At 44.2% G+C, this 72,089-nt stretch overlaps 1 protein-coding gene across 1 annotated transcript; it reads right to left on the bottom strand.

The window, feature by feature from the left end:
- Nucleotides 1-16,550: 16,550 nt before the first annotated feature.
- LOC129713420 (paired box protein Pax-8-like) lies at nt 16,551-58,187 on the bottom strand. The gene is made up of 11 exons (XM_055662463.1): nt 57,848-58,187; nt 57,381-57,568; nt 36,185-36,350; nt 35,152-35,349; nt 33,834-33,919; nt 30,695-30,823; nt 23,089-23,261; nt 22,242-22,365; nt 21,191-21,292; nt 19,380-19,466; nt 16,551-18,297 (listed from the first exon to the last, which is right to left on the bottom strand). Exons 2-11 carry the CDS (start codon nt 57,418-57,420, stop codon nt 18,221-18,223), a joined length of 1,182 nt encoding a protein of 393 aa, XP_055518438.1. The 5' UTR covers nt 57,421-57,568; nt 57,848-58,187; the 3' UTR covers nt 16,551-18,220.
- Nucleotides 58,188-72,089: the final 13,902 nt, after the last annotated feature.

The following is a 72,089-nucleotide window of genomic DNA, read 5'->3' as shown; positions in this document are numbered from 1 at the left end:
TTCAGAATTGATTGAAAGCAAAATTCCAAACTAAATCTTACCTCACCCTCTTTCTCATTACATGAAAGGCTAGTTAATTTATGGTTTTCTGGAATCGGCCCAGATTTCTCGCCCCACAGCTCAGTTTTGTGAAGTTGTGATGAATTTGCAGCCATACAGTAGTTGAAGCTCAACAATGTGTTGGTGAATACAGCTTTGCAGCAGCATGGTTCAGCACCAGTCTGTCGGCAGGGTTAGTACACTTCATGTATAAATGATCAAACCCAGTGTTTCCTGACTTTAATTGGAGGAATAATGAAGAACAAGTTCGATGATATAGAGACAGCAGAGGTGTCAAATGGTGTTATATATTGTATATAGAAGGGCCTGGCATGGGGAAAGCACCAAGAACAAAGAGACTATGTAACCTTATCGAGCCATATACCTGGCAATGAACATTGTAGTGGCAAGTGGTCAAGACAAGTAGCTCAGAGAACACCTGGGCAGCTGTGGGGAAAACACACCGTATATAATTGATTCTAGGCGGGGAAGCAGCTGGATTAGTCCTTATTCTTATGGGGGAAAGATGCATGAAGTCCCTCTGATCATTGTGGAGAGGTTCAGTAATTAAAGGATATGGTTGCTTGTTTAGGCAATAGGTTTAGGCAACTGCACAGCGCTACAAGGCAGAAAATGTGTAAAATATATTGGCATTCTTTGTGGAATATATGTATGAATCTTCTTGTGTTTGAAGATTTGGTCCTTTAGCTCATTTGGCTCTGGTGCCTAGAAATCCCAGCCTTTATCTCATGTATAACTAGTGACACGAGATGAGGGCCAAGGGGAAGATATAACTGATGGATGAAGCAGTGAGCAAATTTTAAAAGGATACATAGCTGTGGTGAATTAGTTGATTGAGGGTAGCAGTAACACGCATGATTGGATTGTGCCCCAAAGTCATGTAAGAGGGGAAATTAGCTGTTCCTCTCATCACAAAATCACTGTGATATCTGCTGGAGAATGACAATAGGATCTGAGTTCTCGTTGGTTGGACAATCAGTCTATGCTCATTGTCTTTGGCAACTTCCAATCAAAGAAGCATTCACCAAACTGATTCAACACCTTGATGAGTGATGAAGTGGATGAGAATTGGGACAAAGAAAAAAAATACAAGACTAGATTTTCCTGTTTTGGAAATGTACCCGCCTCCTGTTCATTGGACATTATTGCCTTTGGTAATTGCAACATTATTTATTGCAGTTTCCTGACATATATTCAGGAAATGTTATATACAGCCAGAGCTTTTCCAGTTTACTGAACCATCACCATTATAATTAAAAAATTGAGAAGAATCAGAGTTAGGAATTGCAAACTCCGATTACCTCTCTTTATCTCCCCAGTTAAACAGCTAAGAATAGTTGCTTTTTTTCTAATAATAGAGATTATTTCAAGCAAGGAAATTATTTTAGAAGAATGTTCTTATCAACTAATCACCAGATCACATAACGTAGATTTCCTCCCCCCCAAATATTCCGTCGTATAAAACAGGTGAGTTAGCTGCTTCCGGATATTTTCATTAACCTTTAAGGATTACACGTATAATTTGGTTGAGAGCATGTGGGGAGTTATCGGTTCTGCAGCATTTCATCTTGGTCAGCATCTTAAGTTGGAATCAAAATGTATCATTGGGGATAATTCCATTTCTCTCTGTCTCCAACCTATGTAAGTCAGTATCATGGTATCACCACTTCAGAGCAAATGCCCGCAAAAATCAAACTGAGCCTTGCATTTTTACTAATGCAGATATCTGGTTTGTATTTGAATCTAATTTGATTTATTTTGTACTAGGTGCGAACTCTGTTACTTAATCCTCATGGAGAAAATGTTTGCATGTTGCACAAAATTAAAATAAGTATATTTTCAAGTATACCATGTTTAACGTCCACATGAGCACTGTATAATCACTGTATTAGTGGTTATTGCTTCCCTGAAATGGTACAGCTTTAAGTTAATGTAAATGAACAGGAGGCTTGGCTTAAAATACTGTGATTTGCAAAAGGACAAAACCAATGATCCTTAAAACATGCACATCTGTTTAATCTCCTTTTTATTTTCTGCATCATGAAGTTTTATTTCCAATTATTCCTTCATCTCCGCCTCCACTCAGGGCTCTGGGTTATTACAGAATAAAACAGTTTCCACTCTGCAGAATTCCACTGCACCTGCCAACAGCAAGGTGATAAATTATACTCTCTACAACTGACACTTTTTTTTTTAAATGCAAGCATATAAATTGCAGTTTTATTTAAAAAAAACAGTATCCTCACAAATATTTTTTCAGAGTGGTATTAATAGGTTACTGAGAAAACCAGTACTTGGGGGCTAAAGGTTACTGCAAAGTAGAAAGAGTTCTCTGATAGATGCAAGCAAGATCCGAGCATTCTGCATGAGTCAGTAATATTCTTGTAATGCTAACCATTTTTATTCGGGGACCATGAAACTCAGGGACAAAAAGTTTGTGGTGTTGTGATTTGTGTATCATAAATATTTAATCATATTTGCCCACTAATTAAAATCATTGAACACAAAGTTTCTCTAATGGGTGGAAAGAGGTAGATGACTAAAGTGATTATCAGTAAATATTCCATTGATGGTAGCATGACCTGTTTAAAATGGTAGACGGACAAGAGGACAGTGGATCTAAGTAAAGAAATTAATATCTGCCCAAGTTTTGCTGGAGTCGGGTTCCAGTAATTCTTGTCCAGACATCAACAAATGAGAAAAATTGAAATGCTCTTTTTGTAATTACAATGTTGATAAATTAACTTTATACTATTTTAATTATTTGTAGATTTCTGTACTTTTTTCCCCCTGAAACCTCAGTGTATATGGATCATTCTGCTCACATTTCCCACCACCAAAGTGAACTTGTCCAATCTTTCATCACATAATTTTGTAGGGGTGTAGGATGGGCCTTGTTTTTTGTCCAGAAATAAATACAAATGGATTTATGTGTGACACGGTTTAATACAGCTGGATGTTCAGTAAGGATTAGAGGTTGACTTTTGCATTGCTACACAATGTGATGCACTGGCAGTTAGTTGACAAATGTTAGGTATTTGTCTCTCGAAGGAAATTGTTGAAAGGGACAAACCAAGAGACAGCGAGTGCGTATTTGTCACCTAAGAGTGTATTAAAAACATTGATATTAACCCTCTCCACCCCAATGTATTCACAATGTAAACATGAATCTTTAGCCATTAGCGTTTGCCACCAAGACAAAAGAAGAAGGAAATGCAGAAATCTAACTGGTGCATGAAGTCATGGCAACAAAAGAAACACAATGGACATGAACATCACAGGCAGCTCTTGCTGCCGTTACTAGTTCTGATTCCACATTGACAGTTAAAATAAAACTCACTGCTGCCATTTACTTCTAAACCAGATATAGAACATGTACTAAAAACAACAATTAAGCATATTTTATAATCTCCAAATATAATTTAAATAAAGCAGCAAGTATTTTGTTACTGTACATTATGCCTTGAAGAGTGATACTGTATCTTGTGAAATTTGTTTCATTTGGACTTTAACCCCATCCACTACAAAGCCATAAAACACTAAGAATCATTTAACATTGCCTAATCAAAATTCCGCATACAGGTTGGATGAATGAGTCCATGTTTGCAAAAGTCCCCCTGCACCCTAGTGTCGGCTTTGCTTCATCAATTTGACTTGAGTCAACACATTTTCTAAATCTGTTCCTCACATTTTACATTGCTTTGGTTTCAAGCAGGTGAGCAATTTGGTAAGTAATCATATAACATATAACAATTACAGCACGGAAACAGACCATCTCGGCCCTACAAGTCCGTGCCGAACTTGAATCATACTTAGCATGGAGATGGTTTATGAAAGGCATTGTCACTCCTACCAAACTATCCACTCACCTGGTGATAGTCATGTGATCTAGGATTATATAACCAAGTGAAATAAATATATAATGAAAATATTACATTTGATGAAATGTGTTTTTCATAACTATCATCAGTTTAGTTACTGACTACGGAGGGTCTGGTTCTTATCGCTGGTCTACTTGTGGAATGTAACAAGTTAGAGATTCAAATATCCAGCATTTTACGATTGGTAAAGAAATAAAATAATTTTACAGGTACATTAATAGTTTAGCTTACAGTAATTATGAAAACTCATGCTGCTCAAAAATATTCCGTAAAACTAATTCACAAAAATCTAAATTAGTAAATGTTTTCCAATGTAACATTCCTATCGTGATTCCTGCTGTAAATAAATAGGTTTGGGGAAAATCACTTCCATGTTACCACTGGTTGAAATTAAAATATAGAGATCCATGGGCTTTCTCTATCAGAAGTGGACGAGGCAATAATTTACACAGATCAGTTGATTGAAGCGGATGTTAACTTCCCACACAATTAATTTTGTTGCAAATTCTGCAACAATTCTTTATCCTTAATCTTTTCCTTATTTCTTGTTTCGACACTCATTTCGTTTTCAATGTGTGCTGTTTCCTTGCATTTCTCCGGCCACATCCCATCATAGTTAGACTGGGTAAAGTAGCAACCTGTTCTCAATCCCAAGCAGACTGCTTTTTAAATGTGTTACTGAGTTGTGAGTGTAAGACCAACCCTCTCTGTGGGAAGCACCTGCTGCTTTAATGACAGCCTAAGAAGTCTATTTAACACCAAATTGTTTCTTACTACATTCCATTGAGTAGGCCTTCCACTGCTTAGATACACTTGATTCCTCCAAGTGAATAGCCTTTGTAACAGCCCTTGATTCTTTGATTAAGAATACTCATGAGAGATATAGAGCCTCATCTAAATGTGTCACAGTAACAGCACGGCCGAGATTGTGGCTCTGCATAACTGCAGATATCAGCTGATGCAAACTACCACACACAACGTGCTCATAGTCAAATATGTTCTATTAACTGAAGACACTAGAGACTGCAGATGCTCAAATTTGGAACGACAAACAATTTGGTGGAGGAAGTCAACAGGCCAAGCTGCGTACTGATGTAGGCTTTCTATCTGAAACATTGTTGGTTCTTGACCCACAGATGCTGCTCAACCTGCTACGTTTCTCCAGCATATTATTTCATGTTCTATTAACGTTTCTACACAGTAAACATTCGTTCTTTTATAAATTGTATTTTTTGGATGATCTTGTCACATTCACTGAGGAACTGTGAATTGTTCATTAATGTTCTTGTCTAAACCTACTGATGTGATTCTCTGAAGAAGGGTCCAGACTTGAAATGTCATCTGACTATTTAAATCAACAGATGCTGCCTGACCCGCTGAGTTCCTCCAGCAGTTTGTTTTTAGCCATCCTTGTGGAGTTTGGGCAGAATGCTTACATTCTGAGTAATGAGAAGTTCAATCAAATGGATGTTTATCAGATATGTTCAGTTTATTTTATTTCCACGTGTACTGAGGTACAGTGAAACATCTTCTCTGCAGTTCCTATTGTGTATCCAGCTGAAGATAGTCTGGCAATCCGCTTGAGTCAAAGTCACATGTTAATCGCATCATGAGCCACAACTTCTGAATATTGGGCGACATTTCTCTGGATGGTGCCCTGCCCACGGGCCCAATTGCTGCCCCTTGATGTCCTGATATTTGGGGAACTGATGTGCCTGCTGGGAAAATGAATTATGTACATCTCCTCACCCAACCCTTTACTGCCAACAAACTCTTAAAAATAAAATCAAGACCAAAATGTCTCCTGATTCATGAATTTATATTTTCAGTTCCATTTGGAGGATATTTTTTGTTCAATATTAACATTATTTGATAAAATTGGGTATTTTTACTTATTTAACAAAAATTGCAAAAATGTAACAACCATGATAAATTGCCATAAATAATATCAAAACATTCAAAGCCGTCGTTTGTCATGCACATTTTTAATAAGCTGATTTTTCTTTCCCCTGCATTACTTAGTCATGTCATTATGAAGTGTTTCGATTAAATGTTCATCCATAATATGATTTTGAAAGCTACATTCTTAAAACAAAATGCATGGTTGGCATGATAAAATAGATTGCCAACAAAATTCTAATAGTGTGTTAAAAATATCAAATTTTAAATTAGATCTTTGGGAATGTGTTTTCAGTTATTAAATGTAAAAGAAAAATCTTCATGCGGTGTGTACATGAAACTATCTGATTATGGGTCAGTAAATGTGAAATATTTGGAACATCCAATTTATCATAACTTAAGACAGCACCAACAGATAGTAATTATTGGTTTTCCTTGCTCTACATTGTATGCATTTTACCGTGTATATATTTGATTGTGGAGGTTAGCCTGGAAGCACTTGTTTAAGAATCCTGTGCAGTCAGTTCAGGTTTTTCAACGGGGCACAGAATGAAACCCCTGGCCTTATGTACATATGTTTGGGCAATATTGAACAACAAATTATTGACAGTACCAAGTGTAACGCCTGGTCATGATTGATGAACTGGACCAGAGCAGTAGTGAAGCTTTCTCAGTGGAATGTGGTAGAATGTAAACATGTTTATAATCATGGCCTTTTGGCCATTTCTTGGCAGAGTTTTCAAACAGCCACTGTATACAGCCATGCCGATTTATTTATTGGATTAAGGAATTAAATCTCATTAGCAGTGTAGCTATCACTAGGGTTAACTTGTCCCTGGAGAGGCCAGGCCTATTCTAATATGCAAATAAAAGGCTGTCATATGTTAATGGATGGTTCAAGCAGGTTGACTTCAGAGTGTATTTGTTTCCGCTCAGGTTTTGTTACCCAATTGATTTACGTCTAATGAAACGGCAGCACTTCAGTGATCACAGAACCATTATGGGATTACATTTGCCGTATATGGCAAACCCTTTAAGAAGAAAGTGAAGGAGATGCGCATTTAAGGGGAGCTAATGGCAAATGCTAATGTCTTTAATTTTAACAATAATACATCCTCTTTTTGAGCTCCATATTTGTAATCCTTAACAAGGCTGCAGAAAAGGATAAACCCTCAGTACCGTTGCTTCCTATTTATGTGGAGTAAACCTGGAAATTACATAAAATAAAAATAATGTTGCAATTAGTCTATTTCACATTCCCTCTGATTATTTGGTCAGAGCTTTATTCAGATTCTTTCCTCATTTTTCTACTTTTACAGACCATATATCCCGCTCTACTTACAGAATTAGAACATATAAACACAAGAAAACAGGAGCAGGAGTAAGTCACGGCTCTGTCAACCTGTCCTCTAATCAATAAGATCATGGCTGGTCTTGTACCCCCACATGCCATTGCTTTGTAGAACCACAGAATTAAAGCCCATTCACCTCCATATATCTGGGTCTGCCATATTTCCAATTCTTGGTCCACAGCTGTGTCGGTCACTGAGTTTAATGTGAATATCCAAATACATTTTATCTGTCCTGCAGCTTGTGGTTTCTATTGCCCTGTTAGACAGGAAGTTCCACATGGACTCCCTCCGTTGGGTGAGTTCCTCTCTAATCCTTATACTGAATATTTTACATCAAAGCTCTCTGGCTATTGTCTGTGTCTATCTAGGTTTGTCATAATTATATATATCCCATTTAAGCCTTATTTTAGCTTCCTTTATTCCACAGAAAATAACCTCAATCTATTCAATGTCCTGGCGACTTCCTCATAAACCTCGACAGTATCCTCTCCAGTACAGTGATATCATTCCTGCAAAGTGTTGATCGGAACCATCCATCCAACTCAAGCATATACAAAATGACATAATATATCCTATCTTAGCTGATTAAATAAAGTATTGAAGATAGACACAAAAAGCTGCAGTAACGCCAACATCTCTGGAGAAAAGGAATAGGTGATGTTTCGGGTCGAGACCCTTCTTCAGTCTGAACCTCTGAACCCGAAACGTCACCTACTCATTTTCTCCAGAGATGTTGTCTGACCCGCTGCGTTACTGCAGCTTTTTATGTCTATCTTCGGTTTAAATCAGCATTTGCAGTTCCTTCAAACACAAAATAAGGTATTAACCTTAATGCTGCCTTTGTGAGACTGTAGTCAGATACTGTGAGATTTCTTTAGCCTGGTACATTGACAACTATCATGCATTCATTTACCATATTTGCCCTTTAATATATTTCTACAATCTACAGGTTCTCCTTACAATAGACTGTTTAGTCAGTTTTTTTTAAAGTCCCTTACTTCCCTGGCTATCCAAGCATTTGTCAGTCTGTATACTGCGTTTATAAAACAAGTAGTCACTGGTTTTTTGGATCACAGACATTTGAGAGAAAAACAATTCTAAAAGACTGTTTCCTTATTCTGAGACGATGAATAACCAGGAGAAGTTAATGAGAGAGCAGAAAAAGAAGCAGAGGGAGACCATGTGGCCTTTTGTGTCTTTCCCGCCATTCAACTGATTATATCCAAGATGATGTCACGTTTACCTACAGCTTTAACAACACGTGGACCTGTGCACAATATTCTAAATGTGGTCCCACCAAATTAATCGGAATCCAAAATCTCTTGGATTCAAACCCTCTTGTAAGAAGGGTCAACATACCATCAGCCTTCTTACTGGTTGCTGGGAATGGAAGTGTGGTTTGCATACACAGCATGCTTTCTACAAAGATCTATACTTTGCAGCAGTGCCAGTTAAGTGTTTTGTTCACATTAGCAAGTGATTATTTCAAGAGTCACAATCATTGACTAAAAGTAACCGGTGCTGATTGAAACACTGTCTGTATTGTTTAAAGCCCTTGTGTTCATCACCTACACAGTTGCTGGAAGATAGACACAAAAAGCTGGAGTAATTCAGTGGGACAGGCAGCATCTCTGGAGAGAAGGAATAGGTGACGTTTCTGGTCGAGACCCTTCTTCAGATTGAAGCTGAAGCTGGTTGCTGAAAGAGATTGCAGCGCATGGGAGCTACTGTTGTGAGCTGAACATCTATCTGGGAAGAGGATTCTCCAGAACTGGACTCAAAAAAGAATGGGGTTAGGGGGAGAGATAGATCAGCCATGATTGAATGGCGTAGACTTGGTGGGCCAAATGGCCTAATGCTACTACTATCACTTATGAAGAAGCAGCAATCGGAGGTGATGTACATGAGTGGTGCTTCTAGCCTCAACGTTGAATTACATTATTTACAGTAAAAGTTGATGCGCACATTGATAAGTTGCATCTGCCAGCAATACAGACACACGGACCTGCAACACTAACCAAATCACCATGACCTACTGACATTCGCCTGTCCGATACACTCATGCATTTGCAACTGTACCAACACATACACACAGGTTCATCCAGTGACAGAAGCAACCAGCCAACACACTGACGTTATTCGCTGGAGAAGATAGTGCTCAGCTACAGATTATAGCAGCAGATCCTTACAGAGGCTAAAGATAATTGAAGAGACAGTGTCAGCGATATTGGGTTAGCTGCCTCAATAACCATATGAATGTACAAAGGCTATAATGAAGCAGCTTGTAGACAGAGACAAGTTGACATTTAGTTCCAGAGATATAGCGTGGAAACAGGCCCTTCGGCCCACTGAGTCTGTGCCGACCAATGATCACTTGTACACTTAACACTATAGGCAATTTTACAGAGGCCAATTAACCTAGAAACCTGCACGTCTTTGGAGAAAAACCCATGTGGTCACAGTGAGATAGCACCTGTACAGATAGCACCTGTAGTCGGGATCAAACCCAGTTCTATGGTGCTGTTAAAACAATAACACTACCTCTACGACTAGCATTACGACCTACCTACGACCTCGTGACGACCATGCTGCGAGATTGAGTTAAGGGCAAACTCGGTAGAGGTCATGAAAGTGTGACTGGCCCTTAAGAACATGAAAAAATCCAAATCTAATCCTTGCACATGGGTTTGTTCAGGGACTGGAGCTCTCCGTACCAGAACAAGATCAATATCAGTATCTAGAAACATAGAAAATAGGTACAGGAGTAGGCCGTTCGGCCCTTCGAGCCAGCACCGCCATTCAATATGATCATGGCTGGTCATCCAAATGAAGGATTCTGACTCAAGTTCCTTCAGATAAGACCTGATTGTCACTGGATGGGTTTCAATAAATCAGGACTTATGAAACTTCTTGGGGCACCTTATCTCCTTGTGCTTTGGTGAAATGCTTGTAAGCCTTTGGCATAATTAAGAACCTCTATAGTTCAACATCTTACCTGAAAATATCATTCAGTTTTCTCTGAGGAAACTGCTCATCCAAAGGCCAGCCTGTTATTCAGGATGTCCAAATTCTCATAAGTCTAGAGTGAAGACACACTTTGTCTCCAGTATGTTGGATATTAGCTACGACCAAGAATGGTCAGATATTAAGCAGTATTTCAAAGTATGTAGTTTTGGTTCCATATTGATTCTTCAAGCTGATTTGGTTAAATCTTTTCAGAAATGACTGGAGATTACAAATGATCTGTTTCCACGCTATATCTCTGGAACTAAATGCCATCCAATGAAGCAAAAGTCAGAATAGTTTGGGGAAAAATGAGCCAAGTGTGAATGGAAATTTGTAAGATGTGGTTTTGCAAACTAAATTATTCAGACAGATTTATTTTATTAAACTTAAGTCTTTAACGACAGTACATTTGAAACTCATCAATCAATCAAATGCAACATTTGTCAACTTCATGAAGATTTATTGGATATCCCGTATATCTTTTATTCAGCCCAGCCCCTCACAGTTTTGATGTGGATTTCACAAGTATGAATTCATTAAATAAAATTTAAAGGTTTAAACATTGGCCAGGAGTTTTTTAATTACTTTTGTAATTTTACGGTGATAATTTACAGTTTATCTGAGCATTATATGAAACATATCAAAGTGCTATTTATTATTTTACAGTGAATCCTAACAATGCAGAATGGGAGGGGGACTTCAACTTGGAATGGTCATCTATTTCTCTAGCCACAGATGCTGGCTGCTAACCTTTTAAATATCTCCAGTAATTTCCATGAAAATCCCAGTTTTTGTGTGTTTTCCTTTCCCATCTGAAGACACAAACAGGCCATTTATTGTCACTTCTCCCACTCTATGGGAGTATATGTTTTCATCCATCGACTGACATTTCTTACTGAGAGAGGTTCTTCGAAGTTATATTCAAAGCAAAGACAGGATTGTTTAAAGAGGGCAGCCGACATTATCTCCGCAAGGATTCACGTTTGGACATTCACGTGCAAGAATATGGGTGAGAAAAACACAAAAATGAAGAACTTCCAACTGTTGACTTGGAAAGTATTTCGAGAAACTTGTTGACAAATACTTTGAATTTCACTGACTGATTTGGCCGGTGTAGCAGAGCTGCTTGTAACCTGCACACACCTGTACTTACCTGAGCTCAATGTGAAGGCTTATCATGCTGGCCTTGTGTGGTTGGGAGTTCAGCTCATGTTATGGGTGGTGACAGGGCCATGTATAGTGCAGTGAGGATGCCCCCAGCAGAGAGACAGACCACAAGCTCAGTTGACAGGAGGCTTTGGTCAACGGAGAAGTTATCAGTGATTTTAATACCGTTAATAGCGCTGATATTCAGAGACAATAAACAACAACATTGAAGTGAATAATTTGTCAAATGTTATTTACTAAAAAAGCTAATTAAAAACACAATAGGAATTTTAAACGATAAATCATGTAATCGTGAGGCTTGTCGTGGTATAATCCTAGGATTCTGGTCAGAATAGACTTTCTAAATCTCTCAGTCAGTCTTGGATTGCTGCATTTGGCATCGGGCACTGAATGCTCTCTCACTGTCTGAGCCATGTTGCTTCCAATACTCTGTTATAGCCCAAATAATGACTATGATAGGTTGGTATTTACTAGTTGCCAGATATGTGTTAGACAACCAGATTCTGGAATGTATTTCCACACTGGTTCAGACTCTGGTAATTACACAGTTAAAGTTTCTCCATGGGCTGTTATTATTGTGACACTAATTGGTCCCAGGATGGCATCTCTGACTTTGATAAGTTGCCATGTTAAATGTAGTAATGTGTACTGACAAATCCTGTCAGGGGAAAGTCAATGTCTTTTTTATTGTGTGGATGGAAAGAAAGGACTCGTTAAAAATCTTTACTCAATGTTTTAAACTCTGGATCCAGTTCACAACATTTCAGTGGATTCCATCCAAAGGGTTGATCATAATCAGTCAAAAATATCTCTCACTTTTTTTAGATAAATTGAACAACCAAAGTTAAAGCACATGATCTAAGCATTAAGGTCATGATCTCAGTGCTGCCGTTCAAATGTTTTCTCAATAAAGTACATTCTGCCTTCTGTGAAGAATAAATCCACTTGCTATTTTTCTGATCAGTTACGTATTTGCATCAGGTATGCTTGATACAAGCTGGGTCTATCATCAAATGTAACCAGAGTAGTGCAAAGTTTAAAGTAACCAAATACATACCTCTTTCAAGTTTCAAAGACATTTTCTCTATTCTCCCAAAGTTCTCGCCACCAAAATTGAAGTTTAGAAATTAGCAGAATACTTTTCATCAGTGAATTATCCAATATAATTCTTAAAATTGACTGGACCCTCTCTCCCAGAGAGATCAGAACAGGATGTATGGAGAGTTAAAGTAACAAACAGCTGAAATCTTGTGGATTCTGCATCTGGTTTCTCCGTTGTAGAGAAAACCAGTGTTGTCCTGAGCATCAAATGGAGTCATGCTGTTAGTTTAGTTTAGTTTAGAGATACAAGGTGGAAAAGATGGAAATCATGTCACCCATTCATCCCCCCCCCCTTACCCACTGCAGTACATCTAGTGATAGTTGGCAGTAGCATATAAGTCACAGGCTACGGGCACTGTGAATATTACTGGGACAGATTGCCTTGTCATATCCGAGTTATGCTCAGTTACACAAACAGACAACATGATTGGTTTACAACTGGCTACTCTCTTGCGTGGGTAGCCCATATGGCCATCGCTAGTAGCCATCAGGCTATTGAATACTACAACCTCCAAACAAAATAGACTTTTATTGTTATTATTGTTTGTTTGTTTTCTATGTGTACGTATGTGTGTTTATATATACAAGTATATGTGTACATATAGACATAAATATATATATGCATCTGTATTATATAGACATTATGTATATGTGAGTATGTGCATATATACACACACAACTTTTTTTCTTGTTTGTTATATTGTTTACAGTGTACTATGTTTAAATATTCTGTTGTGCTGATGCAAGTAAGAATGTTCTCTATCTGGGACGTGTGACAATAAAATGCTCTTGACTCTTGGATTATTCAGGTTTCCTGCAACTTGTGAAATATCCATTCTAGTTAGCTGAAGGTGGAGCCTGCAAGACCATGGTGGCTAATGCACCATTTTGTTTAGAGCCTGATTTCTGTAAAGATTCTTCAGTAATTCTCATTACCAAAGCCAAACATACCAGTTAATCAGTGTAGAACAAAAATGCTGGAGAAACTCAGCGGGTGAGGCAGCATCTATGGAGCGAAGGAATAGGCGAGGTTTCAGGTCGAGACCCTTCCTTAATTAATCAGTGTAATAATCAGCCATGCCTGCATTGGTTAGTTTTACTATGCAAATGCAAAACCCTGGGAATGGAAAGCCATTTCTAACAATATCAAACAGCACTTTGTGGTCAGAGATTGTGCAAGGAATGCAGTTCTGCCACACATAACATGACATGTTGCTTGCAAGATAGCGTGGACCCTTGAAAAGCATTTTTCAAAGTACAACCTCTTTGCATTGTCTCTCACCTATATTGTTCGTGATCTAGTTACAATTTTACAGAACTCTTTGTGAGAGAAAACATGTTTGCCTTGCAAGGAGTCATAAATTAAATCCAGTCCTAAAGCTTTTAATGTTCAACTCAGGGACACATTCAGCAGCTTCTCCAGTTCAGCTAGCAGGACTTTACCACATTAACTTCTGTAAGATCATTGTTACTCCTTTTCATTCACTATTCCAAACCATATCTAGTTAATTTTAATTTAAAATCAACAAGAGAAAATTGAAATGATCTAGTTCCTTCAGAGTAGCGGAATGTCACAAACAGCAACAGAAGCACACCTAGGGGGAAACAAATACTGGCCCCACAGATGCAGAAGATTAAAAACTCAGATAAGAAAGAAATCATTAAAGCAGGGGTTGGCGAGATACAGTACATAGACGTCTTCGGCAGATACCACAGATCATTGGGCTTAGAAAAGATGCCGTTTTTCATTTGCATGCAGCCATCGAAAGTGGAACATAATTTACACAGGTTAGTCAATGTTCATTAAATAACATTAGACATGAGAGTCATGGCCATACAGCATGGAAACGGGCCCTTCAGCCCAACTGGTCCATGCCAACCAAGATGCCTCATCTAAGCTAGTCCCATTTGCTCGCATTTAGTCCATATCCTTCCAAACCTTTCCTGTCCATTTCCTTGTCTAAATATGTTTTAAATGCTGTTATTGTGGCTGCTTCAACTACTTCCTCTGGCAGTTCATTCCATATATCTACCATCCTCTCAGTGAAACATTTGCCCCTCTGGTTCTTGATTCCTCTACCCTGGGTAAAACACCTTATAAGGTCACCCTTTAACCTCCTACACTCCAAGGAATGAAGTCCTAGTTTGCCCCGTCGCTCTCTATCATCAGGTCCTCAAATCCTGGCAACATCCTCGTAAATCTTCTCTACACTTTTTCCATCATAATGAGATCCTTCCTTCAGCAGGGTGAGCAGAATTCAACACAATACTCCAAATGCAGCCTCACCAATGTGTGTACAATGGCCTCAAATTCTATACTCAATGGACAATGGCAACAATGATGAAAGCCAATAAACTAAAAGTCCTATCTACCTGTGGCACCACTTTCAATGAACTGTGCCCCTGTCCACCTGTATTCCTAGATCACTCTGCTCTACAACATTCACCGTGAGGTCCTGTCCTGCTTTGACCGGTTTGACATTTGTCTAGCCTTTAACACATAACTAACACCTGTTTACTATGCAAATTAAATACTTGGGAATGGGGAACCATTTGGCAGAAGTGAACACTGCAATTTTCTTGATGGTGTAGAGATTAATTGTGATCTCTGCTGCAGATTATTCTTTCTGCACTTTCTTTAAGATGTTCTATATTTGTGTCAAAGGACAACATTGCTGCTTGCCTGCACTGTACCTATTGATGCCAGCAAGTTGGTGCATGCATCATAGAATCCCATTCCTGTCATTCAAATTAAACTTGCTGAGCCGCTCATTTATATTTATGGAAATAAAGTAAAATAACAGGAGAGAGGGTTGAGTTTCCCAGCATGCAACCCTCCCTTCCCAGCCCCCCCCCCCCCCCCCCCCCCCTTCCCCCCCCCCCCCCCTCCCCCACCACCCCCCCCCCTCCTCCCCCCCCCCCCCCCAGCCCCCCCCCCCCCCCCCCTTCCCACCCAGGGGAAGTCATTAAATGTCTCCCCTTCATAGTCAACCTCTCACCCAGCCTCTCAACAGCTGTCAGGTGCTGTCCTGCAATGACAATATAGACATAATATAGACTGCAAACATGCTGTGCACACACACACACACACACACACACACACACACACACACACACACACACACACACACACACACACACACACACACACACACACACACACACACACACACACACACACACACACACACACATGCACACACACTGACACACACACACACACACACACGTACACTGACACACACACACACACACACACGTGCGCCCTGTGAATGATAATTAGCTCAGGATTCTTCCAGTTTCCAGCCCCGTGACGTTGAAGCTTCTACTACGGGGCCGTTACCGTTAGAATGAATCAATTACTGCAGGTCTGTGCCACACGAGGGCGACCGTCCCCCCCCCGGCCCCCCCGGCCCCCCCGGCCCCCCCCGGCCCCCCCCCGGGTTTTCCGCCAATGTTGCAGACAGCAGGACAGGCAGTATCTCTGGAGAGAAGGAATGGGTGATGTTTCGGGTCGAGACCCTTCTACACAGTGCTACACATTGTCTCTTTTCACAATATTACCCTGTTAATGATGCACTTTAGTTGTTAAAACTTCATGCACACCGTGTATTGATATGGAAATGCATTTGTTTTTCCAGATTAATGTTTTCTAACAGATTCAAAAGAGAGAATAGAAGTTTTGTTAGATCATAGATGGCAGATGCTTCCAATTCCTGTACTCTACAGGAAGTGCAAGGCACCATGTTTCCTGGGCCTCTTGTATTAGATGTATCTTGGCTACTTACACACAAGCCTTGAATCGTATTCAGTGTAAATGCAGAGCTAAAGGAAGATGGAGAAGTTTCTAGATCATATGTTCCAGGAGGGAAGGAGGCGATGGTGTTGCTTAGATAGAATAGGAAATGTCATGCATGCAATGACTGCGAAATGTACCACACACAAACTGATTGTTGACATTTTGCAGGAATCAGTCTGGTAAATGATGAGGGGCGGGAAGAGGAGATTCTCGATTAGAACGGGTGTCAAGGGCTATGGGGAGAAAGCAGGAACATGGAATCAGGGCACAGATATCAGCCATGATTGACTGGTGGAGTGGACTTGATGGGCCGAATGGCCTAATTCTACTCCTATAACTTGTGAATGTTTACAATGTTTAGTGCTTATACAATCAAAGTAGTCCTTTAATACTAACATGCAAACGTGGGGATTTTTATGGTGAATTTTCAAATTTATCAGAACTCAATTTTTAATCTATAGTTTAATAGATATTGGATCAATATTTGTTTTGTATTCCAAAGCTAGAAAACATTCTATGGAAATACACAGAACTGAAATACTTGTGCTGTTATAATCCCAGCAGCAGCCAGTACTTGGTACTTTACTTCCACCAGCCTGGCCTAGTTCTTGTTGTAGATTATATACTCGTATAGACAGCAGGAATATCATAAAATAAGTTCTCGTGTAATTTCTACAGTCAGCACATTTTATTTCCTAGATTTGAAATCATGCTACACTGAATTAAAATATTTTTCTTTTGATAGTTTCATAGTTTACATACATACATAGCATATGAAAAACCCCAGGCCTGTGCATCTTGGGCAGGTCCTTCCAAAGTGAATGGGATGTAAAACTGGAATTGGACATGGGTTGTTCTAGATCCTTCAAGACCCATCTGTCTGTCTGTGGGAGTTGAGTTATGTATTGATCACTTCATCACCTGTCTGAAATCAATATCCTTCATAACAAACGTAATTCTGACAGGTGAGAAATGTGGGCTACATAAGCTAAGAATCACGCAATTTCAACAACATAAAATTGAATAGATTTATCTTGAACATGGTATACAAAGGTAAACTAATCTTAATGCATTTATTGATTTTTATTTTGTCCATCCTGTTATTTTGGTGATTTTTGAAAGGTCAAATGCAAGCAGAATGAGTGGTTCAAACAAGCTGAATCTTCACGGTGAAATTTTAAAACAAATTCTCTTTGTTGCTACCAGTGCCTCTAAACATTTCATATTTTTTGTTGTAAAGTCTTAAACAGTGTTAGAAATGCTGAGAATATGCCTCAACTCAGTAAAGAATGTTTGAGAAAGAAACATTTGATTGGTCGAAGTCTCTGTTTCCTTGTCATGGTCTTGTGCTGAGTGGTGGGGTTTGTAATAATGCTTCAGTTTAACATTCTGGTACAATACATCTCTTGCTCAGTCTGCAATGAAAATTGCCAGCTGTTCATTCTGTAAAGCTTTGTGTCATTTCCAGAAGTTCTCTTTCTTGTCTGCAGGAGCCGTCTGTTGTAACATTCTGTTAAATGTAGTCCTCGTGTAACTGGGCAAAGATCTCCAATGCATTCCCCAACTCACAATTAAAGTCACATAATGAGCCTATTAGAGCCTTGTATACACAATGTCTGTGGCCCATATTGAGTGTATTTTGCAAAAGTCCATGTATAATTTACAATACTAATAGTGCATTTGCTTTCCTTACTGTTCAAAAGCAATTTCTATCTAGCCATTGGTTATGGCTTTCAGTTCTTGAGAATTCTCTGCAAATCCAGAGTAGGAATGCGATTCACTGCGGTTCATGTGTGGATGTTATGAAAAACATCCGGTGGTGAAATTATTGCCCGTCCTTCCAATTTCATTCATAAATAGAGTTTTCCACATTGCTTTGTGTTGAAATCAATTAGACTGAGAGCACATGATTCCCCAGGGCTTGGCTCGGCACAGTTCCCTGGTTGCTGTGGGAACTAGAGGTGGTCATATGCAGTGGCAGCAGTGGGCGGTGTGCTGGTCCTTGGCGTGGAACTATAATAATAAGGGGAGCCTGAAAGTTAACGGACAAGAAGAAAAGAGGGTTGGAAGAACATAACAATGCAGTAACACATCACATGGCACAGCTGAAGCTCTTCACGTGGCTTTATAACAGTTAAACATTGGAGAAAATGAAAAGCTCAGCATCCCTCAACTGCTTTCAAAAGCTTGCACTCATAGGACACTTCCTCTCATTGCTACTGTGGCCATGAAGCACTGGTATAAATAACAAGCTGTTGTATTCTCCCCAAATATAGTTTGCTAAATTGGGATGCAGCAAAGGTCTCAGCAATTCTCTATTTCACTAAAATGGCCATTTTGTTATTGATGCACCTAATTAGTGGATAATAGCAGATAATCTATTCTGTGTGGCTGTGTGTTGGAGTCTGATTCAGGCTGTCTGTTGGAGTCTGATTCAGTCTGTGTGTTGGAGTCTGTGTGTTGGAGTCTGTGTGTTGGAGTCTGTGTGTTGGAGTCTGATTCAGTCTGTGTGTTGGAGTCTGATTCAGTCTGTGTGTTGGAGTCTGTGTGTTGGAGTCTGATTCAGGCTGTGTGTTGGAGTCTGAATTCAGTCTGTGTGTGTGTTGGAGTCTGATTCAGTCTGTGTGTTGGAGTCTGTGTGTTGGAGTCTGTGTGTTGGAGTCTGATTCAGTTTGTGTGTGATGTTCACGTATGCATAATCACCAGGATACCTACTAGATAATACATCACTTGGGCCATCTTTTCTCTTCTATATCTATAAGTGCAATGAGTTTATTCATAAGGCATATTAGTATCCTGGCTGACTGCAGAAATCTCAATACACACCATTATTTGCTAGTCTGTGCCAAAGGGCGTTGAATCTCTAAACTAAACTAAATTAACTGTGCTACAAACATTTCATGTAAACACTGCTGACAATCTAAATCTAAAAATTCAGTTGACAAAATCATCATAAAAGAAGTAGGGCCTGAAAGCCACTAATATCAGCAGTCACAGAATGAAGCGATGGACACAGGGTAAACAGCGATGGACACAGGGCAATAACAGCAACATTTACACATTACTAGTTTAAAATAAGTCACAATTTAACAGGTAAATTCCTGTGTCGCATACTTATTAATCCAGAGTTGGTAAAACGCCAGGCGTCGTTATAGGATGTGTAGTGGGAGTGAGTGTAAGGGCCTCCTGAATATTCATTTCCTGGAGTTAGAATAATAAATAAAATTATTTTAATTATCACAAGCATTGTGCATAAAATGGTTCAGTTTTAATTAATTAGTGACTAACAGAATAGCCCAGCCTGCAGGGTTTTTTTTGTCTCTTTCTGATGTTCAAAGCAACCATCGAATTTCATGGCTGAGAGAAGCATTTTGTGTTACCAAAGCAACACATCAACAATGCAGGTCAGAGGGAACAAGGAGAACATCTTCTGCTCAGTACATGCATGTTTCATCTTGTCTCATTGCAAAAATATCTAATCGCCTCCAAACCGGAGTCCGCAGGTCAGCAAAAGGCCTGTTCAATCATTAACTGCCTGTTCTGTACTGGAACTTAAAACTAATGACAATTCTTGTTGGGTTTAAGAGTCAACTTTCTGTTGTGCAAATGTTAACAGGATTTAATTTGTCAAAGTCTGTACTTCCGCAAAGTCCCAGCCATTTTATCAGATCAAATATAATTCTTTATTTACAAAAACCCCATCATTTTCCACCAAAAATATTCATTCTCGGAGTTTCTGCCGACCAACACTTTTTATATTTGAAGTTGGTGAGCTGCAGAGTTGTCCACAACTTCAAGTCTGCTCATTATTGAAGCTATTAATGTCTGGTCATGCAAGAAGCTAGAACATAATCAGTAGCAGGAACCATGGCTGTTCCATTTTTTGTTCCCTCCTGTTATTCATCTCAATCAACAAACTATTACTCCTTAGGAGGAACACAGGACAATTTTGAAACAAAATATCTGTGTATTTGACGGTAGCAGCAGACAACTAACTGAGTGAATGATGTACTGGTCAAGGTAAAAATGCTCAAACTAGTGTTTTTTTATTTCTTGTGATGGTGTAAATATCAAGTACTGGGCAGAGCAGTGGAGTATTTGTGGGACCCATAGTTCAATCCTGACCCCTGGTGCTGTCTGTGTGGAGTTTGCATGTTCTCCCTTGATTACCGGGCTTTCCCTGGTGCTTCAGATTCCTCTCATATCCCAAATACATTCAGATTGGCCTCCATAAATGACCCAACTTGTGAATGGTAGAATCCAGGGGCTGGAAATATGGAAAGAATAAAAATTAGTGTAAATGAATGCCTGATAGTCATAGAGCGTGGAAAGAGGCCCTTCAGCCCATCTTGCCCATACTGGCCAGTCATCTTAAACTCGGCTGAGACAAAGGGCCAATTTCTCTTCTGAATGACTCGTACACTCTGATTCTTGGTCAGAGAGGAATTTGTATTTGACCGTTTACAAATGACCACTGAAATAGTTTGGAGGTATAGTCATTGTTAAAGTGTAGACAAATGCAGCATTGATTTTGCATACAATCGCATGTCAGGAAAACCAATGTAATAAATGGCCAGATCATATATTTTGTGATATTTATCCAGTCTATCAGGAAGAACCTGTTTGTTTTCTTCAACATAATGCCATGATGTTGGGAAAGTTTGGTCAGGTTGGGACTGTTCTCTTTGAAATGGTGGAAAATGAGAAGAGAATTAATTAAGGGACATTAAATGATGCGGGACTTCAGTGGATGGATGATAGAATTAGTTATGAAACATGGTGTGCAGTGTTGGTGCACATCAGTTCTACATTGTCGATCTCTCTGCAATCATTTACCTGGGTGGAAACTACAGGTCTTAGGCCACTACAAACAGTGACCACAGCATGTCAATGTGTGGACAGTCGCTGGACACAAGAGTGCTTACCCGTCACCATCCCAGCTATGGCAGATGATGTGTAACTGGCTTGGCTGTTTGCAGGAATGTGAGGGGGATATCCTGGCAGTGTGGAGCTCATCATTTCACGCCCTGGAAAACATCATCATTTGTAACATTCTGGTTCATGGGTGACATCACTAAAGTTCTACAAATAAATAAATAAAATACTGCTTTTTTAAAATTAGCTTTCCCCCCACTTTTGTCATCTGAGGGACTTTGTAGTAAACCATGCTCACCAGCCACACCAATTACCTTGTCTGTAAATGTGTTGGCAGGAACTGTGGATGCTGGTTTATACCGAAGATAGGCCCAAAATGCTGGTGTAACTCAGCAGGACAGGCAGCATTGAATGGACATGGTCTGAAGAAGGGTCTCAACCTGAAACGTTACCCATTTCTTCTCTCCAGAGGTGCTGCCTGTCCGGCTGAGTTACTCCAGCATTTTGTGTCTATCTTTGTATATAAATATCCCTCGGTGACCCGAGGTAGCAGATTATTCAGTCTTTGCGACATTTCATCCATTCTATCCAATATCTGCATACTTGACATTTCCGAGCAGGTGACTACTGGAATACGATAAGTAGAAATGTGAAATGATATTTCCTTTCCAAGCCTGAACTTTGAAGCTACTCATCGTGGCTTACCTTTGCTGTAGCTGGGGCCCCGCTAACTATAGACCAGAACTCAGCCCTCAAACTCTGAGACTGCTGGGCCTCATGCAACCTTACACCTGGTGATGTGTGTATGGAACAAGCTGCCAGAGGATGTAGTTGAGGCTGAGACTAACCTGGCATTTAGAAAGAGTCAGACAGGTATATGGGTAGGTGTACAAGAATGGTGATCATTTCCCAACGTTCCCAAGCAACGTAATATATTACAATATAGTGTCATTTATTGTTTTATATATTTTACATCTAAATGAGGAACATAATTGTTGTGTCATTTGCAGCTCATGGCCCTGAATATTCCAGCACACATTGTTTTTGCATTTTCTAACTGTTTGTCCATTGCACGCCCGAGCTCTTTACAGAAATACTCACCTGTCACCATCGAGTATCCATGTGACCCAGATATATTCCTGCCGAGTGGAGTGACAGAAGAAGGCAAACTTGGTTTTCTTTCATCCATTCCATTGTTTAAAGATGAAAGTGGATACAGGGGAGCCTGGAACATGAATAACAACCAGATTGCCGTTAACCATGTTAGCTGACAAGAGAGTTTCTCTCGGCAGGTGGTAGCATTTAGCCTATTTTATTAACAGATTACCAACCTGATGTATTTTGCCATTGAGGGGGCCAACTTGCCCACACTAACCAACATGTCCCACGTGCACTAGTCCCACACCTGCCCATTAATAATCCCACCACCTGCATTTGGCCCATATTCCTCTAAACTGATCTGACCAGTCTGAAGAAGGGTCTCGACCCGAAACATCACCCATTCCTTCTCTCCAGAGATGCTGCCTGCTCCGCTGAGTTACTCCAGCGTTTTGTGTCTAACTTCCATCTCATCCGTATCCTCCTCGAGCCTGAGCCAACTTTCCTCCCTCCCCAAAATTAGTTCAAGACAACATGTCATTTCTGGTGTAAACCAACATCCCAGACGTTTATTAGCACAGTGTAGCTGAATAATTCAAACCCCTGCTCTATGAGGGAAAACATATAACCATGAATTCACTAAAGCATGTTGTACTGATTTATCCTGCTACATATGGTCACATGCATGCAAGTGTCAAGTGACTGGGATGGTGGGCAGCCAATTTAGCTACATTCACACAGGACATGCATCCTGGTGTAATAAACTTCAGCACAATGGTATATTTTGAATTTCAATAGTTAACCATTACTTTGGCCGCCGTGCCAGGAGTGCTGGCTGTTCTTCACTCACCTGCTCTCCCTTGTTGTGGCTGCCAGATGCAAAGACGTCTGCATAATGTTGCCGTTCAAAGGCACAGTCCAGGGCTTCGAGCTGCTGGGCAAACGCTTCAGTACGGAGTTGCTTCCGAGGACCTCCACTACCCCTCTGGGAGTCAGCGCTGATCACACAAATATCATCCTCACCTGCAACAAGAATGTGAAAAAGATCATTCATAAATGTTGCATTTATTTAACCAAAATAATCTTCAAAGAAATCCGATGAGCCACTTCTCAACTTGTTAACCCTAAAATCTATCTTCTCTGTGGTGTATATTGACTTTAACATTTCTCACATATGTTTTTGTGCAATTATTGAATTGGATACTGAATCATTTTCACAGTCCTTATCAAAATAGAGTCATGTTATTCCGATAAACTAAACTTGCATATTCTTGATCCTTGTTTTGAAACATGATCAATTCACATCCAGAAATGCCAATTCCCCAAACAACAATTACCGATCTCAATTTACAATTCACCCACACAGCGATACCGAGTTCTCAAACCTCATTCATCTATTTAAAAATTACTCTCAATATTACCTATCCTGACCCGCTGAGTTACTCCAGCACTCTGTGAAACGTCACCTATCCATGTTCTCCACAGATGCTGCCTGTCCCGCTGAGTTACTCCAGCACTCTGTGAAACGTCACCTATCCATGTTCTCCACAGATGCTGCCTGACCCGCTGAGTGACTCCAGCACTCTGTGAAACGTCACCTATCCATGTTCTCCACAGATGCTGCCTGACCCGCTGAGTTATGGTGCAGCAGCATCTATGGAGCGAAGGAAATAGGCAACGTTTCGGGCCGAAATCCTTCTGGAAATAGGCAACGTTTCGGGCCGAAACCCTTCCGGATTTCGGCCCGAAACGTTGCCTATTTCCTTAGCTCCATAGATGCTGCCTGTCCCGCTGAGTTTACTCCAGCACTCTGTGAAACGTCACCAATCCATGTTCTCCACAGATGCTGCTTGACCCGCTGAGTTACTCCAGCACTCTGTGAAACGCACCTATCCATGTTCTCCACAGATGCTGCCTGACCCGCTGAGTTACTCCAGCACTGATTTTATATATTTAACAGTAGCTTTCTAGAAAGTAATTCTTGTTATTGCTCTGGGATCATTCCTACCAGTTCCCTACAGATCTGCCCTAGATGTGGTGACTATGGATTTTCAAACAGCATTCTATAAGATGTCACACAAGAGGTTACTATATACATTTTCCACAGCGAGTTCATGTGATGTGGAATAGCTGAAACGATGGGGGAAACTAACATACTATTCAAAGGGAAAACATAACGAGTTCTACAGAAAGATTATGGGTGTTGAGTTATCACGGAGCAAGCACAAACTAGGTAGCCTCCTGTGTCCTCACATACTTCCATTTGAGATCTGACGAGAGATTTAAATCTGTGATTGTTTTTTATTGGAAAAGAACAGATAATATTAAGTAAACCTTGTTAAAAATAACCACAAACATAAGGAATGTGAACTGAAAGGTGCAGAAAAATTGCTTTAACTATTCCATCTGGAGAGAAATGAAATAGTTTAATTAATTAGCCCAGCAGGGTGACTAGAACATGTCACGGTGTTGGATGAGATGAGAATGAATGAAAACTAAACAATTGGACAAAAGAATTAACTACTCACATCCTTACATAATCCACAAATAAATCTACATTTTGTCCATTAGTATTTTATCTTCCATCAGTTAACTAGGACAACAGAACCTAGTGACTGTTCCATATGGTGCAAATACCACAGTGGCACAGCGGTAAGTTGCTGCCTCACAGCGCCAGAGAGCTGGGTTTGATCCTGACTACCATATAACAATTACAATTACAGCACGGAAACAGGCCATCTCGACCCTTCTAGTCCGTGCCGAACACATAAACACGGGGGCTGTTTGTATGGAGTTTGGACGTTCTCACCGTGACGTGCAGATTTTCTCTGGGTGCTCCGGCTTCCTCCTAAACTCCAATGACATTCAAGTTTGTAGGTTGTTTGGCTTCTGTAAATTGTCCCTAGTGTGCAGGATAGTGCTAATGTACGGGGTGATCGCTGGTCAGCACGAACTAGATGGGTTGAAGGGCCTGTTTCCACACAGTATCTCTAAGTCTAAAGTCTAGTAGATGGACATTTAACCCATAAATATTTTTGTCTTCATCCCAAGACACTGACTCCTGGTTCTGGATGCTTTAGTAGATGGAATAACCTCTCAGCATCTTTTCAGAACCTTGAACACCCACCATGAGGTTTCATCTCATTCATCTAAACACGTAACCAGGAGCTAATTGCTCAATTATTCTTCATAGAGCAATCCTCTAGAATTAACCTTGTACATTTATACTGGACAAACTCCAAGCCTTGCTCAGGTGCCACTGACTCCACACTTCAGGACAGTTAAGTCAAACACGTCTCATGAAGCCAGACTGCTTGCAGCATAATCATCTGTCTACTAATTCCCCATGAATCATTGTCACCTTATCTGAACAACAGACACAAACCAACTTTGTCCTTTGTTCATCTAATATGATTGCTTTGTGCTTCATGCTACTAATGACATTTAATTACAACTCCATTAAGTCAGTTGGTAAATGTACGTATTGATGTGTTGGATACACCAGATAGACCTCAACTCTGACCCTGACATTGTGTTGTCTGAACTGAATTTGGTCGAGTTTGCTACATGGACAATACAGTAGCATCTAAATACATACATACATATGCATACATACATACATACATACATCCATACATACATACATACATACATCCATACATCCATACATACATGCATACATACATGCATGCATACATACATACATGCATACATACATACAGCAATACAGGAGGGAAACCCAGAGATTGCTGCAATCTAGTCATGTTTCCACAAGGGTTGGGTCGAAGATTAGCTGTAGGGGACAGTAGCTCATGATCGGGACACACACATTAACATTACAGGGACAAGTTCAAAACTGCCCATAACAGCTAGAGTAGTTACATTTGGTTAATTAAATGACCAAACAGAATTAAATAATGAGAACATGTCAGTGTGGTTAACAGGGAAGTTAAAAGCTTCTGATTTCAGGAGAATGATGATAGTAAGTGTGTAAGAAAGAACTGCAGATGCTGGTTTAAATCGAAGGTAGACACAAAATGCTGGAGTAACTCAGTGGGTGAGGCACATCTACTGGTGTTTAAGAAGGAACTGCAGATGCTGGAAAATCGAAGGTAGACAAAAGTGCTGGAGAAACTCAGCGGGTGCAGCAGCATCTATGGAGCGAAGGAAATAGAAACGTTTCGGGCCGAAACCCGGAAGGGTTTCGGCCCGAAACGTTGCCTATTTCCTTCAGGGTTTCGGCCCGAAACGTTGCCTATTTCCTTCAGGGTTTCAGCCCAAAACGTTGCCTATTTCCTTCGCTCCATAGATGCTGCTGCACCCGCTGAGTTTCTCCAGCATTTTTTGAGGGATAGTACGTGTCAGGTAATGCAATTCGGAAGATACTTCGTGGGGAAGGGAACATACAAAATAACAGGTGACGATAAAAGATGCAGAGGAACAGAGTAACCTTGGAGTGTACATTCATAACTCATTAAAGGTAGCAGAACAAGTAGACATGGTGATTAAAAAGGCATATAGGATGCCTCCCTTTATTAGTCATTGCGTAGAATGATAAACCAGGCATGAAATGGATATAATGTTAATTAAACCACAGATTATTAGATTTCTTGTCACTCTTTCAGGACTGGAAAATATTAGCTCTAAGGAAATATTGGAGAGGTTGAGATTTTTCTATATGGAACTCAGGAGACTGAGGGGTGATTTAACCAAAATGTATAAATGATGAAGATTCTAGATAAATAGATAGGACCCGTTTCCTTTCTTGAAGTTCAAACACCAGGGAGCATAGATTTGAAGTAATTGGCACGAAGATACATGTGAAGTAACGAAAATTATTTTAATCAGCATGTGGAATTCACTGCCTAGAAGGGGTGGTTTAGGATAAGAATCCCTAGATGTATACTTGAAGTGCGGTAAGTTACAGGACTAGGCTGCTAGTCCTGAGTTGGAATCTTTCTTGGCCAGCACAGATTCAATGGACCAAATGACCCCCTGTGTCATAAATGGTCTGTGTTCTTTGAAAAATTAACTCGTCTCAGTAACAAAGTTCATGCAATTTTGACTGTTGTAAAATGCCACTTGTCTCACTAACGTCCTACTGGATGGGCAGGGTGGGTGGGGAGGGAGGGGGCGGTTTGCTATCTCTACCTGGTTTGGACTACAGATACATAGCACTGTTTTAAGGCAGTCCAGCCAGATCGAGGATGACATGCACTCACGTTCTGCGGGTTCTGTGGAGCCTGATGAGGTCAATAGGTGAACCATAGACTCTTGTACAGATGGAGCAGGAGATGATGACACATGCAATTGGGGCTCCCAATCCCACCCCAAGTGTTCCTGGACCATTTTAAGCTGTCGTGGGAGATTCCCAAAAGTGGAGATGTTACAATTCTTCACTTTTCTTTGATCCTGGGTGTTTGAGTTGCTGAACCAGGTGGTGATGCAATCAGTCAATATGCTCTTTACTGTACAAGAGAGTTTTCATTGACATACAGAATCTCCTCAATCTTCTCTGGAAGTAGAGGCAATGATGGGCTCTCTATATAATTGCATCAATTTGCTGGGTCCAAGGACAGATCTTCAAAGATAGGCGCTCCCAGAAATTGGAAGCTTGGACTCTCACCACCATCGTCCCATCAGATAGACAGGTTTGAGGGTCCTCGTTCCTCCTCTTCCTAAATCCACAATCAGTTCCTTGGTCTTACTGACATTGAGAGCCAGGTTATTGTGCTGGCACCATTTGGTCAGTGGATCCATCTCCCTCTTATACTCTGACTTATCACCATCTGTAATTCGTCCAACAATGGTGGTGTCGTTGATGAACTTGAAGATGGATTCCATATGGTGTCTGGCTGCACATTCATAAGTATAGAGTGAGTAGAGCAGGGGCTGAGCACACAACCTTGAGGTGCTCCCGAACTGATTGTTATTGAGGAAGAGGTCTTGCCAATTTGACCAGACTGTGGTCTGTTGATGAGGAAATCGAGGATCCAGTTGCAGAGATGTGGAGAGAGCCAGTTCCGTGAGCTTGGTAGGGATGATGATATTGAACGCCAACTGTAGTCTATAAACAACTGTTATATGTTTATACTGTCCACGTGGTCCAGTGCAGAGTGGATAGCCAGTGAGATCGCATCCTCCATTGACCTGTAGGCAACTGTAATGGGTCGAGGTTCTTGCTGAGGTAGTTGATGTGTTGCCATAACCAACCTCTCAAAGCACTTCACCATCACGGACTTAGTGCCACCATACTATTCTCCTGGTATTATTGGTGCCATTTCAAACCAGGTTGGAACTTCAGACCTCAGTAACAAGGCTGAAAGTTTCCACAAATACTACAGTCAGTTGGTCTGCACAGGTGTTGAGAACACCACCAGGTATGCCATCAGTTCCAGATGCTTTCGAAGGGTTCACACCACTGATGGATCTTCTGAGATTGGCCTCTGTGACTAATACCATCAGACATATGGGGGCTCGGGAAGGCATATCAGCGTTCTCCCTATCAAAGTGTGCGTACAATGTATTGAGCTCGTCAGGGAGTGATGCCTCGCTGTTGTTTGTGCTGCCCCCTGATTCACCTTGTAGGAAGTGATGGCTCATCACAGATGGCCAACTCACACAGTTGTTGAACATCCACCTCATTCATCCTCCAGCTTGGAGCAACACAGCATCAGAGTGTATGGATGGATCCTGAAGGAAATAGCTCGCATCACTCTGCTGAAATCGTTAAATTGATTGGGTGGTAATTAGATGGAACAGGAGAATGCTGAAAATACTCATAGGTCACTAATTATGATGTTCTCTCCACGGGTGCTGCTGGGCTTGTTGTGTAGTTACAGTATTCTCTATTTTAGTCCAGCTAATTACAACCATGTCAGTTTGCTCTCAATCTCAACATATTGTTGACAATGTTATCAAACAATTTGCTCTTTAAAAAGTGTTCACTGATGCTCACAATGGAAAGAAAGAGTTGAGGGTGATTGTCTATGTAATGCCCCTGTCCCACTTAGGAAACCTGAACGGAAACCTCTGGAGACTTTGCGCCCCACCCAAGGATTCCGTGCGGTTCCCGGAGGTTGCAGGTGGGTGCCGGAGGTTGCAGGTAGTGGAAGCAGGTAGGGAGACTGACAAAGACCTCCGGGAACCGCACGGAAACCTTGGGTGGGGAGCAAAGTCTCCGTTCAGGTTTCCTAAGTGGGACAGGGGCATGAAGCACAAAACAGCACCTTAGATGAAGAGAATGTCTTTACTGCAGTCCACCTCGTGGAAAGAAGATTCATCTAGTAAATGGATCTTCAAATTGAAAATTATAAAAGGGTAAAGAATAAAATAAAGTAAACTGGGAGAAGTTTGATGAAGTAAATTGATAGCCCGCAGAGGAAGGTCAACTTTTGGAACTGTCTTTGACAAATGGTAAATAATGCCGAGCAAACTGGACGTTTAAATATGACCTCAAATTGTTATTTTACAGCAGCCGGGGACATGGGGAAAGGACAGATTTATCACAAATCAGCCATGATATTGAATGGTAAAAACAGCAAGATAAACAGACACAAAGTGCTGGAGTAACTCAGCGGGACACGCAGGCAGCATCTCTGGAGAGAAGGAATGGGTGACGTTTCGGGTCGAGACCCTTCTTCAGACCTACAGACTCCTAGCCTGTGATGCACCAGGTATTATGTGAGTAATTTATTAGTGTTTTTCATGATCAGATTCAGGCAACAACTCTGAAAGCCTGACTGAAGGAAAGCAGACGCATTAATTACAACTAATAAACCAGGATGATTAGTTCCAATCAAAGACAAAAGTCACTACAACTGCCACGTGTTCGACCAGCAATCACCCCGCACACTAACCGGAGCGCTCAGAGAAAACCCACATGGAGAACGTGCAAACTCCGTACAGACAGCACCCGCAGTCAGGATTGAACCCGGGTCTCTGGTGCTGTGAGGCAGTAACTCTACCGCTGCACCACCATGCCACTCCTCGTGTAAAATCCAGGCACTCAAAAATCCAGTTTACAAAACATAAATGCTGGCATCTCTCAGCATGGCAGCCTCTAGATTTCAAAAACCTCTCGTATCCTTTAATTTTACAAAGCAGCTGAGAATTCTCCAGTCTCGTGTTTCCTCCAGATATTAGATTGGAAAGATTTGGACAAATTTATCCCAACTCGAAGCTGTGATCCCAACTGTGTCCTTGTTCTGCTGAAAACACAAACCTTCTTAGCAACAGTGTCAGTATGAGGCACAATGACCTAACTAAGATTACAGCTCCCTACCTTGTCAAATCATGGATTATCTATCGATGGTTATTTCATGGCACTAAATCACACTGAAGAAAACACTATTTTTACAAGCAACTAAAATCTAAAAGTTAAAATAATAATTCAGCAGTAATCAGACTCAGAATTAGAGTGGACTCAGCACCAAACCACAGTCTGCTTTCCTTACTTTCTGCAAGTTTCCTTTTGGTTTCGTTACTGGACTGTACAATCCCAAGGAGACCATTGATAGAGTACGATGAGCCCAGGGAGTCGCTGGGTGGTGGAGACTCTGGGGGTGTCACCGTCGAATTGGGCACTGAAAAAAATGCAAGTTTGAAATGATCAATCCCAATCATTCAAAGGGCCACCTTCATTGCTGAGACTGAACACATACTGAATATGTAAGGACAAGTGAATTAGTGGCAAACTTCATGACTGTACCAAATCTTGACCATACCTAACTTTAATCCAAGAATCACCGTATAAACATTAAAATGGGAACTTATTGTTTTGCCTTCCTGTTCTAGGGAACTGACAATAACTCTATACAACCTATCATCTACCAGTGGATAGAAACAAATTCTGCCAAGGTCAGGACTCACGATAAAACTCACTATTATAAGAGTAATAAAGTCATAATAAAATGCATCATGTTATACGGCTCGGACACACGACATTTGACCCCTTCCCCTGAGGTTAGGCATATTGAAAATATAGAAAATAGGTGCAGGAGTAGGCCATTTGGCCCTTCGAGTCAGCACCACCATTCAGTGTGATCATGGCTGATCGTCCAAAACCAGTACCCCGTTCCTGCTTTCTCCCCATATACCATTATTCCATTAGCCCTAAAAGCTAAATCTAACTCTCTCTTGAATACATCCCACTGAGTTGTTGAATAATGTTGGATTGAGCTGCTGGGGAGGGTTGGTTGTGGATTAATCTTAATGCCCTATAATATAATCATCGGTTGAACTAATATTGGTGTGATATGCATTTGTCCATTTCAAAATAAGCACCAGAACTAAGAATAGTTTGAGCCATACGTGCCAACTATGCTTGACTTACCAGTTAGGGCATAAAAATGTGTTTCAAGTTTGGTTCAGTAAGATGCCAGCAGTTTGCTTCATGTTTGTTGAGTGTATTGGTAAACCTGCATAACTTTATGCATTGAAGATAGACACAAAATGCTGGAGTAACTCAGTGGGCCAGGCAAGGCAGCATCTCTGGGGAGAAGGAATGGGTGACGTTTCGGGTCGAGACCCTTCTTCAGATCTTCTACCTGCCACCTCTATCCAGAGTAATTCACTGTAGATAATGTATCTATCATGTCCCAGGATGTGGAATGAAACTAGAACACCATGTGTAAACCCATGTGGTCATATGAAGAACATATAATCACACACGGAGTAATGGAAGTCAGGATTGATGTTGGGTTATTGGAGTTGCTGGGGACATAGAGAACTAAGAATAATGGCAGGAAGCAGAGGCAAATTGGACAAGTATATATTGACATTTTAAACTGATGCCTGAATTATTTCAAAGGAAAGCAGAAACTAAACTCAATATTGAGACATTTTAATATTTTTACCTTCGAGCTGATTGCAAAAGAGGCTGAGAAACCACAACCCTATTAAAAGTGACCATTTTTCAGCCAATGAAATTAATTTGGATATTCTTTTCTCTTGCAATGATATACGGGTTGTTTTAATGAAGGAAATACATGGCCTGATGTGTTTACATCAACAGTGTTTGTTCACAGGTCACTCCAGATCCGGCTCTTTCTGGCATTCACTCAATATTATGATCCATCACCCAAAAGCACTCACTACCATTGCTGGGAGGTTTCAGCTTGCAAACCCATGATATAAATCTTATCTTTATGTAAATTCATTCTGCTACTGGAAACCAACAAATGAAATATTATCACCAACTAATCCAAAAATCTCCTCCAACTTTGGGGCCAGTATACATCTACAACGTTGATTTCCACATTAAAACAAAATGCAGGAACAGGTTGAAAATGTACCTGGGCAAAGTGCTTCAGAAAGGCGAGAATGAAGGGGAGTTTTAGTGAAAGATTGATTGAAAGATAGAAGGCTTTTAATGGAGGGGGCTAAAGTGACATCGCATGGAGGGGTTTGGAAAGGAGTTTCACAATAAAACTCTGATTGATGAAAGTTCTGGTTTTAAAAAGGAGGGAAGTGAAGCTGGAAATAGACACAACACGCTGGAGTAACTCAGCGGGACAGGCAGCATCTCTGGAGAGAATGAATGGGTGACGTTTCGGGTGGAGAATCAGCTTCAACCTGGGACTGTTTGGGTGGTTGATCTGGGGTGTAGTGGAGTGCAGGGACCGGACGAGTAATAGTTGCACATGCTGGTAGAAAGATTTGTAAATTAGCATTTTGTACATTGGCAAATGGAGGTCATCAGCGGTTGGCAGGACATCACTAATATAGAAACATAGATAGAAACATAGAAAATAGGTGCAGGAGGAGGCCATTCAGCCCTTCAAGCCAGCACCGCCATTCATTGTGATCATGGCTGATCGGCCCCAATCAATAACCCGTGCCTGCCTTCTCCCCACATCCCTTGATTCCACTAGCCCCTAGAGCTCTATCTAACTCTCTCTTAAATCCATCCAGTGACCTCTGTGGCAGGGAATTCCACAAATGGTCAAGCAGGCTGTGTATAGGGTGGCTATACAGAGGTTAGGGAAGTTGGAATAGGTGCAGAGCAAGGGTTCCCAACCAAGGGTGAGAGGAACATTTGTGACATGGAGACTTGACATAGCAACAGCAAGGTAACAAGTTTCAGTGCCTCAGAGTTGTTACCTAAATATCGGTACAGCTGCGAATGTGAAGCCATGTGGTCTTGGTGACAACTAGACTATGTTGGAGCTCAGGGTAAGATCCAACATCACCTGCGTCAATCTGACAGAGTAGCTGGAACGGAGCATATAGTCAATAGATCTGAAGTCAGGTCTCAACCTGAAACGTCACCCAAACCTTCTCTCCAGAGATGTTGCCTGTCCTGCTGAGTTACTCCAGCTTGTTGTGTCTATCTTCACTATACATAAACCCTTAGATACATCTTAGATGGCCTCATCTTTGTGAATCTTACACAATTTAAATATCGTGGGCCTTGTACATATAACATATATAACATGTTATATAACACAATTTAAATATCGTGACATAATTACAGCAATATTGAGATTTTTGTTTCCATATGAATGTAATGGTACAAATGAACTGAACTATGAACACAATATCATGGGGGAAACCACATTTCAGACCATATTCGGACATGTCTCTGTTACTCACCCAAAGTGTGGCCTGGACTCAGTCTCGTCCCAGAATGGTCTTCAAGAGGTAGATGAAATGGCTGTTGAACTTTGGTTCTTATAATTCTGACGACAAAGTGGAAAAGTTTAATAGTTCTCTCATCACTCCTTTTCATAGAGTCATAGAGTGATACAGCGTGGAAACAGGCCCTTCAGCCCAACTTGCCAACACTGGCCAACGTGTCCCAGCTACACTAGTCCCACCTGCCTGCGTTTGGTCCATATCCCTCCAAACCTGTCCGATCCGTGTACCTGTCTAACATTGTTCTCTCTTCTCATTAAGCTGTTTTTCCTTACTCTATTGCTGGTTAATTTTGTTCTTAAGATAAATGTTCATGTGTCTCCCCATTCATCACCACTGGCAGCAAAAAGGACTTGTTGTTGAGGTGAAATATTTACCCCCACATAGTCTACAGACGGCACTAACATTCGCCAGGCCAAAGTCACACTCTTAATCCAATTGGAAACCAGTCAAAATGTTTCCAATTTGAAGGCTGTCGTATGATTTTATTTTCAATTAAATTTGTCAGAATAAATCTTTCTAGTGCCATCATTTTCCAGTTCACTTCTTCCCAGTACTGACAGACTCTTGTGGTGTAAAGTCCATGGGCACCTTGTCTGGTGGCAAATGTCAGCAAAGTCCAATTCAGTTTTTAACAGGATGAATAATAAGCCAGAACATTTAGAATGTTTTAATGCATTGAGGACTTCATTTTGTGTCCATCATTAACAGTGTTTGATTTGGGATTGCATTGTAGTGTAGAGTTTTACACTGCTCCCTTGAATGATTGATTGATATTAACTCAAAGTCTCCTTGAACGGAAAATATTATGTTCCATAGTTCTGATGTCCTTCAGGTGTCAAAGCGCAACCTTTATTAGGAAACAGAGACATGCACTGGTGCAACAGCTTGCAACACGTACCTGTTAAACAGAGACATGCACTGGTGCAACAGCTTGCAACACGTACCTGTTAAACAGAGACATGCACTGGTGCAACAGCTTGCAACACGTACCTGTTTATGGAGCTGACGCTGGGCACAGTATCATTATTACACACTCCTTCTGCCAGCAGCCTGTCTCTGATCTCCCACGCAAACATTGTCGGGTTCTGCCGCTTGTACTCAGCTATCTTCTCCACCACTGTTGGCGTGGCAACCTTTGGCTTTGAGCCCCCGATGACTCCTGGCATGATGCTGCCCGTTTCATAGTACCTGTGACAGGTTCCAGAAGACAAAGGAGAGAGAGTTGTGAAATCACCCAGAGACATGCACTGGTGCAACAGCTTGCAACACGTACCTGTTTATGGAGCTGACGCTGGGCACAGTATCATTATTACACACTCCTTCTGCCAGCAGCCTGTCTCTGATCTCCCACGCAAACATTGTCGGGTTCTGCCGCTTGTACTCAGCTATCTTCTCCACCACTGTTGGCGTGGCAACCTTTGGCTTTGAGCCCCCGATGACTCCTGGCATGATGCTGCCCGTTTCATAGTACCTGTGACACGTTCCAGAAGACAAAGGAGAGAGAGTTGTGAAATCACCCAGAGAGTTTTGAGTCTGAGGTTTTCACCCAGTGTCTGTGGAATTCTCTGCCACAGAAGCTCGAGGGGCCGAATGGCCTACTCCTGCACCTGTTTTCTATGTTTCTATGTTAAAATGTTAGTTTGTGCATGGATCTAGTGTTGATAGTTTCCCTCTCCCCTGACTCTCAATCTGAAGAAGGGTCTCGACCTGAAACATCACCCATTCCTTCTCTCCAGAGATGCTGCCCGTCCCACTGAGTCACTCCAGCTTTTTGTGTCTATCGATGAGACTGTAATCCCTGGTTCTGGACTCTACAGTCATTGTGACCATCCTGCCTGTATCTAATTTGCATATTCCTGTGTTTCTGTCATATTATCTCTCATTCTTCTACACTCCATCTACCCAATCCAATCTCCCCACATACATCAGTCCTGCCATCCCAGGACCTCCCACCAAGGCCTTGTACAGCAGCAACAAGCCACCGCAGTTCCTGTACATAAATCCCCTTACACTGATGGACAATTTAGTGTTTGCTGTCCCAACTACTTGCTACTCGTGAATGCTTGCTTTCAGAAACCGCTGTTCCAGGAAAAGCAGTTCAGCAGGTCAGGCAACATCAGGAGATGGAAAATCAGTTAATATTTCATCAGATGGACCTACTTGGAACTAAGTCTCTTGCTCTCTCTACTGCTGCTACCTGATCTGCTGAGTATTCCCAGCATTGCCTGTTGTCATTTCAGATTTCCGGCATCGCCATTAGTCTGCGAGTTTGCCATTTCACCGAAGGCCAGCGTTTTGTCTCCTACCTGCCAAGGATTTTGCTGACACACCCGTGACTGACCCTGAGCTGGCGTGAGATGTCACAAGGCCGCACCCCTTGGTGTGCAAGGTCGACAATCCTCTGCCTCACCACATCGGGAAGCGGTCTCCCATTCACAAACATGCCTCCGAGTTGATTGATTCCACCGTGTCCTAAAAACAAGAGCAGAGTCCATTAAAACCTAACTTAATTGTATTTCTCTAGATTTGTCAAAAGGGCAGTGTTACTTTATTTTTTGTGATGCTGGTTTGAAGCAAATATTGGAGTTTTTCTACATTAAAAGCAACTTCTTGGCATCAGCCCCAACTATTTTCTATTTGTTTTTCAATTATTTTCTCCCTTTGTAGTTTTCTTATTGTGAAATGTATTTCTCCGTTATGAAAGTGGAATGAATTGTGGATTGCGTTTCCTCTCGCGTACTTGATACTGGCCAGGATTTCAGTTTCAGTGCAGTTTAGTTTATTGTCACGTGTACCGAGGCACAGTGAAAACCCTTTGTTGCGTGCTAACCAGTCAGCGGAAAGACAATACATGATTATAATCGAGCCGTTTACAGTGTACAGATACATGATAAAGAAATAACATTTAGTGCAAGGTAAAGCCAGTAAAGTCCGATCAAAGTAGGGATTTGTGTTAATGTTGATGACTACACTCAACTGTTAGATCTGTCATGGAACTGGTCAGGCAGGTGGGTTGGCAAGTGGGTCCACTCAAACAGCCAAGCACAAGATTGCAACTAACACTGTACCCAAGCTTCGTGAAGTCTTGCAGATATGAGGATGCCTGCCTCTTCGGGACTAACGTTTTTCCTTCTATTATTTATTATGTAAAAGAATATGTGTGTTATGATTGTGTTTATAATTTGTTTGGTTGTTTTGTGGTTTGTCTTTTGCACAAAAGTCCGCGAGCATTGCCACTTTCATTTCACTGCACATCTCGTATGTGTATGTGACAAATAAACTTGACTTGACTTGACTTGACTCTTCCTGTCTGTAATCCAAGATCCTCCTTGGTACTGGCATATACAGGATATACCAGTACACTTGTCTGTTGCAAGGGTGTTATGGGTGGGGAGTTTAAGTGTCTCTCACCAACAGTGCCTTGTTAGCACTCTAACTAAAGTTGGTAGAATACTCATGCACATTACTACATATTGTGGGTCTGTGATAAATAATGAACTATTATGAATATTTATTTTGAATGATGTGAAGGATAAGTTGATTTGATTTTTGGCCCAACCAACCAACCTGTGTCAGATTGATGTATCTACGGCAACAATGTGGATCTTGTGAGAGACAATGTCACTGTCTTCTCATGGAGGAAATCCTCAATTGCGTTTTATGGCCCTACAATTGTTCTAAATTGGATGGACTTGAAACAGATCTGCAACATTAAACTAGGCATCCGTGACATGCTGTGAACCATAAGATGATGTTCACTACCTGCATCTAAACATGAAACAAAACAGACAATGCTTAAAACACTTAATTTTAAGCATATTCTGTTTTATGTTAATACTCTCCGTTAAGTATTCTGTTTCCTGAAATGCTGACTCTGTTTGTGTTCCCTTGGCTGTAGCCTGACCTGCTTTGAATTATCGAGCATTTTATCATTCATTTCAGATTTCTATAATTTGAAGTTTAGTTTTATTTTTATCCCTAAAATTGAAATTCTCTCACAACCAGTGGTTCAGATCAAAGCTCTTGCAGTCGTGCCGTCTATAATTGATGGCGGTGAGCTACCAGGTCGAGCCAGACTGTGACTCAATCCTCGATGATGGTGAGACCCAGAATGGGACTGCCAAAGGCCAGGGTTCCAGCTACCTCCTGTCATCCCTGCCATCACAGAAGTCATTCGTTGATTACTTTGATTCATTCCATGGGAACAGACAAGTCGATGCCTCTAGCCAACCTGTCCCAGTACAGTTACAACAACAACATGACTGCGTGGGTTTTCTCCGGGTGCTCTGGTTCCCTCCCACACTACGAATATGTACAAGTTTCTAGGTTAATTGCATCTGTAAATTTTAAATTGTCTCTAGTGTTTTGGATAGTGTATGGGGTGATCAGCGCGGACTAGATGGGCCGAAGGGCTTGTTTCCACATTGTATCCCTAAAGTCTAAAGTCTACCCTCAATCATCAAATGATACAAGTTGTCATCAATGTTGTTGTTGAGCATCATCTTTGATGCCCAGTATTTCTCTAGTCCTCACCACTGCCTTGGTCGAACCATAGACCAAAGAGGTGAATTCACAAGGCATTCACAATGTCAATAGACATCAAGGGGAAAGTACTCCAATGTTTTGAGGCAAACCTCACACAAAGGAAGATTTTGTGGTGTTGAAGGCCAAACACCCCAACTCCAGGACCCAGCAGGGTTCTCCAGGGTAGCACCCAAGACCCCAACAACTGCAAATGCTTCATCAATGATCATCTGGCATCATACGGTCAGAGATGAGGATGTTCACTGATGTTTGCACAATCTTTAAAACCATTTGCAGCTCCTCAGGCAGTAAAGCAGACAACATTTGGCACTAAAATAAACACAAAATCACAGCAACACTTCCTGTCCCACTTCCACCACCTAATTCATGACCTTTTATACTTGTGGACAATTTTCATCAGGCTAGAAAACCCCCCGACCTACTTGATGCCACAAGTACCTACGACTAACATCACGGCCAGCTGTGACTAACCTACAACATCCTACAGTCTCGTGACAACTATGCTGTGAGTACGAGTCGAGGGCAAACTCGGCAATTAGGTCATGAAAGTGGGACAGGCCCTTCAGCAGATCTGGTATCATGCGGTCACATTGAAAGGCCGTCGGTGATGATTCCCGAGCACGGAGAATGAGGTGCAGTTTCTCAAGCTTTGTGGGGCTTTGTTGGAAAAGTGTATCAGGCCAAACAGAGTGGGACAGGGTGTAAAACTGCAGTGACTAGAATGTTAGAGTGACCTGTGTGAATTAACTGGCGATGCTCTGCGAATCTACATGTTGCATCCCTCAGGACTAACTGAAGGTGGCCAACCTTTCCAGTCTGTGTCTGAACTGGCCAGTTCTGCTGTAGAGTCGTAGATACCTGGATAACTTTGGTGTCCATCCAACTGTAGACATGCCTCCTCTCCCAGCTCACTCTTTGCAACTTATAACTCACTTGTTCCTTACTTTTCGAGTTCAGATTAAGGTTCACTGACCTGTTTCTCCCTTCATTGATGCTGTCTGATCTATTATGTATTCCGGGCATTTTGTTTTGTTTCAGATGTCCAGCAGTTGTAGGTTTTTGCTTCAATTAGTAGACCACAGTCAAGCATCAAGTAATATTGTGGCCACATCCAACCAGACACCTTATCTTGCCATTCAGTGGCACTGCCAGCATTGAGATTACCACTGTCAATGTAGTGAAGGTTACTATTACACAGAAGCTCTCCGGCACCTGCTGCTTTAGCGACATTGTTATAACCATATTGTCAGCTCAACAAAGAACGATAAATTGATCAAAGACATGTTTTGGGAAATTGAATTCCAGGTCACATAGTAAATCATATGCCTGTTGTGACACAAACCTTTTGAGATTTTATTTGAGAGGTAAACAAACTAACAGAAACAATAACAATATTCTAGGAGTTGGCAGACAACACAGGGCACGGCACAATGCATGACAACACGTCTCTCTACCACATTTTATTTGTTTATCAATATGGATCTACAAGCTCCTGTTTGCCATTCCTCCAATTACCCCCTTCTCCTTAAAGTGCGATCTTGTTGCTGGATGACATTCCCACTGTGATGGTCACTGTGCCTGAGTCAAGTTATTCCCCTGTGGACATGGACAAGGAGCGTTGGTTTATTCCTGGTCCAACTTCCACCATTGTGCCTGCCTTCTCATCGTGAAACAGCAAACAGGGACAGGAGGCTGAGCTGACTTCCTCCCCATCTCTGACTCAGCAGGGTCATTATGATGTTTAATCTCAGCCTCGACTGTGATCAACTGCCTCAGCAGCAGCTTGAGATGGAAATAAAGATCTTCCAACCGATTGTATGAGCACTAAAGCAGGCAGTTGATTCACCAGGTGATTCACCAGGTGATTCACAAATGGAGCATCATTTTCTCCTTGAAAGCCCACTGTGTTTTATTTAATTTCCCTACACCACGCGAAACCTCCAGTTAATTTAAAGGCAAAGATGGCAAAGAAACAGAAGCGTCACCCGTTCCTTCTATCCAGAGTTGCTGCCCGACCCACTGAGTTACTCCAGCACTCAGTCTATAAACAGTGAGTCAAGTAGATGACCCTTGCATTACTGCATCATTCGACAGGATCATGCTGGAACTTTTACTTTGCCACTAATTCCCGCACAAGCCCTTGATTCCGGATAGATCTAAGAATTAATTGATCTCTGCCCACTGTACACAGAGCCACCACAATCCTACAGCAGATAAATACTAATATTTCTCAGGCCTGTTTGGCCACCCCATTCGTTTGATACTGTGACTACTAATGCTAACTGATTCTTCGCGACACAATTGACTCCAGTTGTATCCTGACATCCAGAACCGGAGGTTTGGATCGAACCCGGGTCTCTGTTGCTGAGGCAGCAGCCACTGTGCCACCCTCTATGTACGGGTATCCAGTTAAGGGTAACAAATGGCCTGTATCAATCTCTCAGTCTCTGTAGGTATTATATATATATTTTAATGAGAGCTCCACTCATTCTTGTAAAGTCTAGAATGTATACGCCCAGTTAGGTTCATCTCTCCATGCCCAGCAATCCCCTTATCTCAGGAATCTATCGGGAAGTGAGAGGGAATATCAAGAGAACTGATGTTTGCTCCAATTTGCCACAAAAAGGGCTAAGTAGCAAGTCTGAACATTCCAAAATGTCGTGAGTTTACAACATGCTCTCGAAGACAAACAGGGAGTCGAGGATGACAGGAATAAAGACCAATAATAGACTCCAACCAAGAAAGCAGCCCTGTCTAATGCTGCAATGATCAGCTCTGGGTGGTCTGATACTTCGAGTTTATTTACTAAAGCTACAATCACAAGTGTTTTTAGTATGAATAACTGCTGTACAATTTGTCAATCTGAATCTCATCATTACTTAAAATAGTGAACGCACCTTCACCTCCCAAAAATCCAAAGATCTTTAAAGCTAATGAAGTCTGATAATGTCAGAAATACAGGAGCCAATTTGTAAACGGCAAGGTTCCACACAAGCATTTTGGTAATGGCTAGACAATACATTTTGATGATATTATTTGAGAGAATATACATATAATCCAGGATAATTACTTTCCAAATGATCATTTACATCCACCCTAGAGTCATGGCACAATAACAGATTGACCAATGTTGGGTTAGGGCTAGTATTGGGCTAGTCTAACTCAGGCCACTTCCTAAACATTTATCTGTCCAAATAACTTTTAAAATTAGAATGCAAGAGGCCTCCAATAACATCTGATGAATCCCCAACAATGTGGCTGGCAGTTGTTCAGTTCTGCACGATATTGTCAATATGATTTTTGCGTTCAGTTTCCTGTGTTCTGACTTGACCCCATGTCTAATTCACTCACAGATCAATGACCATAGTAGCTTCACACTGTGTACAGAGTTACATTTGTGCTGGATAATAATAAAATGACCAACATGGTTAGCTCCACCAACTAGTTTTGCTTCCTATTTTTCCAGTTAATACTTTATCCATCAAGTATGTATTTAATGAATGCCAACACTGAAACATTTCCATCGCCTAGTTAGATCACTCCTGCTTTCCAAATTCACCTGTCATTGCATTGAAATGGTCTTTCACACGCAGCCTCTGATTTGTGGCAGATAGATATACAACGTCTGGGTCTGTATTTCAATAATAACGTGTGTTGTCAAACGGACAAACACAGTTTAAAGAGTTTGTATTTGAGACTCAGTTGAGTAATCTAAGCATCGTGGTATAAAATCCTCAGCTCCCATTCCAGCCTCGTGCTGCAACTAGATCTCAGTAGACAAGAGCAAAAGATGCTGCTTACAACCTCTGAGTTATTTCATGTGGGAATAAGATCGGGTTCAGCTGTCAGAATAATTGGATGGTCTGCCATTAACCTCTGTGCCCTCCTGTGTTAAAAGTGACCTGATGGGGTGAGGCATCAGAAGGGCTTTGGAGACCTCATCCCACCAATTGTTAATGCCTAAAGAGAGGATTGGTATATAAATCTCAATCAAATCCCTATTAATAATTGAAAAAGTAAACATTACAAATTAGCAGCATGCCAAAAGCTACCAGCCTGTGTTTGTGTGCCATGCACCTCATTCCAAAGTATTCATTGTTCCCCGATTTCAATTTCAGCATAAGGTCATGAGCATGAGCCAGCCCCCAGCTGCCTACAGCTGTAGTATTACCTTGCTTCAGGTCAGAAGGTTAGACAGAATTCCTCCACAATCAATGAATGGCCAACCTTCTGATTGCCTCTTGACAGTGAGAAAGTTCCCTTGAGATGCTGGTGGGTGTTTCATCTCTCAGCCCCATTCAGTGCAGAACCTGACCACTCAATAATCCAACACTCAGTGCAATTGAGTGGCAGGAGGCTACTGTCTGAGTGACATGCTGGGGAGAGTTTGGCAAAGTCCCACAAAGAACATTGCTGTGGCACCCACAATCAGCTGGTGATATGGGCCAGTACTTTGGAGAAGACATTTCGGTAATGATTGTAGCAATGGCTAAAATCCACATGTCCCATAACCAAGTCATTTCCCGATGCAGCTTCCTGCACCCAAGTTCCTAACTAGGAAGGTAGACAAAAATGCTGGAGAAACTCAGCGGGTGCAGAAGCATCTATGGAGCGAAGGAGATAGGCAACGTTTCGGGCCAAAACCCTTCTTCAGACTAACTGAATTAATTAACTAACTAACTAACTAACTAACTAATTCCTTACTAGGAACACAGTCTGATATCTAAACATTTCTCCAGAGGTAGTGAATTTTAAGAAAGATCAGAATGATTTACATAAAGTCAATCATTTTCAAGAAATCCCAAAGCATAAATAAAACTGTAATGTGTTACTTAAGAGATTTTATGTAACAAATCGCTAAAGTAGACTGAGGCTGAGTGATTCCTAATATCGTATTTTCCAACATTTCCATACAATTAACTGAAGTTTGCACGTCACACCTGTACATTTAGTGCTGCTCGTTGCCATACTTCAGTGTAAAATCGGTGACTGACATGGTACAATTAGAAATAGTGTACAGGATGACTAGTTCAGAACTGGAGAGAGTCTCTCTGGAAATCAGGTTCAATTTCCCGAGATTGGAGCTAAGGTAGACGTTGGAAATAGAGAGTTTTCCCGTGTATCCAATTCAGTGCTTTCTACATTATTCCCCAGTACTTGACATTTCTCAGCAGCTCCATAAAGCAACTAAACCCATCAGTGAAATTATAACTCGAGTATTATTACATTTGAATCATTAATGAATGAAGAATAGAGTATACATCTGTAAATCAATGCTTTTGGTTTATAAACTAAATATATTTTATGCATTCCACAGATACATGGGTTTTCATGTTGTGATATGTTCTTCCATTCTCCCTTTACTCTTCCTGTCCCTCTCTTGAAGTCCTCAAACCTTCCTCTGTCCTCTGGCCATCTCTCCTTCTCTCTCTTCCCCCTTCCTTCATATTGTCCCTCTCCCCTCCCCCCCATCACCCAAACCCCCCTCCCAAACTACACTCTATTTCTTGGTTCCCTGGTCCACAGCAGATTACAAGAGCAACAATACGTAGAGACTTTGACGGTTCGGGTCAGTTTACTGATCCAGCAGCTAATGGTGGATGGGCTTGGTACACCGCCCTGGTGATGACCTGGAGCTTGGAGGATTAACCTCAGCCAATCACGCCATCTTCCCTTGTGCACGGTTTGACTTCAACCGTCAAAGTGTTTTCTCTTTGGCTTCTATTAGCTTCAGTTTTACTGGAATAACTTTATGCCACACGGTTTATTAAACGCTGCTTCGATGTCAGGAACAAATACTTTGCTCCTCACTTCTAGATTTTGGACCAATGAATGAACCAAGACTGGACACGGTCTGGAGCCAAGTAGTCCTGGCAAAACCCAAGACCGCTCAGAGTCCAGTCAATGGATCAATGAGGCAGCTGAATAGCAATGCCATCCATCACTTTAATGATGATTCAGGGTAGACCAACCACAAGGTAATTTTGCTGAGTCCTTGTTTTGTTGGGCAGTACATACCTGGCAACTGTCCATGTCACCACATGGATGCTAGTGATGTAAATGGACTTGGACTGCTTGTCTTGAGATGCAATAAGTTCTGGAGTTCAAGTCTTGAACATCGCAACCAGAATATTATTAGGTCCAATCGCCTTTGTTCTCAGTCATTTTCAGTTGAGGTCTGGTTGCTGAACTGGTGATGAGAGTTGAAAGCTGACATGAAGAGGTTGAGAATGCACCAGCTTTGTCTTTTGCCGTTCCAGTGTGGACATCTGGTATTGTGGAGGATGGGAATGTTCTTAAAGCCTCCTCTTCCCAAGACTTGTTTAGTTGTCTATCATTCACGATGGGATGTACTTGGACTTCAGAACTCCAATGTAATTTGTTGATTTTGGGATAGATTAGCTCTATCAGTTGCACATCAGCAAAGATCATCTATTCAACCATGATTGGCCATCTGGCTTGATAATAGTGGTGGACAGAGAGAAATATTGCAGCAGTGATTCCACGTACAATTATTGTAAACCGAGCTCTGCCAAACCCGTATCTGTGACACCTCTTACATTCCCAGTATGTGGGAATCTTTCTGATAGTGCAGTCAATTTCTGAATTGTTCTGAAGTATTCTGAATATAAAAGTTGTGGTACGCAGTGTACCAGCTACTCTAGATAGTTCACAACAAGATTGATGTATAGTTGATGCATGAGGTGTTACATGTGTAGTTGCACCATTTTGTCCACACAAAGGGCACAGTATAAAATTAAAGGGGGTTGGGGTCATCTAGAATCTTTGAGACTAAGTTGGTTTAAATAATAATTGAAAGTCATTGTCATTTTCCTAAAAATTGCTGTTGCCATGAACCTTGTCTTTGACATCATTCAGAACACTCGCCAGCATGCTAAACACAATATGACCTGGAGCTTGGAGGATTAACCTCAGCCAATCACGCCATCTTCCCTTGTACACGGTTTGACTTCAACCGTCGAAGTGTTTTCTCTTTGGCTTCTATTAGCTTCAGTTTTACTGGAATAACTTTATGCCACGGTTTATTAAACGCTGCTTCGATGTCAGGAACAAACACTTTGCTCCTCACTTCTAGATTTTGGACCAATGAATGAACCAAGACTGGACACGGTCTGGAGCCAAGTAGTCCTGGCAAAACCCAAGACCGCTCAGAGTCCAGTCAATGGATCAATGAGGCAGCTGAATAGCAACGCCATCCATCACTTTAATGATGATTCAGGGTAGACCAACCACAAGGTAATTTTGCTGAGTCCTTGTTTTGTTGGGCAGTACATACCTGGCAACTGTCCATGTCACCACATGGATGCTAGTGATGTAAATGCACTTGAACTGTTTGTCTTGAGATGCAATAAGTTCTGGAGTTCAAGTCTTGAACATCGCAACCAGAATATTATTAGGTCCAATCGCCTTTGTTCTCAGTCATTTTCAGTTGAGGTCTGGTTGCTGAATTGGTGATGAGAGATGAAAGCTGACATGAAGAGGTTGAGAATGCACCAGCTTTGTCTTTTGCCGTTCCAGTGTAGACATCTGGTATTGTGGAGGATGGGAATGTTCTTAAAGCCTCCTCTTCCCATGACTTGTTTAGTTGTCTATCATTCACGATGGGATGTACTTGGACTTCAGAACTCCAATGTAATTTGTTGATTGTGGGATAGATTAGCTCTATCAGTTGCACATCAGCAAAGATCATCTATTCAACCATGATTGGCCATCTGGCTTGATAATAGTGGTGGACAGAGAGAAATATTGTAGCAGTGATTCCACGTACAATCATTGTAAACCGAGCTCTGCCAAACCCGTATCTGTGACACCTCTTACATTCCCAGTACGTGGGAATCTTTCTGATAGTGCAGTCAATTTCTGAATTGTTCTGAAGTATTCTGAATATAAAAGTTGTGGTACGCAGTGTACCAGCTCCTCTAGATAGTTCACAACAAGATTGATGTATAGTTGATGCATGAGGTGTTACATGTGTAGTTGCACCATTTTGTCCACACAAAGGGCACAGTATAAAATTAAAGGGGGTTGGGTCATCTAGAATCTTTGAGACTAAGTTGGTTTAAATAATAATTGAAAGTCATTGTCATTTCCCTAAAAATTGCGTTTGCCATGAACCTTGTCTTTGGCATAATTCAGAACACTGGCCAGCATGCTAAACACAATCTGTTTCTCAGTCCAGTCCCATGCGTAGATATTGTTGGTGTCATCTTCTCAGGCAACCTGCATCTTTTCGACAAATCAACTTAATCAAAGTTTGCAGAAGCTACAAACTCCACAATTACAAGTAGCAAAGAATAATGGAAGGGGTCAAATGCATGGAGGCTGATGGTGAACTGGGTATTGACAGGGGGCTAAATAACTCAAAATGTTTCTACACTATCTGCCCAAGTATTGATCATCTGGGTAGCAGTATATATATAAAAAAACACGTGTAGAAAACTATTGGAAGTGGGGAAAATATGATGCATGTTGACAAATTGTAATAGAGTAATGGATAAAAAACTGTATAAAAAGGAAAATAAGACGTCAAACTATAAATAGAACGACCTCTAGTAACTTTGGTCAGATTGTAAATACCCTAAAACCAACAAACCTACATGTTTCACAACAATATGTAGACAAAAAAATGGTGGAGTAACTCAGCGGGACAGGCAGCATCTCTGGAGAGAAGGAATGGGTGACGGTTCGGGTCCGAATATAGAGATTTGATGCTGCCTGTCCTGCTGAGTTACTCCAGCATTCTGTGTCTATCTTCCATAAACTCAGCAGTCATAGGGAACTGAAAGATACAAGGAGGAGTAATTTGAAGGAACGGGTTTCAATGGGACCGCTGCAATTGCCTTGTTCGTTTCTCGGCTTGAGAGGAGAGAGCGGCGATCGGCTCAGGGGGCAGGTAGCGAATGAGCCGTGGAATTTACTGTTGAGCACTTGTCCGGGACTTGATCGAACTTGCCCCAAAGCGTTCAAAAATTAATCCCATGTCCAAATGGTCATTTGATAATAAACTGAAGGTTTAGATCCGTGGAAACTGTGTCCAGAAATCTCGGAGGAGAAGGTGAAGCGGGAATTAAATAATGTCACGTTAGAGGCGTTGATCCATCTAGGTGTGCTGCTTGCCCGGTGGCCGCGGCGGGGACCAAGGGCCATGACATGGTCAGATTATAGATCCAGTGTCAGATATCTCTCACCTGTAACTGGTCAGCTTCACCACGGATAAAATATTCGTTTGCCAGAGTATTTTTACAAAACCCAGAATACAAAATGATGAATCCGACTTGAAATGCTGCTGCCTTATATTTGTTATCTCACTCTCGTTGCCAAAATAAATTAAAGATATTCGCGTGGTGCTGTTGAGGGGAGATTTCAGGCCGCGGTTAGAGTGGAGCAAGTGAAAATGTGCAGGGAATAACTGCAGATGTGGGTTTAAATCGAAGATAAACACAAAATGCTGGAGTAACTCAGCGGGACAGGCAGCGTCTGTGGAGAGAAGGAATGGGTGACGTTTCGGGTTTAATTCCAGCCGTGACAATGAAACAGAAACAGGGGTCGCAGCAGCGACTTTGCCCCTACTGAACATGGACAAGTACAGCACGGGATTAGGCCCTTCGGCCCGCAACGTCTGTGTCCAACATGATGTCCCCTCCTCGCACATGGCCCACTGTGGGATAGCAGGAATAATCACATTACCCATAGAGTTATTCGTTAGATTCAGCTCTTAGGGCGAAAGGAATCAGGGGATATGGAGAGAAGGCAGGAACAGGGTACTGATAGTGGATGATCAGCCATGATCACATTGAATGGCGGTGCTGGCTCGAAGGGTCGAATGGCCTACTCCTGCACCTGTTGTCTATTGTCTGTTGTCTATCGAGTACTGGAGTAGACTGGATGGGCCGAATGGCCTCCTCCTGCACCTGTTGTCTATGTTTCTATGAACCTGCGTGATGTAATTGAATGTAAAGTTTACGAAAGTCCCAGAGAGAGGAAGTTCCCGCAACTCCTCGCTAGACTGGAGAGAATTAACGAGAGATTTAGCTGAAGTGTTCAAATTCCTTCAGCGTCTGACATGTATTTCAGGTACAATGGGGGCAGTTTAGCAGAGCCACGAATGTAGGGGCATGTGGCCAAAGAAACGTAGAAAACAGGTGCAGGAGGAGGCCATTCGGCCCTTCGAGCCAGTGCCGCCAAACGCGCCAGGGTGTACAGGGCAAAGCGGCTGGCTACTCGTGGGGTGGCGGCAGTAGGTAATCATTCGTTTCAAGAATTGGGAGGAAGGGGCGATGAGAACTGGTTGCCGGACGGGAGGGGAGGGGGGGGGGGGGGGGAGGGGAGGGGGGGGGGGGGGAGGGGGGGGGAGGGGAGGGGAGGGGGGGGGAGGGGGGGGGGGGGGGAGGGGGAGGGGGGGGGAGGGAGGGGGTGGGGAGGGGAGGGGGGGGGGGGAGGGGAGGGGAGGGGGAGGGGAGGGGGGGGGGGGGGGGGAGGGGAGGGGAGGAGGGGGAGGGGAGGGGAGGGGGGGAGGGGAGGGGGGGGGGGTTGGGGTGATGGATATCTACATCCAATCATGGCCTCGACCACAGCGGGGCAATGGACTCCTTATGGCAACATCTTTACTCATCCAATGCCTGATCACAAGTCTGTCCCTCTCTACTCCCCGTGTCCAGCGCTCTCGTTTCCTGCCCGCCTGTCCCGTCCCTCGCTCCCTGTCCCACCCACTCCATCTCTGTCCGTCTCTGCCCCCCCCCCCCCCCCCTCTGTTTCCCTCACCCCCCCCCCCCCCCCCCCCACCCCCACCATCCGGAGTCTGGTTACTAATGGTTCCCCCTTTGATGGATTCGCCGCTTCACTGCCCCAACGCCGCCGTCTCATTAACCCATCCAGGCTCGGCGCGACACTCATTTCCATTTCAATCGCGCTGCGGAAATTAAACGAAAATAAAGGCCGCGTTGACCTGATACTTGTTCGTGTGTTTTGTCCCGTCACCGGGTTGACAAATCAGGGGCTGGCGGAAGGCCGGGGCCGCGGGGATGAGGCAACAGGAGCGGCGTGGATGAAGCTGGAGGCGGTCGGCAGCGCCGGTCAGTCCTGGGCCCGACCTGCACACCTGTCCACCTGTCCACCGGCACACCTGCCCACTTGCACACCTGCCCCACTTGCACACCTGCCCACCTGTCCACTTGTACACCTGCCCACCGGCCCACCTGCCCACTTGCCCATTTGCCCACTTGCCCACTTGCCCACTTGCCCACCTGTCCACCTGCCCACTTGCACACTTGCCCACTTGCCCACCTGCCCACTTGCCCACTTGCCCACTTGCCCACCTGCCCACTTGCACACTTGCCCACTTGCACACCTTGCACACCTGCCCACCTGCCCACCTGCCCACCTGCCCACTTGCACACTTGCCCACTTGCCCACCTGTCCACCTGCCCACTTGCCCACTTGCCCACCTGCCCACCTGCCCACTTGCACCCTTGCCCACACTTGCCCACTTGCCCACTTGCCCACTTGCCCACCTGCCCACCGGTCCACCCGCCCACCTGCCCACCCGTACACCTGGCCTTTGCATCAATCCCCATCCCCAAATGCCCACCTACACACCTGCCCCTCTACATACACCCATGTACAGGAAGGAACTGCAGGTGCTGGTTTAAACCGTAGATAGACACTAAGTGTTGGAGTAACTCAGCGGGACAGGCAGGATCTCGGGAGAGAAGGATTGGGTCCCTAAAGAAGGGTCTCCACCTGAAACGTCGCCCATTCCTTGTCTCCAGAGATGCTGCCTGACTGACCCGCTGAGTTACTCCAGCACCTTGTGTCCACCTTCCCCTGCCCGCCTCTCCTCACATTCATGTCTGGACCCACAAGGCCGGTGCTGTGGTCACACCTCATCTCATTGCTCCTTGCGGCCCTGACTTTGGACTGAAGCCCCGGGTTCACGTGTGAGCAGCGCGGGAGCAATTCTTCCGTTTACCGGCCGCGAACAGGTGCACGGATCCCGACAGGTGAGTGTGGATGTCCCCACTGTAGATGATCAGAGCACAAGCTGCCAACTGACTTTGTGCTGGGATCCACATCCCAGCCCTCGTGTCCCAAAACTGATTTGTGTTTGACTCTGAACACAATTCCTGAAACCGAGAGAGCGCTTTAAACATCAGCATCGAATTGGGAAGGAAATGGCTTCGGCACTAATGTTAACCGCACCTGTCTGTATCAGGTAGCAACTCCTGGAAGTAAGTGCCCGGCATCTTGGGCTTAGATTCCATCCCACAGCCGTGGTGTTTCAAGCCGCCGCCTGCCAGCGAGGCCACATGGACATGGGGGGTGGAGGGTACAGGTGTCAGCGCCAGAGCCACACACAGGGCCACGGACTACACACCACAGTCTCCCCAATCCGCGCTCTCTCCTCACGTCGCCGTTCATCCATTCTACCCCGTGTCTGTTTCACATTGCCATCAAATGTCAGATCCATATTTGTCATTTATCAATGCCATTCCTCTACATTTAGTTCAGCTCAAAACTTAAATGTTTATTTGACTTAACTGTGAACTAACGAGTAAAGCAAGCTGCCAAATTCCTTCTTTCAGCTGAACATCGATTTAACATCCAAGGTACACAAAAATGCTGGAGAAACTCAGCGGGTGCAGCAGCATCTATGGAGCGAAGGGAATAGGTAACGTTTCGGGCCGAACCCCTTCTTCAGACTGCCCATTACCCAGACTATGTAACATCCAATCCCAGCTCACGTCGCAGGAACATTTCCTCCACAAACTAGGGTCAAGAATTAAAGATTTGCCGGGAGTGAATTAATTTATAAATCTGTAGAAAGGTCTCGACCCGAAACGTCACCCATTCCTTCTCTCCACAGATGCTGCCTGATGGTCCCGCTGAGTTACTCCAGCACTTTAACCAGTTCTAAACCAGCACCTGCAGTTCCTTCCTACACAATTACTTTATAAATTGTATTTCATAAATCTTTTGTGACGTGAACGATTTTCAGCAATTAGTCATATTCAGGATTAAATTGTCGTTACAGAGCGGATATTACCGAGTTAATGTTACAATCCCATGTGTCCTTCATGTTAATAAACTGATCAATGTTAATGAACGGTGGCTGATTCCATATCGATTTTCCGGAATAAATCGGAGGGATTAAAAATCCGTGAATAACAAGAGAAGGTGCTGGAGTAACTCAGCGGGACTGAGGATGCATCTGGTGAGTTGTTGTCAAATATACAGCCGGGGATCCCGACTTGGGGAACTAAACTGAAGATTCACCGAATGGAGAAACCCTCACCCTCAACACAGTCTGAAGAAGAGTCTCCACCCCACACGTCTCTTTAGATGTCACGTTTTCACACCTTACCCTTCCTTATCTCTGTGTCTCGCTCTCCCCTCACTCTTCAGTCTGAAGAAGGATCTCGACCCGAAATTCCTGATCTCCACAGATGCTGCCTGACCCGCTGAGTTACTCCGGCATTTCGTGTCAAGTGGAGTTGCCGGGAACCGCTCTGACTCGTTGCTCGTTTCCCTGGAGCTTCTTCAACTTTCAAAGCTACTGTAGAACTGATTCAAACAAGAAAGGCAGAGCCCAGAGAAGATGGGGCTGCACCAAGCGACCACTACCTGGTACATTCACGGGTCACGGCGCTGTCAACATTCTCCCCTTCACCAAGAAGCGACTGGAAACAAACCTCAGATAGACACAAAAAGCTGGAGAAGCTCAGTGGGACAGGCAGCATCTCTGGAGAGAAGGAATAGGCGACGACCCTTCTTCAGATAAACTCCCCCGAGTTCCCACTGCGCCACCAACAGCTCCGGCAACTTGGGGGTGAATTTCCAACCTGTGTTATATCTCAGTCACTCCTAGATGCGCGATTATGTCACGTTGAAACTATCGCGTTCAATCGTAATTAAACGATGAAGTTATTGTATCAATAATGCCACAGTGTTTGACCCACCCTTTTACACACGGGTCGCATCGTTAACCCGAACTTCAAACAGTAAAACTCACAAACTGGAAGGAATGGCAACAAAGTCGATATTCTCGTTATAAACCCAGAATCTGGTTCAATGCAAATAAAATTGGTAAATCAGAACTGGCTGGAGGTTTAGATTTGGTCAAACGTGGGATTATTCATCTATAACGTCGAGCGCGGGGCAGCGACCGGCGACACAGCCCGGGTAGTGAGTGTGTGTGTGTGTGTGTGTGTGTGTGTGTGTGTGTGTGTGTGTGTGTGTGTGTGTGTGTGTGTGTGTGTGTGTGGTGTGTGTGTGTGTGTGTGTGTGTGTGTGTGTGTGTGAGTGAGTGTGTGTGTGTGTGTGTGTGTGTGTGTGTGTGTGTGTGTGTGAATGTGTGAGTGAGTGTGGGTGTGTGTGAGTGAGTGTGTGTGTGTGTGTGTGTGTGTGTGTGGTGTGTGTGTGTGTGTGTGTGTGTGTGTGTGTGTGTGTGTGTGTGTGTGTGTGTGTGTGTGTGAGTGTGTGTGTGTGTGTGTGTGTGTGCGTGTGCGTGGGTGTGTGTGTAGTGAGTGAATGTGAGTGAGTGCACAGACACACACTCACATGAGTGAGTGTGTGTGTGTGTGTGGGTGAGTGTATCTGGGTGTGTGTGAGTGAGTGTGTGGGAGTGTGTTGGTGTCTGCGTGTGCGTGTGCGTGGGTGTGTGTGAGTGAGTGAATGTGTGAGTGAGCATTCATTGCCAACGCTGCAGCCCAGTGCTATTGGCAATGACTTATACACAGACACACACACATACACGCACATTGATACACACTTGCACTCATACACACACTCCCACTCACACTCTCACTCACGCACTCACCCAATCACACTCACTCATGCAGCCTGTGCCAGAGTTAGTCGCGGCCCTCCCTCCCAGTAACACGCAAACGAACCTTCACCCCCTCCCCCACTCTCCCCCTCCCCCCTCCCCCCTCCCCTCCCCCTCCCCCCCTCCGCATCCCAGTCACCTCCACCGCCAGCGGCGCGGCCACGCACATTTTTAATCAAACGCTTTTGTAATTACGAAAATGAACATTAAAATGAACATTAAGTAAAGTGGCGGCTCAGGGATAATTCTAGCTGGTGGAGCCGAGTAAACAGTGTGGACGCGCTGGGGAGACGGGAAGTGTAGATGGAGCACACTAAACATGGGTGCTGTTCATTCCATCGAGTGTCCGGTCCTGTACACACCTGGACTACCTGCTCCGTGTCCGGTCCTGTACACACCTGGACTACCTGCTCCGTGTCCGGTCCTGTACATACCTGGACTACCTGCTCCGTGCCCGCTCCTGTACATACCTGGACTACCTGCTCCGTGTCCGGTCCTGTACATACCTGGACTACCTGCTCCGTGCCCGGTCCTGTACACACCTGGGCTACCTGCTCCGTGCCCGGTCCTGTACATACCTGGGCTACCTGCTCCGTGCCCAGTCCTGTACATACCTGGACTACCTGCTCCGTGTCCGGTCCTGTACACACCTGGACTACCTGCTCCGTCCGCTCCTGTACACACCTGGACTACCTGCTCCGTGTCCGCTCCTGTACATACCTGGACTACCTGCTCCGTGTCCGCTCCTCTACATACCTGGACTACCTGCTCCGTGCCCGGTCCTGTACACACCTGGACTACCTGCTCCGTTTGCCGATCGAGATGTCACATCAGTTACCGCTCCTCAACGAACAAGTTGGAGAAAATATCTCACCCAATAAACTGGAATATCCCTCGTCCATTGACACAAACCCTTCAACATCTGGTCTTGGCCAAGTGGCTAAAACAAGACAGGCCCCTCCAAATATCGCCAAGTGGGAGGTGTGTGGTCACTCTGGGCCCGGGAACAAACACCGCGCTGCCGCCGCTGACAGACAATGACTTGTAGAATTTAGAAATGACATTTGGGAATAAAGTGTAGTGTTGCGTTACTTATGTCTGGAACCCGCCGCCCACAAACCAACATCCCCTCCAACTGAGTCTGATTTGGACCAGAATGTCCTGGTCGCTCCAGGCTGTTGCCTGTCTACAGCAGCCCATATATACAAAATATATACATTTAATTTCAAAAAGGTCGGTTGGCATTTCTGCCAATAATTGTACAAATCTATCCCAAAGTGACTTAGGTTTAAAGACATATTGAAATACAAAATCGTTAATTAAATGTAATGTATTGAATGTAACATCAGACTCAGTCTGGTTTAATATCAGTCATCAATTGTGTGAACGACAGAATTTAATAAATCAGCGGTAATCCGTTTAGAAGGGTTTCGGCCCGAAACGTCACCTATTTCCTTCGCTCCATAGATGCTGCTGCACCCGCTGAGTTTCTCCAGCATTTTTTGTCCGTTGTATTTGCCTATTTTAGACAGTGTATCGGCGCGGACACATCGGAAACATCCCGAATAAAACTGGGTTTATTCATTCGGTTCCTGTCGGTCACCTGTTCCCTGTCCGTGTCTCTATTCCAGCGCCAACTATCCCAGTGTGAATGTGGGTGTGAGGGCCCTTGTTTAAACTGCATGGAGAACTGATCTCCCCCGCGGCTCCGCTGATATTTGCATCATATACAGGTCTCTGAAACAACCCGTGACGGCAGCGAACACAACATATCCTGCAAACCTCACCCGAAACTCGGCTTTCCCTTGCTTGCATGGAACTTTAAATCCGATTTTAAACGGGTGATTGTTCCATCCAATCCTCACTGAAATACAACTATTCCGTGGCGGCCAGACTCACGGTTTAACTTATTACCACATCTGTAGTTCCTTCCTACACATTAACTGCTCTGGAAATTGCAACGGGAATTCTCGGCCATGAAGCTGTTTTATTCGAATTATTTCGTTCCCCTTTCAAATTAAATTCTTCACTATCATTGATAAAAGACGGTTAAATTAGTACAAATGTTTCTAACCCTCGCCCTTGTTGTTTTCCGGTGTATTTGGGATTCCAGGCCAAACATGTATGCGAGGATTTACACGAATTTCATGGCAGGTTTAGAAGCATCGACCCGCCGCCGTCAACCTGCAACTGGTTGCAAATATAATTTACTGACAAATTAGTCACCGATTAAACAGCGGATTAACGGGATTTCGAAACGATCGGAAAAACGAAAAGAACGGATTTCTTGCCGACCCCTTTACAATGGATCGGCCGTTGACGAAACTTTGACAAGTACAATATCAACAAGAAAATGGACCCACAGCAAGCAGTAACCTGGTGATGTTCCCGAGATAAAACCGCTTGTATGTTACTGATTGAGCAACAATGGGGAAAGTAGAATATCAGATTTAATTCAATCACAACCGATTGTATTTCACAGAAACACACACACACACACACACACACACACACATACACACACACACACAGACACACGCACACACACACACACGCACACAGACACACGCACACAGACACACGCACACACACACACACACACACACACACACACACACACACACACACACACACACACACACACATACACACACAGACACACAGACACACACATACACACATCACACACAAAGAAGTGAAGCGGAAATTCAGCACACAACCGACAAACAATTGTTCTGAAGAAGGGTTTCGGCCCGAAACGTTGCCTATTTCCTTCACTCCATAGATGCTGCTGCACCCGCTGAGTTTCTCCAGCATTTTTGTCTACCTTCGATTTTCCAGCATCTGCAGTTCCTTCTTAAACAATTATTTCCCCGTGTGGTTTTTTAAATCTATACTTCAGTTTACAATCTACCAGCAAATTCCACTTCGGTTAAGATTAATGTAAGAATATAATTCACCAGAAGGAACTCAACAGGAAAACTTGGTCGCTAATGCAAACTAAACCAGCTGACCCCAACACGTTACAAGATGAGTATATAGATAATGTCATTGCCGTCACATCCACCTCAGCAGACGCCTGTCTAACGCCATCATTACATTCTAATGCCCGATTCACTTACAGGTGCTTGTAGCAATATGACGGGGAACTTACAACGGAGTGAATGTGACCCTGTACGCGCTCTATATGACAGTGTCAACCTGGCCCTGAGTCCGGTTCATAATTGTCCCAGGCGCATGTTGTTGAGGCCAAATCCACTTGTCCACGATCTAACACAATTACTACGCACATGTCCCGCGGTTTATCACTGAAATAAGGGGAGCCATCTCACATCAGTCTGTGCCTGAGTGTAATGAAACGCATTCTTGCTTCAGCCAATTAGATCAAATAACTATCTGTAATTAAATATTAATAATAATATTACACGCATTTACCTGTAAAATCTGATCATTATAGTCTAATTCACAACATCAAATATATAACAAGGCCAACCTTTGCCGCCCGTACCGGTCTAATATAATTACTAGACGGCCCAATCTCACCCGAGAAACTGACTTTAAAATAATCATATTTCAATCAAGGACTAAATATGTTGTAACTGAATGGGGCAACACGTTTATAGCAGAAAACAAAAAGCTGAATCTGCGCCTGTTTGTGAAACTATGAGCAGTGGGCGCCCATTAAAGTGTTGGACCCCTGAATCAAACTCTCCTCGTGTGTCAGTGACTGTGAGATCTGGTGCTCAGATTCACCCTGTGTTTCTGTAGTACTCTCAGCATAAACACACCTACACAAGTAAACACAATTCTCACTTGCACTGACTGGCTTAATTTTATAAAAAGCAGCCCAGATATTACTCCCTGCGACTAAATAGCGCGGATCTCCAATATATAAATCTCTCATTATTAACTGGTTACTTTATGATAGCACGGAATATTTCCTGAACCTTTAATTTAAATGACTGATTCTTTGCACACACCGAGGGGGATATTCTGTGTGTGTGTGTGCGCTGTTGGATATTCATCTGTTAGCCGCTGGACACGAGGGGGGACGCGACAGGCAGGAGGAGAGCTGGGGATCTGGGCCTTTGGACAACCACACGCACACATACCGTGTTGAAAGGTACCTGAGCGCCCTGCGCTATGGAACATTCCTCGCTACTCTTTCAAGGTGAGGATGTTTGGACGTTGTCCTCCGGGCAGGTTAGACACGGAGAGACGGTGCCTATAAACAGGGTCGGCCAGAATTACAGGCTCCAGTGGTGGCGGGTGTAGAACAAAGTGCAGTTACTCTAAAGATCTGTAGAACACAAAGCAGAGGTATGTAAGAGTGAATCCTCATCCGGCTCGCCGTCTCCTTGCCTCTTCCTGCACTCTCTTCCCGCCGACCCTCCCCTCACACCAGTCCTGCCTCATCAACTAACAATTCTTTCACAATAGATCTCGCTCCTTATGGAGACCGGCCGCTATTGACTATCAAGGCAATGGTACTTTTGCATTATTTTTCTCCTCAAATCGCCTTTAAAGTTAACCAGTCGCATCTCCGTTCTGGTGACTTGCCAACGTTGTAATGATGTACCTGCTGCCAGTGTGAACCCACTCATATCTGTAATCCAGTCAACGCCCAGTCTCTCTGTCGCTCTCTCTGCCAGTAGGAATCAATCGGACCTTTACTCAAAAGCAGTTGTATTCAGCCGGTGCCCGTGTCCAACTTGTGTTTGTGTGGGTTTTATCCACAAGGCGATGGAGAAGGGACGAGCTGCCCGGGCAGCAGCGGCTGCGATTGGTGTTCTCTGGGCTCTGGGTCTATGCAAGGGGGAGTGTATCTCTGCCATGCTCCACTAACCCGGGAGCTTTAAAGACACAGGCTCAGCAAAGCGCAACTTCACCGCTTCTCCGAGGCGGCCCGTTCCGATGTTTGATATTTGAAGTAAAATCAAGAGTGGGTTTACTGTGGGAGGCTTCAGTGGACAGAGTGGACAGAGTGGACAGTGTGGACAGTGTGGACAGTGTGGCCAGTGTGGCCAGTGTGGACAGTGTGGACAGTGGACAGTGTGGACAGTGTGGACAGTGTGGACAGTGTGGACAGTGTGGACAGTGTGGACAGAGTGGACAGTGCGGACAGTGTGGACAGTGGACAGTGGACAGTGTGGACAGAGTGGACAGAGTGGACAGAGTGGCCAGAGTGGCCAGTGTGGACAGTGTGGACAGTGGAGAGTGTGGACAGAGTGGACAGAGTGGACAGTGTGGACAGAGTGGACAGTGTGGTGGACAGTGTGGCCAGTGTGGACAGTGTGGACAGAGTGGACAGAGAGGGACAGTGTGGACAGTGTGGCCAGTGTGGACAGTGTGGACAGTGTGGACAGTGTGGACAGTGTGGACAGTGTGGACAGGACAGTGTGGACAGTGTGGACAGAGTGGACAGTGTGGACAGTGTGGACAGTGTGGACAGAGTGGACAGACAGTGTGGACAGAGTGGGACAGTGTGGACAGTGTGGACAGGTGGACAGAGTGGACAGTGTGGACAGAGTGGACACAGAGGACAGTGTGGACAGAGTGGCCAGTGTGGACAGAGTGGCCAGTGTGGACAGTGTGGACAGTGTGGACAGTGTGGCCAGTGTGGACAGTGTGGACAGAGTGGACAGTGTGGAGAGTGTGGAGAGTGTAGACAGTGTGGACAGAGTGGACAGTGTGGACAGAGTGGCCAGTGTGGACAGTGTGGACAGAGTGGACAGTGCGGACAGTGTGGACAGTGTGGACAGTGTGGACAGTGTGGACAGTGTGGACAGTGTGGACAGTGTGGACAGTGTGGACAGTGTGGACAGTGTGGGGACAGTGTGGACAGTGGGGACAGTGTGGACAGTGTGGGCAATGTGTGGACAGTGTGGACAGTGTGAACAGTGTGGACAGTGTGGACAGTGTGGACAGTGTGGACAGTGTGGACAGTGCGGCCAGTGTGGACAGTGTGGACAGTGTGGACAGTGTGGACAGTGTGGACAGTGTGGACAGTGTGGACAGTGTGGACAGTGTGGACAGTGTGGACAGTGTGTACAGTGTGGCCAGTGTGGACAGTGTGGACAGTGTGGACAGTGTGGCCAGTGTGGACAGTGTGGACAGAGTGGTGAGTGTGGACAGTGTGGACAGTGTGGACAGTGTGGACCGTGTGGACAGAGTGGACAGTGTGGACAGTGTGGCCAGTGGACAGTGGACAGTGTGGACAGTGTGGACAGTGTGGCCAGTGTGGACAGTGTGGACAGTGTGGACAGTGTGGACAGTGTGGACAGTGGACAGTGTGGACAGTGTGGACAGTGTGGACAGTGTGGACAGTGTGGACAGTGTGGACAGAGTGGACAGTGTGGACAGTGTGGAGAGTGTGGACAGTGTGGACAGTGTGGACAGTGGGACAGTGTGGGACAGTGGGACAGTGTGGACAGTGTGGACAGTGTGGACAGTGACAGTGGACAGTGGACAGGTGGACAGTGGGACAGTGTGGGACAGTGTGGACAGTGTGTGGACAGTGTGGACAGTGTGGCCAGTGGACAGTGTGGACAGTGTGGACAGTGTGGACAGTGTGGACAGTGTGGCCAGTGTGGACAGTGTGGACAGTGTGGCCAGTGTGGACAGTGTGGACAGTGTGGACAGTGTGGAGAGTGTGCACAGTGTGGACAGTGTGGCGAGTGGACAGTGTGGCCAGTGGACAGTGTGGACAGTGGACAGTGTGGACAGTGTGGACAGTGTGGACAGTGTGGACAGTGTGGCCAGTGTGTACAGTGTGGCGAGTGTGGACAGTGTGGACAGAGTGGACAGTGTGGACAGTGTGGACAGTGTGGACAGTGTGGACAGTGTGGACAGTGTGGACAGTGTGGCCAGTGGAGAGTGTGCAGAGTGTGTGGAGTGTGTAGCGTGTGGACAGTGTGGAGTGTGTAGAGTGTGTGCGGACAGTGTGGCCAGTGGACAGTGTGGACAGTGGACAGTGTGGCCAGTGTGGCCAGTGGACAGTGTGGCCAGTGTGGACAGTGTGGACAGTGTGGACAGTGTGGACAGTGTGGACAGTGTGGACAGTGTGGACAGTGTGGCCAGTGGACAGTGTGGACAGTGTGGACAGTGTGGACAGTGTGGCCAGTGTGGACAGTGTGGACAGTGTGGACAGTGCGGACAGTGCGGACCGTGCGGACAGTGCGGACAGTGTGGACAGTGTGGACAGTGTGGACAGTGTGGACAGTGTGGACAGTGGCCAGTGGACAGTGCGGACAGTATGGCCAGTGTGGGCAGTGTGGACAGTGCGGACAGTGTGGACAGTGTGTGGACAGTGTGGACAGTGTGGACAGAGTGGCCAGTGGACAGTGTGGACAGTGTGGGCAGTGTGGACAATGGCGGTGACATTAGCTGTTGAAGGCACCTGAGGCCTGATCAACCTCTGGTTTTTCTAGCTGACCACGAGTTAGGTTCAGATTGAACAAAATCATCGATATTTTGTGTTAATAAAAAAAAAACTTCCCGGAATCAACTGTGAATCCTGTGTTTGTCAACAGTGTCGCTTTCACGGCGCTCTGCTCATGGGGGCAACTGTAGTCAGTTATGCTGACTGACAGGGGAGTGTAAAGGGATCATGGTTTAGCTGGGAGAAGCAGTGACAGGATGGGGCAGAGCAAGAATGAGTTGACCATTTGTTACACACAGCCAGCATTGAAACCCGCCACGCTGAAATCCTGGCAGCTCAAGGATGCAAAGGGGTAAATCAATTTAGGGGAGAAAAACTTGTCGGAACTAAGTGGCAACTGATGTAAAGATCAACATGGATCATTTGTGCAAAGTGTAAAAGGTATTGGCTGGCAGCTCCCGTGAGGTGGACTCTGCACAGATCACATTCCAGTCATAAGGGTTACGGAATAATTAGAAAGCTTTATGTGCAAGAGAGGAGGATATACATAGACAACAGGTGCAGGAGGAGGCCATATGGCCCTTTGAGCCAGCACCGCCATTCATCGTGATCATGGCTGATCATCCCCAATCAGTAACCCGTGCCTGCCTTCTCCCCATATCCCTTGATTCCACTAGCCCCAAGAGCTCTATCTAACTCTAGTTAACAACTAAGGATACTTTGGCTTTATGTATTCAGCGAGGTGAGTTTGATTTTCTGGTTTGCTAATCCTACCAAGAAGTCACCACAGGTGTATCACCCACAGGTGTACCGCCCACATGTGTGTCGCCCACAGGTGTATCACCCACAGGTGTGTCGCCCACAGGTGTGTCACCCATAGGTGTATCGCCCACAGGTGTGTCACCCATAGGTGTGTCACCCACAGGTGTGTCAGAGACTGTCGCCCGCGCTGAGTCAGTGAATGGAAACTATTTTTGCAATGAGCTTGGATTACTGATTGGCCAACTGGAGACAGCATGAATGGAAATGGTTTGTGGTGGAATAAACACATGGGCTGTGGGCAGCTGTGAGGCCTCAATGGGGAGCAGAGGTACCCAATAGTTCCAACTCATTATCGTCTAGAATCGTGATGGTGTCACAAACCAACCAACACTTGAACCAACCAACAACCATCACAGGCAACATCTCTGGAGAGAAGGAATGGGTGACGTTTCGGATCAGTCTGAAGAAGGATCACGACCGGAAATGTCACCTGTTTTTTCCCTCCCGAGATGCTGCCTATTCCGCTGAGTTACTCCAGCATTTTTGTCTGTCTTCGGTGTAAACCAGCATCTTCAGTTCCTTTTTCACACAGAGAGTTGCGAGTTTGTGGAATTCTCTGCCTCAGAGGGCGGTGGAGGCAAGTTCTCTGGATACTTTCAAGAGAGAGCTAGATAGGATTCTTAAAGGTAGTGGAGTCAGGGGATATGGGGAGAAGGCAGGAACGGGTTACTGATTGGGGATGATCAGCCATGATCACATTGAATGGCAGTGCAGCCTCAAAGGGCCGAATGGCCTCCTCCTGTATATTGCCTATTCCCACACCAAAGGTATGTGCGCACTCCGAGCTTTGTCCTATGATGCATGTCATAGTTGATCCTGCACCTCAACATTGCTCTCTCTACTCCAGTCCACACCCCTTACTTTCCCAATTATCCAAACATCTATCAGTTTAGAAAATAGATAATTACGAAGCATTGACAGTTTTCTGGGATAGACATTTCCAGGGTTTTGTGGGTCTTTGAATGCAAATATACTCACCTCTGTTCTAAATGTCTTCTAAATACTTATCATAAAACTATACAAATAAACAAATCAGCAGATGCTGGAAATAGTTTTGGAGCCAAACGGCACAGAAACAGATGCTTTGGCCCACCATGTCCATGCCAACCATCAAGTCTGAAATAAAAACTGAAAATGATGGAAAGGATCGGCAGGTTAGGCAGCATCTGTAGAAAAATACACGTAATTAATGTTTCAGGTCTAAGGTACTGTATCAAATTTGACTGTTTCTCTTTGCACAGATGCTGCCTGACCTGTTTAGTGTTGTCAATAGTTTCTGTTTTTATTTTGGGAATATGCAATCTGTCTCACTCATCTGGAGCCTGGGAGAAATAATCTCAAACTCTCCCAGAAATGTATGTTTCTATAAGATCATCTCATTCTTCTAAACCTCAACTAATCCAGACCCCTTAACCCAAGAATTGTGCAAACAATCTTTTGCAGAATTATCTCAAAAGCCGAAGTACACAGAGCAAAACTGCATACAGTACTCCAGAGTATGAATGCAATACTCTACTCCATACTCCAATACTCCAATACTCCAGTACTTCAATACTCCAATATTCCAATACTTCAATACTCCAGGGTATGAATGCAATACTCCAATACTCCAATACTTCAATACTCCAATACAATACTACAATACTCCAGAGTATGAATGCAATAGAAACATAGAAACATAGAAATTAGGTGCAGGAGGAGGCCATTCGGCCCTTCGAGCCTGCACTGCCATTCAATATGATCATGGCTGATCATCCAACTCAGTATCCCGTACCTGCCTTCTCTCCATACCCCCTGATCCCGTTAGCCACAAGGGCCACATCTAACTCCCTCTTAAATATAGCCAATGAACTGGCCTCAACTACCCTCTGTGGCAGAGAGTTCCAGAGATTCACCACTCTCTGTGTGAAAAAAGTTCTTCTCATCTCGGTTTTAAAGGATTTCCCCCTTATCCTTAAGCTGTGACCCCTTGTCCTGGACTTCCCTAACATCGGGAACAATCTTCCTGCATCTAGCCTGTCCAACCCCTTAAGAATTTTGTAAGTTTCTATAAGATCCCCTCTCAATCTTCTAAATTCTAGAGAGTATAAACCAAGTCTATCCAGTCTTTCTTCATAAGACAGTCCTGACATCCCAGGAATCAGTCTGGTGAACCGTCTCTGCACTCCCTCTATGGCAATAATGTCCTTCCTCAGATTTGGAGACCAAAACTGTACGCAATACTCCAGGTGTGATCTCACCAAGACCCTGTACAACTGCAGTAGAACCTCCCTGCTCCTATACTCAAATCCTTTTGCAATGAAAGCTAACATACCATTCGCTTTCTTTACTGCCTGCTGCACCTGCATGCCTACCTTCAATGACTGGTGTACCATGACACCCAGGTCTCGCTGCATCTCCCCCTTTCCCAATCGGCCACCATTTAGATAATAGTCTGCTTTCCCGTTTTTGCCCTACTCTAATACTACAATACCTCAATACTACAATACTCCAATACTCCAGAGTATGAATGCAATACTCCAATACTTCAATACTCCAATACTCCAAAGTATTAATCTCCTCATCCCCTGAACAATCACAATCTGCATCACCTATTGCAGCATCAGAACACCCATACATTAAATGACAATATACCAATGAGTATCTTCTCTGTGCTGCCTGCATCTTAATTTACTTCATGTCATGTTGAAGACCATCACTCTCAATTGTTCCAACTCATGTTCCTCCAGAACCACGATGCATAGTCACAAACCAACCAACAAACACATAGGCGTGTACATATCCCCAGCTTTATCTTATGATCCACATCATAGATGATCCAGTACCTCGAGATTGCTCCCCCCCCCCTCTCCAGCCCACACCCCTTACTTACCCAATTATCCAAAGATCGATCCGTTTAGAAAATAGATATTAATCTTTACTACTAAGAGGGAGTTAGATGTGGCCCTTGTGGCTAAGGGGATCAGGGGGTATGGAGAGAAGGCAGGTACGGGATACTGAGTTGGATGATCAGCCATGATCATATTGAATGGCGGTGCAGGCTCGAAGGGCCGAATGGCCTCCTCCTGCACCTATTTTTTATGTTTGTATGTTTCTATCTTCTCATCACTGCAAGATAATTATTTGTATTCTTCCTACCCAATGGAATCATTTCACACTTCCCCATTATATTTCCTCTGCCACATTCTTGCTCACTTACTTATGCTGTCTACATGAAAATCCGTGCTTGCTGTCAGAGTTTGGGCCTATGTGAAAGAAAATAATATCTGCAGGTGTTCCTGGGAATGCTTGCCTTTCTGTCTGTGTGCCCATGCAACACAGAAAACCAGTTTCATTACTCACTGAAGTGAATTGATTTATTTGAGTTAATCTACTCATGCTCTGATTTGTTTTCTCCATGTATCAAAATTGCCCCAATCCCCCGATCAGGTTCATTAATATTACTTCAAAGGGTTCCTGTAATGCCTATTGTATGGAATAGAGTGGTGGGCCTGATAGTGGTGTGTCATTAACTAGCAAATACCAAGACTCCAAGCTCCACACATAGTAATTCCACTGTAACAAACTTCAATGGAATCCCATGCACCATGTTCCCAACGCGGGGTGTACGCCCCACACGGGGGCAATTTGATTTTTACACGGGGGCAATTGAAGAAATGTTATTCTGCAAATCGTTAGAGACCACCACTACCGCCACTGATATATATAATAAACTAAAACACTACTTAGATGTCAATAATATACCAATGGAAAACAACATCTTGTGCTCCTGTTATGATGGGCAAGAAAAATGGCTGCTTAAAATTGATGAAAGATGAGAATCCGGAAATGCTTCTTGTGCACTGTGTTATTCATAGAGAGAACTTAGTGTCGATAAATATTTCTCCTGTACTTAATGAGGTACTGAAATCTATCAATGCTATCAAAATCACATATCACCACATGGGGGGGGGGCATCAGGATTTTAGAGGTGATTAGGTGGGGCATGGCCAAAAAAAGGTTGGGAACCACTGATCTAAACTATATTCTAATAGTGAAAACATCTTCTTGCGTACGGCGTGCACAGCCTAAAGTTGTTGGACAACTTGTTCTATTTGATCTTATTTGATTGTGCATGCCAGGTTGATTGCATTCGTTGAAACAGGGTGGACCACGTGAAGGTTGCAATCTCCCACCCCATAGTGAAACTATCTAATTTGTACACAGTGTATGTTACATGTTGATAAACGCAGACTATTGTAAAACCCCAAAGGTTACTGGAAATACACAGTGGTGACTGGGGCTCATGTTTGAGTCACCGACCTTAGTAACCTACATTTATAAGCATGGTTTAAGCATTAGGTGATAACTGCATATTACACCTATTAATAGAACAGCCTTTCAAAGGGTGGATTATAATGTTTTCATTCTTATTAGTTTCCAACATTCTTTCAACATTGTTGCTTAACAAAATCTAAATTTACATTTGGCCAATTTTACCTGTGACTCACCTGGTTGGATGCAAACCAGGTAACAGGTAACCCCTTCAATCCCTGCCGCGGAAATTAAACTCTTTTGTCCAATAAGGTCTGGAGTCAGGTGGTCGGAGCAGTTTTGGATGTGAGCACAATAGTGTTGCCTGCTGGTTTTGTACAGTGTGTAACCACACCTTCACTCAGACTGTAGATGGTCATGTACACTTGTACACCATCGACCAGCCTAAATGTGGGAGGATTACCGAGCGTGGATTATATGTGTTGGTTGCAGGATTGTTTTGTTGTGTCTAGATTATGAAGCATGCATATCATCTCGTGCTATAGCTTGACTTTACTGAAGCTCACTTTTAGGCTCAGTGCCTGTCTTGATATTAATAGTAAAGAAAGAAGCAGAGGCTTCAGGTTCCAAATGGTCCAGAATTACGTTACTGCTGCTTCTTAAAATGCATCGGGGCTGTTGGATGTAATTCTGAATCTGGCACAATTAACCTGATGGTGCCCACACATGCCACGATGGAGAGCCCGGGACTTGTCTCCATGGTAACTGTGCTGTGGCCACTCCTGCCAATACTATTGTGGACCTATTTGGACAGGTACTTGGATAGGACAGGTTTAGAGGGATGTGGGCCAAATGCATGCAGGTGAGACAAGTGTAGATGGGGCTTGGTGGCTGGCAAGGGGAAGTTGGGCCAAAGGGCCTGTTGCCGTTCTGTGTGACTCTGTGACAGATGAGGCTGGTGTGGGTGTGGCAAGATAGGGTTATCCTTCATGTTAGTTCCCTCATGATCTGCCTCAGTCTAGCAGCCATGGTCCTCTGTAAACCTGGCATCTCAACCAAAGACTTGCTGCAGAGCCACTCCTGGTAATGCATGATAGTCTGGGATTCAACATCAATTGTACATTGTTGCCACTGTCATTGTTGAACATGGAGAAGTATCGTCATGGAGAGATGACTATACAGCACCCTGGGCCCACCCCAAATCCATACCAAGCATCGACCCATTGACACCAATCCTACCCTAGTCCATGTTATTCTCTAGACATTCACCTCCACCATTCCCCAGATACTATCACTCATCTACACACTTGGGATAACTTTCAGTGGCCAATTAACCTGCACACTTTGTGACATGAAGGAGGAAACCTGAGCACCCAGTGGAATGCCACACCATCACAGGGAGAACATGCAAACTCCACATAGATAGCACTGGAAATTAGGATTGAACCCAGGTTGCGGAGGTTGTGAGGGCATCATTAAATCACCCAATTTCTGTTTCATTAGACCCAAGTTCAATCCTGAGTACAGGTGCTGTCTGTACATAGTCTCCCTATGACCACGTGGGTTTTCTCCAGGTGCTCCGGTTTCCTCCCAGACTCGAAACACGTACAGGTTTGTAGGTTAATTGGCTTCTGTAAATTGTAAACTGTCCTTAGTATGTTCCTCATTGGAGACCTTTGAACTATCTTTAACCGACTTATCGGACTACCTTGTACAGGTACTGGCCTTTATCCTGTATCTGTACACAATGGACAGCTTGATTGTAATCATGTACAGTATTTTTATTCACTGGATATCTCGTAACAAAAAGCTTTTCATTGAAGCTCGGTACATGTGGAAATAATCAACTAAACTAAAGATATTCGCTGCAGTTGATGAGAATGCTGTTGAAGAGCCAATGTATGGATTGGACATCGTCAAGATTCAATCAGTCCTCTCAAGTAGAGTTCTCATGGCACAGTTTGGTGAAGAGTAGATAAGTTAGCTGTCATATCTTGGAGAATAATTGTTGTTTAATAAACAATTGAGCTGAAAGGACAAACATCCTACTCCCAATTTTGATGATAACACAAAACCAGGTGGGATTGTGTGTAATGTGTAGGAAGACAAGAGCATGAAGAAGAGTGCATGAGATGGTCACAACATGCTGGAGTAACTCAGCGGGACAGGCAGCATCTCTGGAGAGAGGAAATGGGTGAGGTTTTGGGTCGAGACCCTTCTGCAGACCTGACATGTTGTTGGTACCAAACAAAACAGTAGACCATTGTTTAAATGATGACTAATTAGGAAATATTGAGATTGAAAGGAACCTGGACGTCCATGTACACGTCAGTGAAGACCAAGATGTCGCTGCAGTAAGCAATAATATGTAGCCCTTTATCACAGAAGGATTTGAATACAGGACTATTTAGATTCTCGTTATCTAGGCAAAGAAGCTATTGGACAAATGTGCTTCAAATATTGGTTTATATTGTTCAGTGGAAATAAGTGTAATAAGTCTTAGGGTACAAGGTCTTGTGGGACCACACCCGGTGTATCGTGTATGATTTCAGTCTTCCTGCCTATTTCATAATATCCTTGCCAACAAAGATTCATTAATCTGATTCCTAAAACGATAGCCTTGCCCAATAAAAAAAGATTCATAGAGTAGTCTAGACTAGACTAGAGTAGACTAGAGTAGATTAGATTAGACTAGAGTAGACTAGACTAGAGTAGACTGGACTAGAGTAGACTAGACTAGACTAGACTAGAGTAGACTAGACTAGACTAGACTAGACTAGACTAGACTAGACTAGACTAGACTAGACTAGAGTAGACTAGACTAGACTAGACTAGAGTAGAGTAGACTAGACTAGACTAGAGTAGACTAGAGTAGACTAGGGTAGACTAGAGTAGACTAGAGAGTAGACTAGACTAGAGTAGACTAGACTAGACTAGAGTAGACTAGACTAGACTAGAGTAGACTAGACTAGAGTAGACTAGAGTAGAGTAGACCAGAGTAGACTAGAGTAGATTAGACTAGAGTAGACTAGAGCAGACTTTATTCTTCATAGTTCGTCAGGAGACAAGTGTTTTATTGTCATGTCGTCAATCCTTACAGAGCAATGACACTCTTACTTGCAACTGCACAACAGAATATATAAACATAAAAAACACACACACACACACACACACACACACACACACACACACACACACACACACACACACACACACACACACACACACACACACATCCCTTTGATGGAGGGGAGGTCAGTACCTGTGATGGACCAGGCAGTGCTCACTTCTCTCTGTAGATCCTTTCATTGGTGGGGAGGTCAGTGATGGGCTGGGCTGGGCTGGGCTGTGTTCACCACTTTCTGCTTTGCTCCAGAGCGTTCAGTTTGCCTGAGCCAGACCGCGATGCAACTACCCAATATGTTTTGAAGATCAGGAGACAATCTTATCAACATTTACAAATTTCTGACTTTCACTAGGGTCACATGTTCCTGCTCCTCATCTTTATGTTCTTAGTTGCTTAGGATTCAGAAAGTCTCAGATCCCACTGTTCGAATGTTGACATTGAAGTGGATCTATATCTCCTCTGTTGAAATGATTTGCCAACACAATATGTGGCTCACACTTGTCTAATGGCCGTTTTGGCTAGATAACGAGACTAATTAATACCGGTGGAACCCAGCAACTTTGGTAGAGAAGGGAAATGTATTTTACAAGTGGACAGCCCCTTTAAACAATTCAAATTGGGTGGGAAATGCTGTAAGATTTACCCCACATTCTTGATTAGTCACTAATTGCACCACACTTGATATTCTCAAGAAACAGCTGGCACAGAGCAGTATCTCTTCATTTAGGCCTTTATTTAATCAGATTGGTGTGTGTGTGAATGATACATCGCCCGATCAGCTCTCTAGCTCCTGCCTGTCATTCAAGCACTGTGGGAAGATAAATGAGAGTATGTTAAATTCCACTTAATGACAAATGTTACAAATTTCCTTCCACACAGATCTGCTGTGGTTAGTGAGTCGAGTGGAATCAGATAATTACATGATGATAACACAGAAAGTGCATGTCGTAATGACACTATTTGTCTTTCAAGAACTTTCTCTGACTATCCAAGTTTGTGGCCGGTGTCATTTAATTAGTTGGAGTCTTCCTGTTAGAGTAGCAAGAAGAAACGGAGGATTGGGTGGGTAAATAACAGCAAGGTTTGGTGTGGTACTGAGTGGAAGCTCCAAGATTTTCACCATTGTCTATGCTGATCTCAGTGAGCAGTGGGTGAGGGTGGGAGAGTGGGCAGTGGGCAGTGGGCAGTGGGTGAGTGGGCAGTGGGCAGTGGGCAGTGGGTGAGTGGGTGAGTGGGCAGTGGGCAGTGGGCAGTGGGTGAGTGGGCAGTGGGCAGTGGGCAGTGGGCAGTGGGCAGTGGGTGAGTGGACAGTGGGGAGTGGGCAGTGGGCAGTGGGCAGTGGGCAGTGGGCAGTGGGTGAGTGGGCAGTGGGTGAGTGGGTGAGTGGGCAGTGGGTGTGGGCAGTGGGTGTGAGTGGGCAGTGGGTGAGTGGGCAGTGGGTGAGTGGGCAGTGGGCAGTGGGCAGTGGGCAGTGGGCAGTGGGCAGTGGGTGAGTGGGCGAGTGGGCAGTGGGTGGCAGTGGGCAGTGGGTGAGTGGGCAGTGGGCAGTGGGCAGTGGGTGAGTGTGGGCAGTGTGGGCAGTGGGTGAGTGGGCAGTGGGCAGTGGGCAGTGGGCAGTGGGTGAGTGGGCAGTGGGCAGTGGGCAGTGGGCAGTGGGTGAGTGGGCAGTGGGTGAGTGGCAGTGGGCAGTGGGCAGTGGGCAGTGGGGTGGGCAGTGGGCAGTGGGCAGTGGGTGAGTGGGCAGTGGGTGGGTGAGTGGGCAGTGGGTGAGTGGGCAGTGGGCAGTGGGTGAGTGGGCAGTGGGCAGTGGGGTGAGTGGGCAGTGGGTGAGTGGGCAGTGGGTGAGTGGGCAGTGGGCAGTGGGCAGTGGGCAGTGGGCAGTGGGCAGTGGGCGAGTGGGTGAGGGGGCAGTGGGCAGTGGGTGAGTGGGCAGTGGGTGGGTGAGTGGGTGAGTGGGCAGTGGGTGAGTGGGTGAGTGGGTGAGTGGGCAGTGGGCAGTGGGCAGTGGGGCAGGGCAGGGGCAGTGGGCAGTGGGCAGTGAGTGGGCAGTGGGCAGTGGGTGAGTGGGCAGTGGGCAGTGGGTGAGTGGGCAGTGGGTGAGTGGCAGTGGGGTGGAGTGGGCAGTGGGCAGTGGTGGGCAGTGGGCAGTGGTGAGTGGGCAGGGCAGTGGGCAGTGGGCAGTGGGTGAGGGGGCAGTGGGCAGTGGGCAGTGGGCAGTGGGCAGTGGGTGAGTGGGCAGTGGGTGGGCAGTGGGCAGTGGGCAGTGTGTGGGCAGTGGGCAGTGGGTGAGTGGGCAGTGGGTGAGTGGGCAGTGGGTGAGTGGGCAGTGGGTGAGTGGGCAGTGGGTGAGTGGGCAGTGGGCAGTGGGTGGCAGAGTGTGGGCAGTGGGCAGTGGGCAGTGGGCAGTGGGTGGCAGTGGGCAGTGGGCAGTGGGTGGGCAGTGGGCAGTGGCAGTGGTGGGCAGTGGGCAGTGGGCAGTGTGGTGGGCAGTGGGCAGTGGGTGAGTGGGCAGTGGGCAGTGGGCAGTGGGTGGGCAGTGGGCAGTGGGCAGTGGGCAGTGGGTGAGTGGGCAGTGGGCAGTGGGCAGTGGGCAGTGGGCAGTGGGCAGTGGGCAGTGGGCAGTGGGTGAGTGGGTGTGGGTGAGTGGGCAGTGGGTGAGTGGGCAGTGGGCAGTGGGTGGGCAGTGGGCAGTGGGTGTGGGCAGTGGGGAGTGGGGAGTGGGCAGTGGGGAGTGGGCAGTGGGTGGGTGGGGGCAGTGGGGAGTGGGGAGTGGGCAGTGGGCAGTGGGCAGTGGGTGAGTGGGCAGTGGGGCAGTGGGTGGGTGGGGAGTGGGCAGTGGGCAGTGGGCAGTGGGGAGTGGGCAGTGGGTGTGGGGGAGTGGGGAGTGGGTGAGTGGGCAGTGGGCAGTGGGCAGTGGGTGAGTGGGCAGTGGGCAGTGGGCAGTGGGCAGTGGGCAGTGGGCAGTGGGCAGTGGGTGAGTGGGCAGTGGGCAGCGGGCAGTGGGCAGTGGGCAGTGGGTGAGTGGGTGAGTGGGCAGTGGGCAGGGGGCGAGGGTGTACAACAGAACTAAAGGATGTTCTTTTAGGAAGGAGACGAGGCGGAATTTCTTTAGTCAGAGGGTGGTGAATCTGTGGAATTCTTTGCCACAGACGGCTGTGGAGGCCACAAGTCAGTGGATATTTTTAAGGCAGAGATAGACAGATTCTTGATTAGTACAGGTGTGAAGGGTTATGGGGA

This window comes from Leucoraja erinacea, chromosome 35 (assembly GCF_028641065.1).
Source record: "Leucoraja erinacea ecotype New England chromosome 35, Leri_hhj_1, whole genome shotgun sequence".
Classification (NCBI taxonomy): Eukaryota; Metazoa; Chordata; class Chondrichthyes; order Rajiformes; family Rajidae; genus Leucoraja; species Leucoraja erinaceus.
The sequence above is the reverse complement of the archived record's forward strand: the minus strand, read 5'-3'. Positions and strand labels throughout refer to the sequence as shown.

What these genes read in the sequence shown, in the direction of transcription:
- LOC129713420 (XM_055662463.1), bottom strand. Translation starts at nt 57,420, where the DNA reads ATGTTCCATAGCGCAGGGCGCTCAGGTACCTTTCAACACG. An exon ending in GAGTCCAGGCCACACTTTGG is followed by an intron (nt 30,824 to 33,833) that starts GTGAGTAACAGA and finishes CATTTTTTTCAG; the next exon opens with TGCCCAATTCGACGGTGACA. An exon ending in CAAAAGGAAACTTGCAGAAA is followed by an intron (nt 23,262 to 30,694) that starts GTAAGGAAAGCA and finishes TTCTTGTTGCAG; the next exon opens with GTGAGGATGATATTTGTGTG.